This window comes from Adiantum capillus-veneris, chromosome 16, assembly GCF_014529385.1.
Source record: "Adiantum capillus-veneris isolate H3 chromosome 16, ASM1452938v2, whole genome shotgun sequence".
Classification (NCBI taxonomy): domain Eukaryota; kingdom Viridiplantae; phylum Streptophyta; class Polypodiopsida; order Polypodiales; family Pteridaceae; genus Adiantum; species Adiantum capillus-veneris.
In genome coordinates, this window is record NC_140946.1 from 52662832 (window position 1) to 52734920 (window position 72089).

General features: G+C 43.0%; 2 protein-coding genes, 1 long non-coding RNA gene and 2 pseudogenes across 4 annotated transcripts; 3 read left to right on the forward strand and 2 right to left on the reverse strand.

Moving 5' to 3' along the window:
• Window positions 1-13423: 13423 nt before the first annotated feature.
• LOC147439045 (uncharacterized) lies at window positions 13424-15636 on the forward strand. 2 transcript variants are annotated; one of them, XR_015184544.1, is made up of 2 exons: window positions 13424-15107; window positions 15180-15636. It is a non-coding gene; the product is annotated as an uncharacterized LOC147439045 (long non-coding RNA). The 2 variants fall into 2 exon arrangements; XR_015184543.1 differs by having other exon boundaries at window positions 14952-15107; window positions 15226-15636.
• A 2522-nt stretch (window positions 15637-18158) lies between these two features.
• Window positions 18159-18703, reverse strand: LOC147439046 (uncharacterized; annotated as a pseudogene).
• A 1698-nt stretch (window positions 18704-20401) lies between these two features.
• Window positions 20402-21963, forward strand: LOC147439047 (uncharacterized; annotated as a pseudogene).
• Window positions 21964-23618: 1655 nt separating this feature from the next.
• LOC147439048 (uncharacterized) lies at window positions 23619-26957 on the forward strand. Its single transcript, XM_086483960.1, has 2 exons — window positions 23619-24615; window positions 26878-26957. Exons 1-2 carry the CDS (start codon window positions 23619-23621, stop codon window positions 26955-26957), a joined length of 1077 nt encoding a protein of 358 aa, XP_086340086.1.
• Window positions 26958-27115: 158 nt separating this feature from the next.
• On the reverse strand, window positions 27116-50991 carry LOC147439049 (cilia- and flagella-associated protein 73-like). The gene is made up of 6 exons (XM_086484988.1): window positions 50715-50991; window positions 49953-50046; window positions 49796-49864; window positions 49557-49717; window positions 27766-28018; window positions 27116-27482 (listed from the first exon to the last, which is right to left on the reverse strand). Exons 1-6 carry the CDS (start codon window positions 50825-50827, stop codon window positions 27312-27314), a joined length of 861 nt encoding a protein of 286 aa, XP_086341114.1. The 5' UTR covers window positions 50828-50991; the 3' UTR covers window positions 27116-27311.
• Window positions 50992-72089: the final 21098 nt, after the last annotated feature.

The following is a 72089-nucleotide window of genomic DNA, read 5'->3' on the forward strand; positions in this document are numbered from 1 at the left end:
CTCTTGCTCTCTCTCTCATTTATGCTTTAGTGATGGCTAACCATCTAAGCTCAACTTAATGCACTGCAATGTCAATGTTGATGATAGGGTGTTGCAGAGGACGATGGAGTACACTATCGCCTACCTTCCATGTTACAAATGATTGTACGACAAGGACAATGCAACTAAGAATGGCTCTGATGGGTTTGGCAAGCTAATGCAATGTTGCAACATCTATTGCTAAAATTTGGACAATATATGTCAACATAATGAATTTTTCATATACGTTACTAGAGTTTCTAGGTTTCCAAAATACTTGCCATACCAACAACAACATGGAGTCGGGAGCGATCACCATAGTAAACAATGCATAGGAGTTTCCATACCTACAACGTGATGGAGGGAAACTATAGGGAACATGTAGCCCATGGCCTTACCGACTCCCACACTGTTCTATTTCTTACGAGCCCATGTCCACCTCAATGCTCGATTCCCACCCTGTTCTATTTCTAACAAGCCTGTGCCCACCTTATGCTCATTTGCTCTCTCTCTCTCTCTCTCTCTCTCTCTCTCTCTCTCTCTCTCTCTCTCTCATTTATGCTTCAATGGTGCTGATGATAGGATGTTGCACAGCGTGGTGGAGTACATGCTAAAATTTGAACTAAATATCTCAATATAATCAATTTTCCATATATGTTACTAGAGTTTCTAAGTTTACAAAATATTTTTAATCCAAACAAGGGTGATTGTACATTGTGTCTCTCATGATTCTTGCTCCTTTGCCTCCATTAATCCAACTCCCTTCGCTTCATAGCTCTTGCTATCAATCTCTAGCTACTCACAAAATACTCTAAGACCGTTCCTCCCACCTTAAGTGAGGGCCATCCTCCCTCACCTTGACTCATCAATACGATGTGCTATGAAGGTGTGAGGAGGAACCAACAATGAGAAACGAGTGGTTGCTATGAAGTACACCTTCTCTCTCGGTTGTAGGTTGATAAGCATGTTGCAAGGATTGGATTGCCACCTCCAAGGATGTAGCAAGGCAACTGTTGCAACACGATGCACCTGCACCTGCATCAACATCAGCCAAATAGAATCCACTGCAATGCTACTCCCAACCTCAGTAAACGGGTTGAGATTCTTCTATTGGCCCACCTTTGATACTTGCAATGGCAAGGAATTGGCATCAATTCCTGCAACAGCATGGAATCGGAGACCATCGCCATAGTAAACAATGCATAGCAATTGCCATACCTGCAACATGATGGAGGGAAGCTATTAGAGGAAACAAGTAGCCCATGGCTTTGCCGACTCCCACACTGTTCCATCTCTAATGAGTCCTTGCTTGCCTCTATGCTCGACTCCTCTCTCTCTCTCTCTCTCTCTCTCTCTCTCTCTCTCTCTCTCTCTCTCTCTCTCTCTCTCTCTCTCTCTCTCTCTCCCTCTCCCTCTATTGCGACGCTCATTTCAGCCATTTTTGAGAATCGAGAGTCACTTATGAACTCCACTCACACCACGTGACATGTTCATTTGGTCCCATAGGTCATATTTGACCTCCCAGGACGATAATAGAACTATCTATCTCTCTCTCTCTCTCTCTCTCTCTCTCTCTCTCTCTCTCTCTCTCTCTCTCTCTCTCTCTCTCTCTCTCTCTCTCTCTCACAAGCCCGGCAGCGTTTCTGCCCTAGCCTAGCTTCGTTTCTGCGTGTCCACCCGGGCGAGGGCGGCCCTGCGGGGGGCATTAACACACAAGCTATGCCCCCTTGCCCAGCCTGACTCTGCTGCAACCTTCGACCTGCTACTACGACTTTGCTGCGTCTTCACTATGACTCTGTTGTATTTCTACTACGACCTCTTGCTGCATTTTCTATGCGACCTCTTGCTGGCTGGTCGTCAGCACACCAAGGGCTCGGGTTCAAGAGAATCTCTCTCTCTCCCCCCATCTCTCTTGGCTCGTCGACAAGATTCCTTCTCTGTTATCCCGCTTACAAAGAGCTTGGATTAAGGATTCTATGTCAAAAATTAAACCCAAATAAGCCATCAATCTCACACAGTTTCAACAGAAATCCCTTTTTTAGCTCGATGGCGTCCTTTGGTACCCCTAGTGCGTGCAAAAGCTTTCTTGCGGTGGCAGTGGCACCAAGGAAGGACCCCGCCGCCCGCCAGGAAGCACGAATTACAGCCCTTGAGGCTCATATTCAAGAACTCGTCGAGGAGAATGAGAGACTCAAAGAACGTTTACGGAAGCTTGAAAATGCAAAGGAAGTAGAGAGCCAAGCTCTTCTTGAAAAAACACACGCAGTCGAAGCATCACTCACCGAAACTGTCATGGCAGCGCAGAAAGAATCACATGAAGCAACACATAAGAAGATTGACACCAAGATACAGGTAGCCCTACAAGAATGCCGGCTACAAGAATCTCTTGGCCTCAAGGTCAGGATTGGGGGGCTACACTCACCGTGGTGTACCACGGAGGACACCCTTGAGGAGGCAATCACCAAGCTCAATGACATTCTTCAACCTGTCTACATCAAGCCCGAAACTGTTGCTTGGATCAACGATATGTTAGGAAATAAGACGTAGCTAAATAGATAATTGAGTAGATTACTTAATGGAGAGAGACAGATTTATATACACGAGATTATAGAGTAGAGAGAGAGAGAGTACACACGATATACGTGGTTCACCCAATGTGGGCTACGTCCACCGGAAAGCAGCCACTCAATGGCTTTAGTACTTCAAAACAAGAAGTAGTTTACAAAGGGATTATACCCTTAATGGAGCTCCTGCCTTGCTTCACTCTCACCACCTCACACTCACCTTGTTGCATCAACTTCACACTATGAAATGTGTGTAGAAATGGCCTCCTTTTATAGGCCAAAAGGGCTACCCTCTCTTATGAGAGACAGCCATGTGTAGCCGCCCTTGTGCGAATAAGTCCAAATCGGACCCTCCAATCCGCCCATGTGTGGCCGCCTTTGAGAAGACAAGTCCGCTTTTGAATTCGGCCACAGGCCATTGACTTCTGACCACCGGCCATCGGCCATTGACTACCGGCCAACCGACCGGTTGTTTTCCGACCACTTTCCGGCCGCTGGTCGGCCATAATATTCTGGCGAAAAAGAATATTCCGGCGAAAAAAAAAGTCTCGGGGGCCTCCGCCCCCAAGGCCTTTAAAGTTGCCCCTGATTCTTGTCCGTGAAAATTTTGGTTTCCGGTGAGTGATTTTCCTTCACGCACGATGGCTTCTCCTCATAATGGGGGCCTTACAAATGTTCGCTTTTACCACAGAAAATTACAAGGGTAAATCAGGCTCCATACTTAACAATCTCCCACTTGAAGACTGATCTCCAAACCAAACCTATGACTGCTTTCCATTCTGGCTTCTTATCCTTGAATGCCGATTGAAGATGAGCAAAAGCTCAACTTCTCCTTGTTGACCACCTTTGTAAACATGTCTGCAGGATTTTCACTTGTATGCACCTTTCCTAGCTTTAGTTGTCCCTCTTCCAAAAGAGTGCGTATGAAGTGATATCTCACCTCAATGTGCTTTGTCCTTGAATGAAAGGCTGAGTTCTTCGCAAGATGGACAGCGCTTTGGCTATCACTGTACAAGACACAATTGTCTTGTTTGAATCCAAGCTCTTCTAAGAATCTGTGAAGCCACAGAATTTCTTTGCTTGCCTCCGTCATTGCTACATACTCTGCTTCCGTGGTAGAAAGTGAAACCACTTTCTGCAGCTTTGAAGCCCAGCTTACTGCTGTGCCTCCAACCGTGAACACATAGCCAGTAGTGCTCCTTCGAGTATCTTTGTCACCTGCCATATCTGCATCAGCATACCCTTCTAGAAAAATATCAGTTCCTCCAAAATACAAAGCATTTGTTGTTGTCCCTTTTAGATACCTAAGTATCCACTTCACAGCTTGCCAATGCTCTTTACCTGGGTTGTCCATGAACCTACTCACAACTCCCACTGCATGTGCAATGTCTGGCCTTGTCCAGACCATAGCATACATTAGAGAACCTACCGCTGCAGCATATGGAACTTTAGACATATAGGCTATCTCCTCTTGTGTCTTTGGACACATATCCTTCGTTAGTTTAAAATGACCAGCCAAAGGTGTAGAAACTGGTTTTGCATTTTGCATTGCAAACCTTTCTAGTACCTTCTTGATGTAATCTTCTTGAGATAGCTTTATTGTCTTCTTCGTCCTGTCCCTTGATATTTTCATACCAAGTGTCCTCTTTACAGCACCTAAATCTTTCATTGAAAAAGATTTGGACAGCTCCTCTTTTAGGTCTTTGATGTCCTGCATGTTAGCACTTGCAATCAACATGTCATCAACATACAACATTAGGATGATGAATTTCCCATCTCCCAAATTCTTCGTGTAGACGCAGTGATCCGAGTTGCATCTTGTGAATCCATGATCCAACATCCATCGATCAAACTTCAAGTACCATTGTCTTGATGCTTGCTTTAAACCATACAAGCTCTTCTTTAATCTGCAAACCATTTTCTCCTTACCTTTTACTTCATACCCCTTTGGTTGAAGCATGTAGATTTCCTCCTCTAAGTCACCGTGAGGGAATGCCGTATTTACATCCATTTGCTCGAGATTTAGATCATGAGCAGCCACAAGGCTTAAGACAAGCCTAATTGAGCTCATTTTTACAACAGGAGAAAATATTTCATTGAAGTCAATACCTTTCTTTTGAGAAAAACCTTTTACCACAAGCCTAGACTTGTACCTTTTCTTCCCACCTTCTTCTTCCTTTAGCTTGTACACCCATTTGTTTTGAAGTGCCCGCTTACCTTTAGGCAACTCAACCAACTCCCATGTTTGGTTGCGATGTAGTGAGTCCATCTCCACTTGCATGCTCTTCATCCATTCTTCTTTGGATTCATGTTGCATAGATTCTTCATATGATTCCGGCTCTCCAGAATCTGAGATCAAGAGATGGTTGAAGGAAGGAACAAACCTTTCTGGAGGTCTACTTGCTCTTGTAGATCTTCGGGGAATAGGTTGAGGCTCCTCATTTGGTTGACATTGTTGCACATTGTCACCGTTTGCAGTCCTTGAGTCTTCACCATCCTCAAGCTCCATGTACTCATCACCTGTTTCTTTTGTTTGTTTTCTTTCCAAGTAATCTTTGTACATATTTTGTTCGTTAAAAATTACATCCCTACTCCTTAAGATTTTACCATCTTCAGGATTCCATAGGCGATACCCAAAGTCTCCTTCACCATAGCCAATGAAGAAACACTTTTTGGACTTTGCATCTAACTTTGATCTTAGGCTTCTATCTATGTGCATGAAAGCCTCACACCCAAACACTTTGAGAAATGCATAATTCACCGGTTTACCTGTCCATGCCTCTTCTGGAACTCTCCCATCCAATGCCGTTGAGGGTGACCGATTGATTAAGTACACAGACGTACTTACAGCTTCCGCCCAAAGCTCAAGCGGTAGGCCTGCAGGTAGCCGCATGCTTCGTGCTCGTTCCATGATTGTCATGTTCATCCTTTCCAAAATCCCATTTTGTTGAGGTGTCCTTGGGGTTGTCCTTTGCCTCCGAATGCCATTGCTAGCACAAAAGCTTTCAAAAGCTTGGCTGCAATATTCGCCTCCATTGTCGGATCTAAGGCATTTAACCTTAGTACATGTTTCATTCTCCACAAAGGCTTTCCACCTTTGAAATATGGAAAATACATCGGATTTATTCTTCATGACATAAACCCATGTTTTTCTAGTCGCATCGTCTATGAATGTTACATAGTACAATGAGCCACCAAGTGATGGTGTACTTGCAGGACCCCAAACATCAGAATGAACCAACTCAAGTTTTTTATTTTTTCTTTCATTTCCTGATTTTTGAAATTTTACCCTCTTTTGTTTACCATAAACACAATCTTCACAGAACTCTAAGTCCACTTCTTTCAAACCTGGTAGAAGCTTCTTTGTTTGAAGGATTTTCATTCCTTTGGCACTCATATGCCCAAGTCGGTAGTGCCACACCGCACTGTCAACTTCTGTAGTTGCTGCACGAGCTGAAGGTTGCGTGAAGTGTACCGACTTTTTCACCCTTGGCAACCACCAAAGATCCCTTTGAGATCTTCCACCGTTTGTTTCCGAATGCAATGTTGTGACCTTCATCGTCCAATCGTCCTATAGAGATCAAATTTTTGCGAAGAGAAGGAACGTGCCTAACATCTTTAAGCTTCCATTCATTTCCGTTAGCAGTTTTGACAGAAACTGTACCTTTGCCGACAATCTCACAAGCTTCATCATCTCCCAAGTATACATACCCAAAATTACCTTTGGTGTAGTATTGGAAATGTTGCTTGTGTGGTGTCGCATGGAATGAAGCCCCGGAATCTACTATCCAGGAATTAGACACATTGTCTAATGAGAGAATTAGAGCATCTTGCTCTAATTTACCTGCCACATTGGCCTCCGATGTTGGCTTGTTGTCTTGAGACTCTGTCTCCTTCTTCTTCTTGGACCAACAATCCTTCTTGACGTGGCCCTTCTTGCCGCAGTTCCAACATTCAAGAACTGACTTTGTGCGTGACTTGCTCCGTCTTGAGCGATCACGACCCTTTTGGTTTTTGAACCTCTCCTTAAGCCTTCCTCTTGTTTCCACTGATAGTGCAGCACTTGATGATTCTCTTGTGCTTCTCCTTCGCATTTCCTCGCTTAGGAGAACACCCACAACATCATCAAACTTAAGAGTATTTGTGCCAGAGATAGAATTACTTACAGCCATCACAAGGCTGTCCCAACTATCCGGTAGAGATGATAGTCTAAGGAGAGCTCGCACTTCGTCATCGAAATTGATTTTCACTGATCGAAGTTGACTTATGTTTGTGTTAAAGTCATTTAGGTGTTCTGCAACTGAACCATTCTCTGCCATCTTTAGATTGAACAAGCGCTTCATAAGAAATACCTTATTGGATGCCGATGGTTTCTTGTAGAAGTCGTCAAGTGACTTCATCAAGTCCTCCGTGGTCTTCATCTCCGAAACATTGAAGGCCACCGTTGACGCCAAGCTTAACCGGATTGTTCCCAGTGCCTTTCGATCAAGGACAATCCATGCTTCATCTGCCATTGTTGCATGCTTCTTTGCAAGACCACCTAGTGGCAAATAGAGGTCCTTCTGGTAGAGATAGTCTTCAATCTGCATCTTCCAATGTTGGTAGTTTTTTCCGTTGAACTTCTCAATCTTGAGCTTCCCTTCCTCCGCCATAACTCCCACTCAATTCAAGGAATTCTTTCCTTGAGATAATTTAGCTACGAGCAAACCTTGCTCTGATACCAGTTGTTAGGAAATAAGACGTAGCTAAATAGATAATTGAGTAGATTACTTAATGGAGAGAGACAGATTTATATACACGAGATTATAGAGTAGAGAGAGAGAGAGTACACACGATATACGTGGTTCACCCAATGTGGGCTACGTCCACGGGAAAGCAGCCACTCAATGGCTTTAGTACTTCAAAACAAGAAGTAGTTTACAAAGGGATTATACCCTTAATGGAGCTCCCGCCTTGCTTCACTCTCACCACCTCACACTCACCTTGTTGCATCAACTTCACACTATGAAATGTGTGTAGAAATGGCCTCCTTTTATAGGCCAAAAGGGCTGCCCTCTCTTATGAGAGACAACCATGTGTAGCCGCCCTTGTGCAAATAAGTCCAAATCGGACCCTCCAATCCGCCCATGTGTGGCCGCCCTTGAGAAGACAAGTCCGCTTTTGAATTTGGCCACCGGCCATTGACTTCCGACCACCGGCCATCGGCCATTGACTACCGGCCACCGGCCAACCGACCGGTTGTTTTCCGACCACTTTCCGGCCGTTGGCCGGCCATAATATTCTGGCGAAAAAAAAAGTCTCGGGGGTCTCCGCCCCCAAGGCCTTTAAAGTTGCCCATGATTCTTGTCCGTGAAAATTTTGGTTTTCGGTGAGTGATTTTCCTTCACGCACTATGGCTTCTCCTCATAATGGGGACCTTACAAATGTGCGCTTTTACCACAGAAAATTACAAGTTTAAATCAGGCTCCATACTTAACACGATACACGTAGACATGTGCCACCCAAGCATTGCATACTCACTTTCAAGGACAAAGATGAGCGTATGAAGTTGCTATGTCAATCTCGACTTCTCAAGGGAAAAAAGCTTTGGATTGTTGAAGAATTGACCATGAATCAACTCAAGAGTAAAGTGAGCAAGCTCAAGAAGATGCATGAAGCACGTAAGCAAGGCAAATGGGCAGTCTACCGAGGTGGCAAAGTGATCATTCAGGAGTTTCAAAATCCCAAACCGGCTCTCCCCTCAGCCTTCTTAGGTTTTTGTTCTCCCTTTTCCCCTACTCTACCCTCTTGATGGACCCTCAATCCCTAACTGATATGTATCATCCCGACTGGGAAGGAATTGTTGTAATGTTGTGCTTTTTGGTCCCATGGGTCATATATGACCTCCGTGGATGATAATTCAATCTCTCTCTCTCTCTCTCTCTCTCTCTCTCACACACACACACACACACACACACACACACACACACACATTTATGCTTTGGCCAACAATCTGAGCTCACATTAATGCACTACTATACTGATGTTGATGATAGGGTGTTGCACAGGGTAGTGGAGTATACTATTGCCTACCCTCCATATTACAAACGATTGTATGAGACAAAGGCAATGCAACTAAAAATGATGGCTTTGGCAAGGTATTGCAATGTTGCAACATCTATTGCTAAAATTAGGACAATATAATCAATTTTCTATATACATTACTAGAGTTTCTAAGTTTCTAGAATATTTTTTATATTAGCAAGGGTGATTGTGCATTGTGTGCTGTGAGTCACAAAGAAAGTGTAATAGAGCACGACTCAGCCAGTTCTTTGGCAAGTGAAAGATCTTGGAAATTCTTAAACCCTCTCTACTGCAACGCTACTCCCAGCCTCGGTAGATGGTTTGAGATTTTTATGTTGGCCCACCTTTGATACTTGCAATGGCAAGGAGCTAGAAGCCATACCTGCAATAGCATGGACTCGGTGGCCACCGCCATAGTAAACAAAGCCTAGCAATTGCCATACCCTATAACATGATGGAGGGCAACTATTATAGGGAACAACTAGCCCATGGCCTTGCCCACTCCCACCCTATTCCGTTTTTTACGAGCCCGTGCCCGCCTCTATGCTTGACTTCTCTCTCTCTCTCTCTCTCTCTCTCTCTCTCTCTCTCTCTCTCTCTCACACACACACACACACGCACACACACACACACACATTTATGCTTTAGTGATGGCCAAATATCTGAGCTCACTTTAATGCATTGTTATACCGATGTTGATAATAGGATGTTGCATAGGGTAGTGGAGTGCACTATTGTCTACCTTCCATATTACAAACAATCGTACGACAAAGGAAATGCAACTAAGAATGATGGCTTTGGCAAGATATTACATCTATTGCTAAAATTAGGACAATTTTCGATATACACTACTAGGGTTTCTAAGTTTTGAGATTTTTTTTTTTAATATAAGCAAGCTTAAACCCTGTCCCCTCCTCTCATGATTCTTGCTCATTTGCCTCCATTAATCTAGCTCCCTTCGCTTCATAGCTCTTCTGCTCCTACCATCAATCTCTAGCTACTTATAAAATACTATGAGATTGTTCCTCCCACCTTAACTCAGGGTCATCCTCCCTCGCCTTGAGTCATCAATATGATAGTCTATAAAGGCTGATAGGAGGAGCCAACAATGAGAAACGAGTGGCTGCTACCAAGTAATCTCTCCTCTCTCTCTCTCTCTCTCTATTGTGGGCCGATAAGCATGTTTCAAGGATTAGATGGCCCAAGGTTGCAACATGAAACACCTGCACCTACATCAACATCAATCCAATAGCATATTCGGGTGCAATTCCACTCCAGATGTCTATAGATGGGTTGATATTCTCTTGTTGCCTCTCTCTCTCTCTCTCTCTCTCTCTCTCTCTCTCTCCCCCTCTCTCTCTCTCTCTCTCTCTCTCTCTCTCTCTCTCTCTCTCTCTCTCTTTTGTGGGTCGATAAGCATGTTTCAAGGATCAGATGGCCCAAGGTTGCAACATGAAACACCTGCACCTACATCAACATCGATCCAATAGCATATTCGGGTGCAATTCCACTCCAGATGTCTATAGATGGGTCGATATTATCTTGTTGCCCCACTTTTGATACTTGAAAACAACAAGGAGTTGGCAATCATACCTGCAACATCATGGAGTCGGCGATCGTTGCCATCGTAAACAATGCATAGCAACTGCCATACATGCAACATGATGGAGGGCAGCTATAGGGAACATGCAGCCCGTGGCCTTGCCAACTCCCATTTCGTTTTGTTTCTAACGAGCCCGTGCCCACCTCTCTCTCTCTCTCTCTCTCTCTCTCTCTCTCTCTCTCTCTCAATGAGGCCAATTTTGTCATTTATGAGTATAGCCCTCAAAAGAGGTATTTCCATCCAAGAAAGTATTTTCATCTTGGGTAGATCTAGATTTCCCTGCCATTCACCTCAATAATTACTAATGATATTGAAATCCCTAGAAATGGCATCTATAAGATCTTATAATGGCGAAGGATTTCCCTGTAAGCACAAGTTGCACACAAAGGGAGGAGCAAGAGCTTGAAAGGGTCAATAAGCAAGAGTCAGAGCTTTCATTACTTTGATAGCTTTTTTGTCGTCTTTGCTCTATCGGAGGTGGAGGGAGTCCCACTCGTATACTTAACGATAGTGAGCCGTCAAAAAACAACCACCATTCGCCACATGTTCCTCTCTCTCTCTCTCTCTCTCTCTCTCACACACACACACACACACACACACACACACACACACACAATGAGGCCAATTTTGTCGTTTATGAGTGTAGCCCTCAAAAGAGGTATTCCATCCAAGAAAGTATTTTCATCTTGTGCAGATCTAGATTTCCCTGCCATTCACCTCAATAATTACTAACTATATTGAAATCGCTAGAAATGGCATCTATAAGATCTTATAATGGCGAAGGATTTCCCTGTAAGCACAAGTTGCACACAAAGGGAGGAGCAAGAGCTTGAAAGGGTCAATAAGCAAGAGTCAGAGCTTTCATTACTTTGATAGCTTTTTTGTTGTCTTTGATCTATCGGAGGTGGAGGGAGTCTCACTCGTATACTTAACGATAGTGAGCCGTCAAAAAACAACCACCATTCACCACATGTTCCTCTCTCTCTCTCTCTCTCTCTCTCTCTCTCTCTCTCTCTCATATCACTACTTGACACGGGATATTGAATGAAGTGCAAGCGGTGGGATCGACAACGCTGAAGTGAAGCACGTTTCCCGCAAAGCTCGAACGCTGTCCGATTTGTCCTTGTCTACTTTTTTTGTTCGTGTTTATTTTTTCCCTTGTCCGAGTTCACTTTATAAGGGCGTGGCTTGGCTTTGGGAAGAAGCAATCCCATGCGGGCACGTGATTAGAGGGTCAGGCTGCCAAGCGTGAGGTTCCCGGATTCGAGTCTTTGACGGGAGTGGAGGTGAGTCAACGCAACGACTTTTTTTTCAACCATCTGCCCTCCTCCTAGATTCCCACAAAAACTCTGTAACCGTCGATCCCACCACCCCAGGGTCATTAAGATCCCATATTAGGGCGCGTCCACATGATTGGGGTTCGATCCCGGCCGCTCGTAAGCAATTTTGACCCATAGTCTTCAGCGAAAATTTGGAGGTGGGGGTAGAAGACGAGGTTTGCCCACTCTGTCAATTTCGGCAGATTTGGGTCTTGCAAACTTTGTTTGCTAACACTCGCAAGCGGAGGTGGAAAGACGCCTGTGTGTGAAATTGCTCTTACATAGTCTCGATGTCCCCCCCCCCCCCCCCCCCCCCCCGTCCGCGGGAGGTGTTACACACTCCTTGAAAATACAAAAACTCAATGCCAAGAAAATAGTTTTATTTACTTGGTGAGCCAAAGGCTCTCTTTCTCCCCACCTGTCACGCAAAAAAACAACACATAAAAAAAAGGTCGCATTCACGCGTGAAAAGCGTTGTTATACAAAAAGCATTGTGCGCTACTATACAAAAAAAGCATCGTGACCACATATCTTCAATTGGCTATTTTGAAGTTTTTATCAAAAATTGTGAAGAATATAAGCTTGTGGCTTGCACAAAATAGCCTCAACTTTTTTGAAAGTGGATCATGCCAATCATAACAATAACCTGGTTTGAATCATGAATGCCATAGAGTTCATGAGGGGATAGTTACTTGAAGAATACAGCACATCTTAAAAGTGCATCTTATTTAATGCTAGACTGAATTATGTTTAAGAATGTAAGCAGAAGCCTAGTGAAGGCGCTATTACAAGGGTCAGACCTGATGGGCGGAGCGATGTAACAAAGATAGCGTGAATCCAGTGTGTGAGGCTCAGTGCAACATCAATTAAAGAAAGGAAGCAGAGCACGTTTTCATAAGATCGACGAGCAACAAAAGAAAGGAAACAACAAGATAAGGAAAAAGGAGGGGGCCGCTTGGCATAATCTAGGCCATTTCCCTCAATCCAAATTGTACAACCAAGGACCCTCACGCTAGCTTACTCATCAGAAGGCGACTAAGTAGTATTTTACCAATTCTTTTCAAGATCACATAGCGGTGACGATGCATCAGACAATGGCTAAGTAGTGTTTTACCAATGCTTTTCAAGATTGCTTGTCACCACGGTGCACTGCAAACAGAAGTGGTAGCAAAGGTGATGACGAGTTTGCCTTCTGTCAGGTAGCTCTTGCAACAAAAGTGGTAGCAAAGATGATGCGGAGTTTGCCTACTGTGGTTTCTTATGTCAAAAGATAACCCCTGGTAGAGCTATTCATGACAGCTAGTATCGTGATGGTGTATGGCAAGGCAAGGGAGAGAAATCATGTGTGTAGCAACGACCAAATGGAGAGATAGTACCGCTACCTCCTTCTGCTGTCTACAGCTCTTCTCCAACATTCTTGCACAGTCCTTGTTGAACATTGCCACCCTTGCAAGCTTTTGAAGTCACCTGATGGTGTTTGAGATAATTTTTACAGGAGAAACTTGTCATATTGAAGTCAACAAGAGTCATTGCAACATCACCTAGTGCCTTCAGCTGTATTTTTTATAGTACTGAGGGAGATCAACAATCTGTTGTGACTAACATGTCCAACATAACATCAGTGTCAAACAAGGCGAGTGAATTTTCTCGAGAAAGGGATACAATTAGCAACGACATGGGCAATGTCTAAGCACCTCTCAGAGGTTCTATGAGAAATAAAAAAAAATTGACTACACCTGGAATTGGAGTGATAAATACACATACATTTCATTTTTAAAAGTTCGTCAGGCCCTGAAATTGGACCTTGCTATAGACATCTACAAAGGTAATTAGTCATTATATAGACAATCCTTTTTTGAAAATTCATCAATGCGCTTTATACTCTGTTTACTTGAGTCCTGTAAGGGTCTGTAGCAATAATGCCCACCAACCAGGACTAGTTTTAGGGTCATCATTGTGGTTTTCAGGGACTATAGAATTGGTGCCTCTCCTACGCAGTTACCCTCAAGCAGACCCCTCTCTGTCTCTTTCTGACACACACACACACACACACACACACACACAGAGGCGCACACGCTGGCTATGGCGTTCTAGTTGCTCTTTCTAGTGAATCTGCGTAGAAGCGGCGGCCGATTCCAAGGGCCCTCCTTGTTTGGCAGAGAAGTCCTATTTCACCCGGCCCATATAACTTCCGAAGAGCAGAGTGCCAATCGAAACGGAAAAGATGCTGGCTACATCTCTTCTGCACGTGACTCTGCCGCACATGTGCCCTGAACACACTGCTACTTACACACATTTTCCATGTTTACGTAGCAGAATATTGCCTCGCCAAGACCATGACAGGCCTTGTTGATAGCTGTAATGGTCCGTTTAAAAGGCAGAGATGAGACATGGAGGGTTGTACTGAAGGGATGCTGTGCGCTCATCAAAGCCTGCCTCAATCCATACCCTCACATTCTCTTCCATTGAAAGCTCTCGTTTTGTCTCTTGCTGTGGTTTAGAGACAATGAGATTTCATTCTCCGTTTTGAAGTAAATTTTGTGTTGAATGACTCTCTTGTATATGGAAGCCGAATGAATCTGATGCTATTCTATTGTCTCTATGAGCTAGTATGAGATAGTCTGGTCTGTGATTGGTCATAAATGGGATCCTCTTATTTCTAGTACAGGTTGTCCGCCAGAGCAAAAACCCTAAACCAAGCGACGGACATCAGGAAGGAAGGCTGCATGCAAATACATACTTGATAAATTTTGAACCCTCGATGGGGACGCCGTTGGCTCAGGCCTTCATAGCTGTGCTAGTATGACTGGCCTTAGTTGTGAGCCACCTCTTGAATAGGGTAATATCTCAGGCAGTGCGTTCGAAAAATGTTTTATTCAGCCATCCTTGTGTGATAGAGGCCTTGCCGCTTTACCCATGGTTCGGATTGCTCGGAACGATGACGGATTTTGATGATTTGGCCAAAGGTCAATTCGCTGAGAAAGATGCATGCCATTTTCGAGCTCATCAAAGATGTGGGCAGCCCCTTAGCCTTGGAATAGGCTAGGACAAAGTCTATCCACTTCAGGTCTTTTACCTACGAACCTGACGAAGTTCTAGTTGTAATGTGGGGTGAGACGGGCTTTCGTCTTCAAGGAATAGAAGCCTTCTCCTTCTCTGTGCAATCTCTTGATTTGTTATTCATGGATCCGTAGTTTTGCTTTTGATTCACCTGGATGTTGAATGTGAATGAGAGTAAAGTGAGAGGTGGAAATTTCGCATTGGCAATGTTGAAAGGTTGCACAGACTTTTTGGCCTGCAGAAGGGCATAGGGTTTTAGCTGCAAAATTGTTGCAAACTCTAGGCCGTCCGGTGGTTTGTTGGATGGTTGCCACGTGTCACAAGGCTTCTAGGGTTGTTTTATTAAGTTTCATTTGACGTATGTTGAACTCCTTTTCGTGCTGCTCTTGGTGGGTCTCGGTCCTTTTTGCTCTCCTCCTGCCAGAGGATGAGGCGCGCGCCAGCAGGTGCTGTCCTTGCGAGAAGACGGCTGCACAACAGGTATTTGTCCTGCCAGAGCACCTAGCGTTGTTCTATACGCAGCTTCCTTGTTTAATGCCGCGGGTTTTCAAGGTTATGGAAGGTGACTGCATTCAAGGGGGTTGCTCTACATGCTCAGGTGGCGAGGACGTGGCAGCAAGAGCTTTTTCATGCGTTGTTCTGCTCGTTTAATGCCGCAGGCGGGCTTCTCAAGGTCGTTGAAGGCGATCGTGCAGGCTGAGGTTATGAGCACTGATTGTGTTGCTCTTCGTGGTTCAGTACACGTGTTGAATGGAGCACGAGACATGTAATTTCCATGTACTTATTGTAGCCTATATGACAGGCCAGAAAGGGCAGAAAAATGCTTTGTAATAGGTTCTTGTTTCGGGTGGTTATCATTATATTGTGTCATGGCAGCAAGTATGAGGATTTGTTTTGATGTATGAGCTTTTGAGCTACATTATCTAGTGGAAGATTCTTTGTCTGTCCTGCTTTGTACAAGCTTTTGAGCTACATTATCTAGTGGAAGATTCTCTCTCTGTTTTGCCTTTGCACATGTGTCCTCAAGTCTCAATCATTGTTCTCATGTTTGAGCTTTCACCTATCTCTTGCTATTCAATTTGTATGTGCTTATATGTTGTAATTGCAAATTTAAGTCAGTCAAGGAGTTGAAAGTCTGTTGTAGATTGGTTTGAGGGTTTGTTTCTTGCGTCTTAAAGTAGTTGCATCGACATTTCTTTGGAGATCCTCTTTATCATGGCATTTGATGATGTAATTGTCGGTGGCGGTGAAGGGAGTGCAAGCAATGCCTCATCCATCGACGGTGAGAGCATGGACTGCTCTGGAGGCTTGCTTTTCTGTCTCGTGTGTTGGTGTTGTTTTACGTTGTTGGTCTTGGTTTTTTCGTGCTTGCGAGTGATGCAGTTGAAAAAGTTTGTTGTGCTTGTGTTGTTCTCCCGATCTTGCTGCTTGCTTTTTGTTATGCTTGGAAGTGGTGTATTCGTGATGGTGGTCACGTGTTTGGGTCCACAAAAGTGCAACAGCAGGGCTGAGGGTGCATGGGCCCTTGCTCACAATATCAACAGGTCATCCTACAAGGGGTTGGACCCTCATTACCCCAGCGTGGGATTGTCATCAGACCGCGAGTTGCTCTGTGTGGAGTCGCGAGCAACCATCAGGCAGTCACTCACCCAGGAGCTGGGAGCAGCCTGAGCTCTATTCACTTGTGTGTCTCAGCGCCCGCATACGGGTTTTGGCGATCTATTTCAGATGCCTGCAGTGGGCTGTGGTATTGTACCATTGCGCCCAGGTCACGGTTGTTTTGCTCAGTCGCCTAGACTCTGCAAGGTGAGGGTGATTAACTCTCTTTGAGTTTGTGGACATAGACAGCATGCCTTTTTGATTTAGGGGTTGTCTCCTTCTTTTGGCATGTATTCTGGTTGCGGAGCTCTGTCGAGCTAGGCATCTCCTGGACGTGTTCGGCTTACGCTTTGAGACTCGGAGTTGGCTCCGAGGTCCGAGGGATTGTGGATCCCTCTCTCTATTTTGGTACTTGGCTATCATTCAGATGTTGCCGACCATTATAGACCCGGCCATAGTTTTGCTCTCGGGCTCGAGAAGCCCTCGTGTGTTGATCATTGTTGGAGTATTGTGGGTTCCCCGTTGTATCAGACCAGGGGCCCTAACGTGTCTTCACCTTCAGTAGGCCCTGCTCAATCCCATCGAGTACCCCGCTAGGGGGCTCCTTATCAACAAACCTAGGTATTCCTAATTGCCATCCATGACTTCGATGGCTTCGATGGCTGTCGCGTTCAACGTTGCTCCCCGTGAGCATAAGGTCGCAATACAACAACAACACGAGCATCACAACAAATCTCCTCCTTGCATTTTGCCTGGCTCTCCAGCTCAAGCTCCACTTGTCCGTGCCATCTTGACCATCGAGGAGATCGTCCGCTATACTGCAGGACGTCTCAGGTAAAGGGACAGCGAGCCCTTTGGTTGCATCATGTATGGCCAGTCAAGCCAGGCTTGGGGGCTCAATGTCCTAAAAAAAAATTCAGTCCAAACTTTGCTCCATGCTTGCCATTCAATCGACAGTTCTCCCGTGTATCAAGTGAGTACAATGATTACGACTAGGACACCAGTTCCTACTAACCACCGCTCATCTTCCCAAACCATCTCGATACATGCTTGGCCGTCCGTTGATTTGCGGGATGCCTCAGTCGAGGGGAGTTTGAACCCTCCAACTGCACCATATTTGGTCCGTCAAACCAGGTCTGAAAATCCAAGCTCTTAATGGCCAGGATTTGTGAATACTTCACGAACGGGCACCTTGTCCCGAGTGACAAATCCGGAAAGTGGTGGTCATTACATCTTCATCGAAGTACAATTGCACGCTCACCATAATCTGCCCCTGCCTGCCAAGGTGCATGCCCGTTGAGAACAACCCCAAAGGTGTTGCCTCCAGTTTCTTTAACTCTGTATACACCCCACTCGATGACTCTCTGTCTTTGCTAATCATAGCACTAGCATCATGCACACAAAAGGCTGTCTCGTATCCCACAACCCCAATTTTTTATGTTCTGGTTATACCTTTTCTGACCCGTCTCTACTTGTAACAGCTCACAAACCTCAATAAGCCCCGCCTCGGGCATCAGTCCTTCATTAGCTTTTGACTTATGCATGTCTATGCATGCTCGCATTTCCCTATCGCCTGAGGGGAGTGAATCAATAGGCTCCACCCGACGCTCTTTATGATCATCCTCACTTGAGTAACTCCCAATCTTGCCACCTGGCTCGGAGGCCTCCATATGCGTTGCCTCTCAAGCAGAAGCTCATGATGCTATGCATTGTATGAAAAACATTGAGCGACTCCGTTTTCTTGCATGAGAAACTTTCTAAATCTTCTTGTGTATGTAACTTTACGAGTGTGTTGCTTGCATGATGTTTTTTACGTCCTCTTTGCTTTGCTCAACTAGTCAATGTTATGGTTAATTGGATGCTTCCTTTTCTTTTCCTCTTGCAGAGTTGCGTAGGTTCGTTGAGTCTCCTCCATGTCCTGCAGGCAAACGTTCATCGCATTTGGTAGTGTCGAGCTCTGTCGGGTTGTCCCCCAATCTGGGCTTCGAGGAAATCGCAGTTGGGAAGAGGTGTAGGTGTGCCTTGCTTCAAGGAAGCCCTACTATCGATCTCGTTGGCAGTGCAAGTATGGCCAGTGTGCACAATCATTCTTTGTGGAACAGGCTTGACGTGTCTACGATGTTCTTCGCTACAATGCATTCTTGAGTGTTGAGTTGCGTTAAGATGGTGCTTTGCTTTTTTTTTGCAGGCAAAGGATACTCTCCACTAGGGGAGGAGTGCGCATAAGCACCGTCTTCGTCTCAACAACTTCCTTGCCCAACTCACGAATTAGGCAAAGCTGCAGCCTCATTTTCTGAAGTTGGCCAATCTTCAGCTGCTCACAATGTCTTGGACATCGGCAAGCTACCGAACAAAGGGAAAAGCTTGTTAGTCAAGGAAACATTGCCGCTATTCATGATTAGCGATATAGATGAGGATAGTAAACCTTTCTCCATAGAGGGAAAAATCTTGAATTGGTATGGCACATACCGTTCCATCTCCCCTGGGCAAAAGAAAAATGCACGTTATTTCAAGTTTCGACATCGTCGATGTCGATTGCATTGACACGATCACGGTCGTCATTGTGGATCCCTTCATTGAGACCTACACCAAGGAGCTCAAGATCGACTTGTTCGTCAGGATTGATTGTCCTCTTGTGAGGGCTAAAAACCATTATGATGCTGGGTCAGCTTTGTTCTCCTTGCATGTCGGTGCGTCGACAACCATTCGACCTTGTGACCCATTCCCTGTAGCTTTAGCTTTCTATCCTGACACCAAGATAAGCATATTTTTTTGCTGACGTTGCAATTTCCGAGTCTACTAGCCCACGTTCGTTCTTAGCGACACTGGCGTTTGTTGTCTTACAAAGTCGTAATTTCCATAAGAGAATTGGCACTACATTTAGGGATTTGATTGTTGCTGATGGTCCGACCCCAGACGACAAAGCAATTGTACGTATCAGAAGCATTGGCTTCAACGTTTCTTTCTTTCGATATTGACAAACCTTTTATCATATGTAGGTCAGATTTGTCAACTCTCGAAAGCATGACTATGATCGGGTCATAGCCCAGATGGCTAGGGAGGACATTGTTATGTTTGTGGCTAGGAATATTGGCCTCTTTGTTGGCAAGGTGCGGCACATTGTCTGTTCTGGACGTCACAACTTTGGTCCCCGTGCGAGGATAACACTTGAAGGAAGAATTGACCACAGCATTTCATAGACAGTGTGAGATTCTTGGCTACAATAGAGAGGTGACTTTGCATGCTTTGCACTTAACCGGATAAAGACATCTTTAGTGGTCTTTACACGTTTGTTTTTTTTTGTAGGTTGTGGGGACTTTGCGCTTTGTGAACTTCAATAGAGCTCTCTTGCATTCCCAGTGCTCAGTTTGTGACTCACCGAAGGTGAAGAAGGTTGAAGGCCGACTGTGTTGTTCTCTTTGCGATAAAGATCACGTCATCAACACGACTCTCAGGCTGGAGACACAGATCCGAAGCAACATTGACAGACGTGTTGTGGCGGTTCAAGTGTCAGGGTCTATGGTGGATCGTCTTTTGGGCTTGCCAAGGAGCTTCAAGGAGGTGTACATGGAGAGCATTCCAAAGACGAGGGATATTTTATCGACATCTGTTGTCGAGGGTGTGTTCAAATTGGCACAAATGGGTCTATGATATCTCACTCCTCTGTTGGAAACCTAGATGCTTTGAGAGCATGGATTTCCATAGCTTTTGGCCTTTCACCACGAATAATTATGCTTCCTTACCTAGACCCCTCTACAAATCGATGAACTAAATTTTGGCTTGTCTATTGTATATCGAGTTTCATAAGAAAATGGTATCTTGCTTTTGAGCTTTGTTGCCGTGGTGTCTCTCCATAACTCACTCTCTACTCTTCCTTCCTTTTCATCTTTTCAACCTTCCAAAGCACACTCTCTCTCTCTCTCTCTCTCTCTCTCACACACACACACACACACACAAACAAACACACAAGGCGACTTAATATTTACAATCTTTGTGTGTCTTTTCAATGACTCACTTGGCCAAACACGATGTCGATACCGTTTTCGCGGCTCAGTTTCCGAACAATTTAGACATCTTCCTTGCGCTACACCATCTCCAAAACTCAATAGGTGCACCGAATGACTTTAGATCAAATTTGCTCAACGACTTGTTTGAGAGCTTCTTGCTTGAAATACATGTTGTCCCGGCTGCACGCCTCTTCTTCCGTACTGACAGGGTCACTAGCGCAATGACAGCCACAAAATTCTCGTCTTTGTATCCAACATGCGCCAACTCACTTGCTCTTAGCCTCGACGTGTTAACGGCCTTCGCTCGCTTTGCGACTTGTAGGTTAAAAGTGTATTTGAAAAGAAATGGAAGCGTGAGAACAATCATCTTGGGGATGCCATCAAAACCATTTCTTGCAAAGGGCATTCTGCTTTCCGAAACAAGCAATGGCATCACATACCTTCCCACCTTCACAACGTGCTCAAGCCGTGCACGTGTTGGATGGAAAGAAGATGAGGTAGCCACTTTGCATAGGCTATGCTTGTTGCATGAGGGTTTGCCTGATGTTGAGGTGGTCCGCATGTTCCAAGCCAAGCACCCACACACGTTGCACACAACCCAGGTCGTGAAATGCAAGCTTTCATGCCTAAAGAACGAGAAGGACCTGGTCACTAGTGCTCAGATACGACGCACCCATGCCAGGTTGAGCAAGCCGATTAAGAGATACAACAAAAGCATCAAGGACAAGCCCATTACACCTTGTGGAAAATGTGGATGCTTGCTATTCCGACAGCAGCTAACACGTCAGCTTCTGTCTCCTATTGCGGAATCCACTTCAAGGAAGCGAAGATGCTATGGGGATGTGTACGTCTGTAGCCAGTGCAAGAAACACTTGACAAGCGATAGCAATCGTCTGTGGAGCTTGCAAGAGACATGGTTCAATCCAGCACTTCCCTTTGTGTCAGATCTAAACCCCGTAGAGACACGCTTGGTCTCCATTCGTATCCCCTTCGCCAAGATACGTGAAATGACGTACGATGGTCAATATGGGCTTAGAGGTAGCATTGTCAATGTGCTTGCCAACTTGGAGAAGAGCCAGGCTGTGCTGCCTCGCTTCATTGAGGATGAGGCTTCTGTCCTTGTGGGAATCAAACGGAGGCTCGAATACGATAGATGTTGCCTAAGCGATGTTGTGCGACCCTTGCTCACAATGTGTGCAACCACTACGCTATTGTCCACACCACTCTACACGAGAGAAGGTGTCACCATCAACGACAAGTGGCTTGCACACCTTTCTAGTCTAAGTATGCCTCCTACGAATACCCTTGACGCCAATGCGCATGATGTTGAGCTTGAGGATGAACAGACTGATGTCATGCTTCATGGGGTCACAAGTGCGGCAGAGGTTGTCGATTACAATGGCAAGATTCTTCATGTTGCACCTTGCGAGGGCAATTCACCGTTGAGCATCTTCATGGACGAGTATTGCGAAGAGTTGAGCTTCCCAACTCTTTTCTTCGGGTCCCCTAGAAGATATAGAGAAGCCGCAAGCAAAGATTATCAAACGACTGCAAAGTGGGAGCTCCTGAACGTTGATAGAAGATTCGCCCTGGAAATCGAGAGTTTATTTTTCAAGTCTATCAAAATCATGTCACAACAAGTTGCTTCCTCTGTTTGGGTGCGAATGCGCAAGGAAAAGCTAGCATGTACAACTTTGATTGCAAGGCAAGTTGTAGAGACACAAACATAGAGAGGCTTCTCAACTCAAGGTTAGGCTTCAGAGACTTCGAGGCACTCCGCACATCCCCCGACTACAAGGAAAAGATGAAAAAAAATGTCTTTGCAATGATCCAACAACTTGGACCGTCCACATTTTTTGTCACGTTCTCCTTCGCAGAGCGAAGATGGAAAGAGCTTCTGGCTGCACTAGAGAAGTTAGTCCCGCTAAGCCAAGAGCCCGAGGAGAGCCTGAGCTCATACCGTCGCCTCATTCGTGCCGATCCCATTACAACTGCTCGTTTCTACGTCAACAAGTTCAACGCAATGAAACGGTTGTTGCGGACTGATTCCTCCATATGTGGCAAAATACGAGATTTCTTTTTCATCACGGAGTTCCAAAGTCGCAGTAGCCAACATGATCGTGGTTTGTTGTGGCTAGAAAATGCTCCATCACTCACAACGCACTCAGATCAAGATATTGTAATGTTTGTAGATACCCACATTAGCACAGATGGATCCATCTTGCCCAATGACCTTTCTGAAGCTTACAAGCACAAGCACCATAAGACTTGCCAAAAGAAGAGCAAAAGTTTCCGTTTTGGATTTCCACGTTTCCCCATGCCATTCACAACTATTATCCAGCAAGGAATACTTGAGGCGAACATAGCTACACAAGGTAAGCTTTACTTGCAACAAGTTGGAAGACAACTCAACCAAATTGATGTACAAAATGTCCCCACATTTGAAGAATGGCTAGAACAAGTACAACTCTCCATGGAACAGTACTTGCTTGCATTGCAAGCAACTATCTCGGGACCCACTATTTTCCTCAAGCGCAAACCAAGCGATATATTCACGAACAACTTCAACAAGTCAATAGTTTCACTTGGAATGCAAACACAGATATACAATTCGTGCTAAACGCACATGGAGCTGTGAGCTATTGCACCTCATACATGACAAAAATGGACAATACATTAATAGGAGCAATCAAGGCACAGCTTAATCACTGTGTCGCAAACAATGCAACAACGTTGGAGAGACTACGAAAAGTTGGTAGCACAAAAACAACAGATTAGTTCACAACAAGCTGCTTACATATGTCTCTCGCTTCCATTGCATAACATAAATACTAATCCACCTGAAGAGCGTGCTCTCGTTCTCAAAAAAAAGAACACCTTGCAAAAAATGCACCCCGACACGACAGAAATCTTCTCTGCCTCCATCATTGACAAATATACCTCCAGACCACACTCGTTCTTTGCCATGTGCTTGGCCCAGTTCGCTTCCACAACCAAAAATCCCTCCAAGCCTGACACGTTGCTGTGGAGGGCATGCATCATACGATACGTCAGATACAATAAAGCCAAAGACCCTGACAACCACTACAGAGAACAATGCCTTCTCTTCTTGCCGTGGTCAAGCAATGAGAATTAGCACCTGCTTGAAGGTTCGTTTTGGATCGATGTCCACACTTCGAACATTGAGACAGTGAAAAACAATGAATCATAGTTCATTGTCGATACAGCTCCGCTCGACAGGTTCGCAACAGCCATCACAACCTCACGCAACACGAGAAGTGTAAGCTCCTTGAACGATTCCGACAATGCCAACGTGATGATCAACACCCCATCAAAGCAACCGACGAAGAAACTATTTGCTTTGTATTTTTCCAAACATATTGGCATGACCAATGAGGATTTCCATGTATCAATAAAGAAGCTAAACCCACAACAACGACTCATCCTCGATGATGTCATGCTCAAAAAACGCATAGCGCCGTCAGAAAAGATACATCTCTTCCTCATAGGTGGAGCACACACTGGAAAGACATTCACGTTGCTCTTGCTAGTCGAAGCCCTCATTCGTTTCTACACACATAAGTCACGCCACAATCCTGACTTTCCTAAGGCACTCTTAATGGCATATACAGGCAAGGCAACATTCAACATTGGTGGCACAACTATACACTCAGCTTTACATTTGTATTTGATAACTACGACACACACAAGCCTCGGAGTAGAAAAGCTAGATGCATTGTCCTTACTTTATCAAGACTTGGAGCTTGTAGTGTTTGATGAAGTCTCCTTGATAGGATCAAGTGTCTTCTCATTGGCTGACTCATGTCTTCGTGCCATCAAGAGAAAACACGATCAGCCTTTTGGTGGCCTTGACGTCATACTCTGTGGTGACCTCTGCCAAGCTAGCCCAGTCAAAGACTCTTGGATATTCACAAACAAGCAACCTCTTCTAGAGGCGGTTGCACCTTCGTACTGGCATGAATTCCCTAAGTGCTATGAACTAACGATGACAATGAGACAAACCGATGGACCGTTTATAGAGGTGCTCAACCGAATGAGAATTGGCTCGCACACCAGCAGCGACCTTGCATACATTAACAGCTCCTTCCACAGAGAGTTACCTGCTGACATAACCATATCACACCTATTCTACTCTAACAAGGCAAAGGATGAACGCAATGAAAAGGTCTTCGCACAATTGCCTGGTGAGCTACACATATTCAAAGCGATTGACAAGCGTGCCGCTTCTTGCAGCAAAACAATAGCAACTCCATTGGATGCCAGACAAACTGCAGGTCTCCAAGCAACATTGTGTCTGAAGCCAGGCCTAGTGGTCGAGCTATGCGCTGGAAATCTGGACATTCTCGATGGCCTCGTGAACGGTGCACAAGGCGTCTACAAGCTCTGCACTAAATTCTCCGACACGACATGCCTCTGGATTCATTTCACCAACCCTAGCATAGGGCAAAAACAAAGGTATGACCACCGTCATCTTCGCAACCCACTCACATTGCCTGGTTGGACGCCAATTCTCCGCATCGCACGCGAATTCCAAATCGGCAAGAACTACTTCAACACCCTCACACACAAGCAATTCCCAGTTCAGCTTGCCGCGGCCCGCACAATTCACCGATCACAAGGGCTTACACTCAACACATTGGCTTTCAGCCCCAAAGGAATTAGGTCTCACGGCCTCACATACACTGCTCTCACACGAATTCGTGACACTGCAAATCTATATTTGATAGAGAGCTTGCTACCCTGCAACATTCACACCGATGCATCTGTCCTCAAAGAACTCCACAGGTTGAGAACAGAAGCAGCTTATTCCCCCGTCCAGAAGCAGCTCCATCTCCACCAAGATACGCATTACATTGTGCAATCACTAAACGTTGTCTCCCTTGGAAAGCATGCAAACGATATCATCCACGACAAAAACCTGATGGCCTTCGACATCCTCTGCCTACAAGAGACTCGACAACATACGACAACCATTCCAGGCTTCCACAGCATATCCTCAACACAACTACACGGCATCTCCATTCTCCATAAAAACAACCTAATATCTACACAAATATGCATCTGCATAAATCAAACGCTTGAAATGATCCATGCAACTTTCCACTGCACCAACAAGTGCCTGGCGACAGTCATTTCACTCTACAGGGCACCGACATCATCGCTCCCACGGTTCCTGCATAGCATCTCCAATCTTCTTTGACTCAACCCGCACCATGCGGCCACTAATCATAATGGGAGATTTCAACATTGACGCACTTCAGGAAACCAGCACATATAGAACCCTTTCCAACCTCGTTCTCCAGCACGGTCTCCACCAATTGATACACCATCCAACCACAATACACAACTCTATGCTAGACCACGTATGGGTTAGCAATGACCTACCACAAACCACGTCTGGCACTAACTACAACTACTTGTCCGACCACTCCACTACATACCTCCTCATCGCCAAAAACTAACCTTCCCTTGCTTTCTGCAGGCCATTGTGAGTTCTCACCTTGTTTAGTTCTTTAGAGTTGCATGCAAAGGCTTGCTAAAAATCGGGGTGGCTAAAGAAAGATGTCCTTGCAAAATGACCTAAATTGGAAGGGTAAAAAAGAATTTAACTTATAGTTGAAAGACGAGACTCTCTCTCTCTCTCTCTCTCTCTCTCTCTCTCACACACACACACACACACACACACACACACACACATCATGTTTATGAATATTGTGGGAGCATGTCGCACCTTAACATTTTTTTAATGAGCCAAGCTATTTCTTCAATGGCTGGAGATTGGAATAGTTTCATTATTCTTGTTGGATAAGAGGAACCATCAATGGAAGAAGCTTGTATCTACTTCAACAGAGTACCAGATCCCTATATTTATCATTTGTTGCACATAACTCCCAAGAAACTTGGAGCACATAATCTGGACAAGGCCCATGTAGATGCTCTCTTTTTTTCATGAGGTGCATGCTAGATAAGCAACAATTTCTTCCAAACGTTCACTGGTTTTTTGTAATTTTTGTTATGTAGTGGTATGGGTGGATGCATGAATAGGTGGCCTGATTTCTATATGTTGGATAGTCTACTTGGTGGCTTCAAACGTGTTAGGGGGATGTCTACTTTGCCAAGACTCCTACTCACCCTACATTTTTGTCCATGAGACTCCAATCCTTACAATCATCCCTCTTAAGGTTAATCTCTTGGAGCCTAAAGGATCACTACCCCTAACTCAACTGGATATATATTACCCTCCATTTTGGGCTATATGTTGTTGAGTGCCCATGTGTCGATCTCAGAGCCTTAAGGATCACTACCCCTAGCTCAACCGGATATATGTCACCCTCCATTTTGGACTCGGTGTTGTTGAGTGCCCATGTGTTGATCTCAGAGCCCAAAGGATCACTACCCTAGCTCAACTGGGTATATGTCACCCTCCGTTTTGGGCGTGGTGTTGTTGAGTACCAATACGTTGATCTTCTTCCTTAGCTTCTTCTTTATCTTCATCTTCATTAGCTTTGTCCTTGTCCACTTCTGTTTGCTCATTCTCTGTCATGTTCAAAGTTCTTTCCTTCATCGGTGCCTTGTCCTCAATCTTGTTTGTTGTTGTTGTTGTTGTTGTGTGTGTGTTTTAGGCCATCAAAAAGGATTTATGGAGTTTAAGGTTTCCCCTAGCAATGCTACTTATATTACCAGCATTGGGGAAAAGCTGTGAAAACATGCTGCCAGGCTGATGAGGCGCCACAATGGCAGCCACCTAGGAGGGGGTGTCGTACTCGAAAGGCATCCTGCTTGCCACGAGGACAAGCAGGCCAAAATACAACAGATGGCAACATAACATTGTATCCACCAGTTGACTGTCGAAACCAAATATTTGCAAAGAGCTCATTTGCTTGCAGCTTTAATTATAATCGAAATTTTTGAAGACCTCAAGAGTACATAATCTAAATATTTAAAGACCTTGTGCTCATACTAACATGTGCATTGGCAGACACACTCTGCTTTTACACACCTCACAAACCTGCACATATTTGACAGACATGACAATACATGCAATGAGGCAAGTTATTTACAAAATACTCCGGAAGCTAGATCCTTTATATGTTCTAATTATTTGATTGATGTCAGTGATGTAGTCTCCCACTACATCAAGCTGCTTCAAAGGACTTGTATGTTCTGGATGATTAATAGTTGATCGATAGCAGACACGCGAAAATAAGTTCTCTGCAGCCATACAGACCTGCAACATAAAAGGTGGTGTTAAGAGTTCCGATCCAAACCACAATAAAACATTTGGCTAACATCTACACACACACACACATGCATACACACGTAAGTACATTCTGATCAATAAAATTTATACATACATCTGCAAAATGCCATTAACTTAACTACTATATTAGCATCCAACAAAGGCTATCATCTACACACATACATACATTCTAATCGATAAAATTCATACATACATCTGAACCATGCTATTCACATCATTACTATATCAGCATATGACAAAGATACAAGACCTGCCCACGAGCAAGAGTCTTTGAAGCTGCAACTTTCAAAACCGAGTCCATGCGCAACTGAATCTCGGCCGTTTCTCTCTTCTTCTTTTCATGCACTTGTTTTGCAGAGCTAACATCATTTTCCAAGTTGAGAATTTCGTCATGGCTAGTTTTGCGATACATCAGTAAATCCACACGCAGCTTTTCCAAAGCTTCTGAGCATTCCTCAATGTGCTTTGTCAAATCATCACATGTAGATGTAAGGGTAGAGTGCCTAATGTTGGAAAACAATTAAGTTAGTACAAGTCCACAGAAAGAGAAATGCTAAAGGATTGGGTGCTCATAATGGCCCATGCATGTAGCATGTAAATAGCATATAAGTGAATGTACATTTTTCGCCCCTTAGAGCATACATGGTCTGCCCAATACCTCAAAGAGCTGGAAACTAGGCATCCACCTTGCTTTAAAGGGGTACTAAATACCTTGATGCCTCAAAAGACATGGATTGTCCAAATTGGGAAAGACATGTGACAAGATTTGATTACTTGAGTGATATAGATACATGAATCCAAGATATGCCCAGAATCACCTTTCAAGGAAAGTGCAAGGTATAGACTCATGATAGTCATCCACAAGTCGATATAACCATCAGCTCACCATGCATAGAAATACTACAACCTACTCACTAACGTCATCAGTGCCCAATAGTGGGTGTAGAACTAGGTACTAACATGACAATATACTTAGATGAATCCAAGATATGCCCAGATTCACCTATAAGGGGAAAGTGCAAGGAACAGACTCCTGGTAATCACCCACATGTCAATGTAACCATCATGCTTAGTTTGAACCAAGCCCCCCTAGTATTTGTCCGTACCAGTGAGTGCAGAGCTTGCAAGCGTTTGCGTCACATTCTCTTCTAGCCTCTCTCTCTCTCTCTCTCTAGCATTGGAGAATACGATGATGTCATGGAAGGAAGTATATACCGTCATAAGGTCAGAGTAGTTTGAACTTATGAAGTATAGAGGCGGATAAAGCACTCACAAAAATACAAAAGCAAAGGACACAAAAAAAACTAAATCACTTTATTTGCAACTAAATAGACCTTAATAAAACAGAACATTTATTCACTTAAAAATGCTTTTAGAAAAGGCATAAGCAAAATAAGTTAGAGCAGCTTACTTGACTAAAACTTGAAACAAGTACTTAACTTTAAACTAACAAGGATAAAATTCTCAAAGAATTAATTCTAGAAATCACACTCCACACAATAACTTCTTAAGAAACAAATTCTTAAATCCTAAAGTAGGCTAAATACTAGACATGAATACCACTACGAACCTACCTAGAAGATGCTAAATATAACCAAAGTAGTACAAAGTTCAAAACTTGCCAATAATTTGCAACCTTGACTTTGAGCTACTAAGAAGAATAAGATTATCACCTTTATCATGCATGGCCTAGAAAACACCTATGACATCCCTACTCACGTCGTCAATGCCCAAGATTATGTGCAGATCTGTATATAGGTCATTTATGCTTTGAAAGTACTCTATAAAACTAACAAACTGAGTTTCTATCACCCTCCGGAGGTGATGGACATGCTCAATCATGACAAAGGCTAGCATTTGTCAAGTAAGAGCAAAAATATTAAAAGCACTAAAGATCTAAATAGCAAATTAGTGTGTTAGTCAAACAACAATTGGGATTTTGAGCTCCCGACTTCTATTGGATTTACTTATACGTAAAAAGATAAAAATTGGCTGAAAAAAATAGCACAATTGGTGTCCATAGGGATATCAATTGTTTGCTTAAAAAGAGAGTTACCGAGCTTATCCAAAAGAAAATCCAGCCAAGATATGATGTCAATGTCATCTACGATCTTGGTTAGTCTCTTTCTCCCTTTGTCTACAACTACATTTTTACTTTTTAACAATAAAAAGTCTGAGTTCAAGGCCTACTTTTCTACTAGCAAAGCCTTACACCTATCCATCTCAAACTTGTAAGCATAAGAGCCTTGAATCTGAATTTAAGGTCCTACAAATTCAGCTTCGTATATAACCTTGTAAAGTCAAAATTTTGGAGATATAAAAGAGAAGATTTCTCATTAATGCTTCTTGAAGAGTAAAAAAACTTTATAACAGGGAATACATCCCCACTGAATCATTTAAAATCCAACTTGAGTCAGTAGGTACATCTGCTTCCTTTAGAGGAGTTCATTTATTCTAGGCAAAATGGCTTTGAGACAGTAAATAAGCCATTTGGAAACCTCTGTTAGAGAAGTGTTACAAGCAGCAGTGATAAATCTAGGTTTGATAGGAGTTTTGTGGAGCTTCCAAACGATATACAAAAATAGTAATGTAGGAGGGCACTTAAAACCAAAAGACTTACAAAAGTCTTGATGTTTCAACATAACCACTTGCATCAAAAGACCACAACCATGGTAAGTTGGGGAGTTTACTTCACCTAACAAGCATTCTAAATATAACTTTTTGCATGTAACAACAAAGTTGTTAGAGCACTTATCTACGTAAAGATTACAAAATAACCATGAAATTTCCTAAGACCATGACGATCAGAAGAAGATAATCTATTCCTTCCTGAAGAAACGTTCTTAAAGCAAGATGCTAATTTCAAAGAAGCTTTTTTGAGGACTACAAACTCCCAATGCATAAAACACCTTGAGCTCCTGAAGACTTCTTAAACTTTACTACAAACCTAAAAGTTCCTTTCTCTATGGCTTTGAGAAGGCAAGAATCATCAAGGAAGGGAATCTATATTCAGTACCTCTAGAGAAGAGGTCTTTCAACAAATCAGAAGGAAGAATAGAACAATCGACAGTAACTACATGATCCAAAGCTCCAATCACGTAATAAGAAAAGGCAGCTTTACTACAAAGACAATCAATACCAGAGATTGGTAGCCTCTCTTGCTCTTTAAGATTACGTCCGATGTCATTGTAGTAAATAGCTTTTTGTCCTAAAGTTTTCACATATTTGAAAGCTACAATGGGATGGTTCCATACTTTTCTCACACAAGGAGGGAGAGCACCCAAAGCTTCTTGAGATCTCAAAATAGGGCTTAATCCAATCTTGTCCACAAATCAACAAATCTTTCTTCCCAACCAAGGGATTCGTAAGACTAAGACACTTGGACTTCAAAAATTTACCTAACAGTACTCATAGCCGAGTACTATGAGACTTTCGTAATTCCAAATCTTCAAGAGAGTAGTTCTCAAGGGTATACAAGAGCTTCAACAAAATCCTTGTATTAAACCTCTTAAACACTTTATAAGAAAAAGAGCCCAACTCCATGACTCTAGATAGGTAAATCAATTTCTATTTGTAATCCCTATATGCAAAAACTCTATGGTTAGAAGTGTCATCACTCTCAACCATACAATTTAAGGCCTTAGGAAAATTTTATACACCATAAGAAATAGTGTTGTGAAAGACACTTGGATTGATTCGAAGGATTTTCATGAAAGAAAGTGCCCATAAATTGCCTACGCCCTTAAAAGATCCGGTCTATCATCTTATTGAACGTTGCAAGAGTATTTATGAGACCCAATGGCATCCCCATATACAATTTGAAGGATGTCCTCAATGCGATCTTGTATACATCTCCAAGAGCAATCCTAATATGATGATAGCCACTTTTCAGATTGATTATGTTGAAACATGGAGAACCCTATAATCTGTCAAGTATATCATCGATCCTAGGCATTGGAAACCTCTTCTTGATGGTAATTTTGTTAACATCCTTGTAGTCAATTTTCACGTGCACATCTAACCCTATGTGCATGTGGACAAGCTGTAACTCCTATTTCTAGGGTTTAGGACAACCTAGAAAGTGTTCATGCAGCCTTGTGAGCTTGTACGTCCGACGTACATGTCTAGGAACTTTAACGTAGTTGCATACCCTCTGATTGCACATGAGCACAGCCAGTGTCTACTAGGTGCAAGCATTGAGAGTGTCCCCACTTAGTTACGGATTCATCGTCAAGGTTCACAAGGGCACTCAACCTAGGCTCACAAGGTAGTCCTATCATAGGGTCATAGTGAAGGTCTTACCTACGACGTCATTCGTTGTCATCGCCGTGGCAGTGTCTAATCCCTTACATCATCATGATCGTAAATGGCTTCAGGGGTAACTCATCATACATCATGATTTTTTTCATGAATCATCATCGTCATAAAGGACTCTATTTTGAAAAATAAAACCCTTTTGTTTCCCTGAAAATCGTTGCCTAGGCTCATGGGCTGCTCGTTGACACATCTACCCGTTGACGTCAGTGATGACGCCTGTGCCCACTCCTCGCTCAACCCTCCTTTGGCGCTACTCTGCCGTTGGCTGCCGGTGGTGATTGGCCGATGACCTGCCAGGGCAATTGCACGCCTGTTGAGCCTTTGTACTCCCGGCTTCTCAGGGTTGTTGCAACTCGAGACTCCTTTGGCTATGCCGCCCCCTTTTGGGTAGCTCTCAACTACCAACGCTTGGTCGGTTGAGCTCCCGCCTTGGGCTACTCTTCTTGCTGTCGCTCAATCCTTTGTTGCCACACACCAAGCTATTGCCCGTCGGTTGCAGACCTGAGCTCGACAAACTCCTCATCCCTTCACGACCTCTTCTTTGTTGCAATGCTCCGACCCGGAATGTCCTTTGCTCTTATACCACTTCTAAGGTCTTGTGATGCGAAAGTGTACACTCTCGAATGCTCATGGAGTTTTTTCAAAGAGGAAGAGAGAGGAGGATAAGAGGATAAGCGCTCCGTGGATAGCAAAAAAATGAAAGAGAGATTAGTTAGGTTTTCTTCGCCCTTTTATAAGGTTTACAATCATGTTCACATGTAAGTGGCCGCCCAAGTTTGGGCTGACCCCAACAAGTAGAAGGTATATCAAGGAGGTAATTGGGCCAAAAGCTGGATGGCCATGTCCTCTGAATTGATAAGCTTTCCTATATGAAGTATCTCTTGTTGAAGCTGCTGCATCTTGTTAATGTGATCCGGCATCGAAGAGTTCTTCACATCCAAGGTCCTCAACTGCGCCTCAAGGGCTATCCGCTTCATTGGAGAAACTCAATCATATAGTGAAGAAAGCCGATCCCGAATCAACTTCGCGTCTTTTATCAATCCGATGTGACTTATGACTGACAGCGTACTGTTGAGGATAATGAAAGACCGGATTCGAACATTGACACGCAAGCGTGTCAGCCATAGTAGAAGGCACAAGCAGTGGTATGTACGTTGACAGATGCATGGCAAAGGGCTAAAGCAGGTATGGAAGGCCTCGGCAGGCAAGTGGCAGTAGAGGTGTATGCTTTATGTGGTTTTCTAGGCCAAAAGGGCTTCAAAGTGGCTAGAAGAGATGGCAGGCAAGGAGGTCCAAGGGGCTGTTTTTTTGCTTGGGAGTATAGAGCTTGGGAGTGTTGAGGAAGCTGGTCCAGACGACTCATCAAACGGAGTTGTAGAGTGCAAGTTATTGAAGTTTGAAGCTGGAGGTGTTTCCAGATCCTGGACAGTTGCAGATGAAGGACCAAAGATATGCATGGGCCTAAAGTGCTCATCTTGTGGAGCATGTCGTTCTTTTCGGATTGACAATCGGAGTCCCGGATGCCAAGATACAGAGCTTTGAATTTTCACCAGGGGCCAGTTCTGTGCCATTTGGTTGCCTCGGTCAGTGGGCCATCTGAGGTTTTTGGAGCCTCACCAAGGTTTGTATGTGAAGCATGCGGTATGTGAAGACCATAGGAAGTGCGGCTCATTCATGGGGCTTGTGGTTGCTGAGTTATAACCTGTTGAAGTTTGGATCAGTTGCTGAGCAGGAGGGTCTGATGGTTTTTTGTCGATTTGATGCGCGTCGTTTGAGGTCGGCAGACATGAGGATGCAGAGCGGAGCGGTGGAGTTGAAGCCCAACACCTGGGGATTCCATTGGTTTTCACAGCTCGGCAATAGGACCACCGGGCACCATGTGACAGTCTGGGAAGTTTGTGGAAAAGAAAAGGTTTTTCATGTTTTTTTTTATGATCTTGCCCGAGCCCTTGAGGGCACATTGCTTTGGAAGCACCACGTGGCGACGGAATGCTCCCATATGCGAAAACAGGGGCCAAAAGAGTGGGGTACAAATAGTGGGACAAGCCCACACTTGTATGCATCAAAGGGGAAGAGAGCTCCCTTGAGCCGTGGTGAGCTACGGCGGGTCCGTGTGGTGGCCCTGCTAGCGCTGTGCAAATATTTTTGAAGGCATATGGAGGGAGCACCGACGGCACCATCAGTGCCCCACTTAAGAGATTGTGCACATGGTGACTTGGACCTCAAGCAAAGTCGGGAATAGAGCGGCTTCTCATGCAAGAAAAAGCCAAAAATAGCATTGGTTCGACAAGAATAGAGGGGGCCATGGCCACACCCTTAAGAGCCCTGTTTTTTTGCCATTGCGAGAGGTAAATTTTTGGCCAAGGAGGAGGCTCAACGGAGGAGGTCTTGGCAGTTTTTGGGAGAGAGAGAGAGAGAGAGAGAGAGAGCTCATTTTTGAAGGAGTCCAAGGAGGAGTTCTCGAGAGAGCTCAGGGAGGAGCTTTGGGACAGTTTTGGGGCCAGCGAGGGCACCAACAAGAGGAGGTTTTTTGCTCGCACTCTCAACGAGGAGAGCTCCAAGGAGGCGAAGCCGAAGACTGTCGAAGTTTTGTTGCGCTCGTCGAGGTCATGCCAACGGAGCCGCGGTGTAGCAAAGTTTCATGGTTGTTGAAGGTGTTTTTGGTCAAAATTGAAGCAAACAATAGTCAGATTGTGTGTCGTTTCTTCCCCCCTTCTCGTCTTTGCTCTGGTCCAACCGTCTGGTGCCGATGTGTGAGATGTGTGTGCCTCCCCGTTCCTCTGCGTGTGTGAGAGAGAAAGAGAGAGTGATGTGTGTTGTGTGAAGGTTGCAAACGGGCAAAATTGGTGTGGTGTGTTGTCAATTGGTGGTGCGAAGCGTGTGCATATGGTTGTGTGCAAACGGTGGTTTGTCTGTGGATTGTGTCGAGTTTTGAAGGTGAACACTAGTGGATTGGGGTGCAATGTATATCCTGGGCTATAGAGAGACATCGTGTTTGTGCTCCGTGTTTGTTCCCCTTTCCCCCTCTTCGACGCTCCCAAAGCTTCGCTCCCGCATGGTCCTTTGGATTTTGAAAGTTGCTTGAAACAAAGCCTCCAAGCTCATGTTGAAGACCACCAGCATGATTGCTTTCCAAATGGCATAGTTCTCTCCATTCAATTGCTGATATGAGGGAAAGGTAGGGAGGGTAGGCATCTAGATTGGTTGATCACCTACGTCGGAATAGAAATGGGACCAATCTTCCCACTCCTCGTTGATGGGTAGTTCTCCACCACCACCGATCTCATCCCCAACATGTACTTCGTCATCATGGACCGAATTCATTTCAGAATCATCACTCCTCTCCATGGTGTTGGAGAACTTGGGCATGTGATGAGGCTAGGTTAAGGTAGAAGAGAGAAAATCTGCAAATGTACCCATTATGACCGAAATCAGCCCCAAATGAGTGAAAAAATGAAAGAGAACCGCACACCGTCTCTTTTCGTCGCGGAAATTCCGCAGCAAAAACTCGAGCAAATCATCGATCCGATTCAAGAGCAAGCCGTGGCTCTGATACCATGTCAAAGGTGCAGCGGAAAAAGATGAATCACATGATGAACTTGTCTGCAACCGTGAGAAAACCTCCTCTCGGGACCAGGCAGCCAATGGATCTCGGATCTATCGCGATAGATCTCCTCGTACACAAGCTCCTAGTGCGTAACGCCCACCAAACGGGCACGGGCAGCCAAGAACACGTGCAACCACGCATGTAGGGGCTCAACACGGAGGGGAAGGGAAGCACTGGAGAGAGGGGGGAGGAGATCGCAATGCAAAACATTGGAGAGAGAGATCGCAAATGGTGAAAAACGCTAGAGAGAGAGGCCGCACATTGCAAAATGCTAGCAGATGGAAAACGCTAGAGAGAGACTGTGTGCTCAGACGTTGGTACTTGCAATGATCACAACATACCAAAAGTACGAGGGAGGCGGGGGGGGGGGGTGTGTTGCTTATATACGGCAATTGGGAAATTTCCCTACCTGCCTAGCAAAAACCCCACGATCCCAAAACCTGGGAAAATGCTAATAAATCTGTAAACTCACTAAAAGTGACCTGACACACATATTAACATGGTACTCAGGTTTGTTTAAGAAGTATGAGAATCTATGCTTGCAAAATGATCTCCCACCACGTCTCCCTCCCGACCGTCCAAGGACCATCCCATCGACCTCATGGAAGGAGCGCAGCCCATCAGCAAGGCTCCCTACCGCTTGAACAAGTCTCAAGAAGAGGAGTTAGTGTAGCAGCTAATTGAGCTGGTGGTCGGGGAATTCATATGACTTAGGGCAAGTCCATTTGCTGCTCCTATGTTGTTTGTCTCCAAGAAACATGGGTTGCCTCCTTTGTGTGTAGATTAAAGGGCACTCAACAAGATGACAATCAAGAACAAGTTTCCTATGCCTTGCACTGAGTATATTGTCGCTAGGCTCAATGGGGCTAAGGTTTTTAGCAACGTCGATCTCAAGAGTAGATACCATCAGGTAAGGGTATTCAAAGGAGACATCTACAAGACTGCCTCCAAACTAAGCGAGGGCAATGGGACTATGTTATATACCTTTAGAATTCATAGGTGTCGTGGGTACTTTCAATTGTCTCATGGTAGGTCGTTTTGGTGACATAATAGGCATATGTGTGTTTATTTTCTTTGATGACAATCTCATTTTTTCTTCATCATGGGAAGAGCATGAACGGGATGTAGAGAAGGTTTTAGCCCGTTTAGATGAATGCCAGTTGTATATTACAACTAAGAAGAATACAACTAAGAAGTCCGATATTTTTATGACGGAGGTTAGTTTTCCGAGCTATATCATCTCTGCAAATGGTGTCAAGCTGGACCTTGCAAAGGTAGAACAGGTTCATAATTGGGATTCGCCAAAAATAGCCAATAATAAGAGTTCATTTTTATGTATGTTCAGGCATATAGTTCACATATAAAGGACTTTGCACACATTGCCGCACCAATGACTCATGTTTTGAAAGGGGTAAGACTCGTGCCAGCATGTGGTCTTGCCCAAGATAGCCATAGGGGCTTTTGAAGCTCTCAAGGTTGCGGTGACTAAAGCTCCGTGTCCCATCCTTGCCTCTTGAGATGGCCCCTTCGAGGTATGGACAAATGCGAGCAACATCGCCATAGGAGTTGTGCTTCAGCAGCATGGCCGCCCAGTTGCATGTCTTAGTAGGACATTAAACAGTGCAGTGTGACATGAAACGTTTCGGGGTTTCGTGCGTTTTGGGGTTTCGAGGTTTTTGAAACGTTTCGTTTCGGAGCTCAAAGAAGGTTTCGTTTTATATGTATGTTTGTATAATTATACATTGAATATACATACAAATTCATTTGTAAAGACATGAAATACCAAAATCTAGATGTGAGACTTGAGTCACGAATGAACAAGGTAAGTTGGCAGCCAGCTGCAACAACATGGAGGTAAAGACGAGGGGGTCATGCTGACGTGTAAGGTTCACAGAGAGAGAGAGAGAGAGAGAGAGAGAGAGAAAGAGAGACATTATTCTTCGATGTGCGTCAGGGTCAAAAAATCTATCGATTTTTTGAGGCGGCCTTTGTGCATAGCTTAAAAAATCCCCAAACGGGTGGTTCGCGGTTAACTGGTCAAAAGGGGGCAAAAAAGAAAAAATCAACTCATTTCGCACGTTTCGGGGTTTCAGAGGGTTGAAACGGGTTTTTATGTCACTATACAGTACAGACAATAATTACTTAGTGTATGATAAGGAACTTCTCTCTATCATTCTTTCTCTAAAGCATAGGAAGCGTTTTTTGTATGGTAGAGATTTTTTCTTATTGATGCTTCACAAGTTACAATGAGGGTGTCCTCTCTCCAATTTCTCCCAAGCTCATCTACACAAGAGAGGCCCTGGGAGTATATTTAAAATCCTTTGGCCTAACAACATACATAATGAAAAGCTTTGCTCTCCAAAAGCTAGTGCCCATAGGAGTCAGGACTGAATCCTATAAAACACGGAGTGTTTGTACAGTGCCACGTCAACCTAATTTCAACATTTAGAGGTGGGCTGTTTAATAGGCACATCAGCTATTCGTTTGCCTTCTTTTTTAAAAGGGGGTTAGGGCCCCTCGGCCATGATGTAAGGTGCATCGGAAGTGAATGTTGATATTGCTCAAGATGAGTGCTCCGAACTATGCTCAAGCGTTCCTTTTACTAGAGAGCCTTCCGTCCTTTAGAGAGAGAGTGCAATGATCACAAACAAAGTGAATGCTACTGTGAATGAAAGTGCCGAGACTGAGAGAAAGAGAGAGAGAAGAATACGACACCAAGTGGTTCTCAAACCCTCCTCCAAGGCCCTTTCTATGGCGAGAGAGGTTTATGGCATATGCTATAGATTGCAGAAATATGGTACAATAGTCTAGATGCAATGGACTTGCCGACGATGTTGACGACAATGATGACGACGCCGAGGACGGGCTGAAAACTGAAAACACTAGGGCTGAAAGGCTGAAATCTGGAAAACGCTGATTTTCTATTGAATACTGACACTGAGTCGCCGAGGATGGCGGTGACGCGACTCGACGACGATGCACTAAATAAATGCAGATGCTGAAATCTGAAAACAGCGGCTGAAACTATAAACGCTGGCTGACTCGACGGTACGGCGAGGATCTGCTGCGGTTAGATGAGATCTGCGAGGCTAGTGGGTAAATCTGCAATGGCTAAGGACTGAAATCTGAAAACGATACCTGACCTATTGAATCTGGCGATGGAAACTGAAAACGCTGATCTGTCTGCAAGTCTAGAAAATGCTCGGGCTGATCTGATGAGTTTGCAAAAACGCTAGGCTAATCTATTGATTGCAAAAACGCCAGGCTGATCTGCTAATGCAAAAACGCTGGGTCCTGTAGGTTGAAAACGCTGGGGTTCCTGCCGGTCTTGCTGAGAAGATGCACTGCAAGTTGCCTGAGCTCCTTCTTCTGCTTCTACTGAGTGACCACTGGGTTTCTTCTATATTTCCTTAGCAATTTGCCTACTTAATTTTCCACAAAAGTCACTTATTAATAAATAAGTGAAAAATCTGTATTTTGGAAAAAATGCTCATGATGGGTACTGAATGTCATGCTAATGATCGTGTTGTGTGCAGTCAAAGGATATGCAACTAATCTAAGGGCCTAGACATGCATGGCCTGCAGCTGACCTGAACCCTAGCCTGAGATAGCTTGTCCACATGCACATAGAGATATGCACGTGACACATGATGTGAAAGTTGAGAGAAGTTAGGGTTTTAAACGGGTTTATTAAACCCTAACCCCCTATGCCCTCTCAGCCATTATCTGCAAGTTGCCACGTCACAAACTTGTGACAATATGGAAGTCCTCATGTCCTAAATACCTCTAACACTACAACCAAAGTTTGCCAATGATGGGTGTAATGCAGACGTCATGCCCGGGTGCTCCTAGAACTACATCCAGCCATAGTTTTTTCATATGCCAAACATATTGCATACGCATATGGGTATAAAAGTATGAAAAGAGTATGATTCAAACCCATAGAAATACCATACGTCTGATTTCATACACCATAAAGAAAATAGGAAAAAAATAAGACCTTAAAGCTAAGTGATTACAATTTTCTTCAAAATGAGTATTAGAAGGCTTAGAATTTTGGTGTTACACAGTTAACTAACAACTTACACAATACACCATCACAAAACCAAAACCACGACTAGAGGGGAGTCTCAAATTGAGATTCGAGACTAAATAATAGATTCATAATGCAGACGTCATGCCCAGGTGCTCTTAGAACTACATCCAGCCATAGTTTTTTCATACGCCAAACATATTGCATACGCATATGGGTATAAAAGTATGAAAAAAGTTTGATTCAAACCCATAGAAATACCATACGTCTGATTTCATACACCATAAAGAAAATAGGAAAAAAAATAAGACCTTAATGCTAAGTGATTACAATTTACTTCAAAATGAGTATTAGAAGGCTTAGACTTTTGGTGTTACACAATCAACTTACAACTTACACGGTACACCATCAAAAAACCAAAACCACAACTAGAGGGGAGTCTCAAATTGAGATTCAAGACTAAATAATAGATTCATAAATCATAACCTTAGCTTGAAAGCATGGAACTAGCTCGCCAAAATTTTGTGGGCGCCCAAAATTTTAAGGCTGGAGTACAATATCCAATCATAATCCAAACATACCCTAGCCTTTGCAAACGTTTGCATGGCCAAACATACGCGTATGATTCATAAAAGAAACTATGCATCCAACTGTGGTCCCATTTCTTCAGTTGTAATTCCAAGTCAAGCCACCAATTTCGATGAAATAAAGTTGGCCTTGCCTGTTACCATATACATGTGGTAGTGATGTGTGTGAACACACTAGGACCGCCAGGGCATTTTTTCCCTCTTTAAGAGGTTTTTTCCCTCGTGCATTGTATATACGCCCATCACTCTAGGGCTATCCATCTTTCCATTGCACACTAAGTAATACACTCTCTATTGTGTGCCTTGAGCTTCCTTCGTCTTCTCCAAGCTGTGTTTTTCTGCAACCCTAATTTCAACAATTGGTATCAGAGTAGGTTGCGTCCTCCCGAGCTTAGTCACCGGCAGCTCCAGCACACGCCTGCTCACTTTCTCCGATTTCAGTGAGCTTTGGCGAGTGTTCGCAGGTCGATAAAAATTTCGGGAAAGCTCGTAGAGCTTAGTCTGCTCAAATTCTTGATTTGGGCTCATTTTGGCCTTCGTTTCCACTACAGGCAACTAGTACTGCACAAGCTATTTCGTCATTTTGTGCAAAATTTTTGTCAGTGCCGTTTTCTGCATAGCAGGTGCCTTACAGTCTTCTACGGTTTGTGCTATATAGCACGTGTTGTTCCCGCTTCATTTCTCCTCTTTTTGGGCAGTTTTCACATCAGGTGCAGCATTTACCATGGCTGACAACAACATAGATGTGTTCAAGATGTTTGCTGCTGAGGACAGATTGGATTGGGACAATTACCCTATGTGGGCTTACATGATCCATAATGTTCTTCTGTCAAAGGGCGTTTGGAATATTGTGCAGGGCATTGATGTACGCCTTGGTTCTGAGGATGTAGGGGATGTTGAGGATGTTGCAGGTCTTGCTGCACGGATTGCTGCTGTAAGAGTTGTTTTGCCTACGATAGAACAAGCTCGTTGGGATGTAAAGGATGCGCAGGCTCATGCATTGATTGTGTTGTCTGTGAAGCGCACCATTACTCCTCACATTCGTTCAACGAAATCTGCAAAACAAGCTTGGAATATTCTGGCTGGTCTTTATGCAAGTCGCAATGAGGCTAAAATTCAATTGCTGCGTAAAGAGCTGGAGTCAAAAATTATGCATTAGAAAGATGATATGGACACTTTCCTTGCTGCTGCCAAGGATATCAATGAGCAACTTATTTCTGCAGGTGAATTCATTTACGAAAGTTCCTTTGTGTAGATTGTTCTTGATGCCTTACCAGATTCTTACCAGACTTTTGCTAGTACTTGGAGACTTATGACCCAAGGAAATCCTGAAGTTGTCAAGTTTGATGCATTGTGCACATTGCTGTTGCAAGAGTCACTTTCCAGAAAAAAACAGGACTAGACAGCGTGCAGTTAAATAAGCTTTTATTGCTTCTCAAAGAAAGGATGGTAACATCAATGCAGCCACTTCTTATGGTTCTTTTGCGAGTGGAAAATCACATGTTCCTAATGCTTCTACTGGCAGCAATTCGTCTGGAAATTCTGGTGATAAGGGCAAAAAGAAGATACGTTGCCATTATTGTAAAGCTAATGATCACTTGATCAAGCAGTGTCCTAAGTTGAAGGCCAAAGAGGCTAAGAAGAAAGAGGGTGATTCCACAGCAAATGCTGGTTCCACTACAAATGCAGCCATTGTTGAGTCTTCTGTGAAAGGAGACTGTGATGCTGATATTAATGGGCTTTAAGTGCAAAGTGCACTTACAATCCTGTTGTCCATGATGCATGCATGTCATTTGCTGCAGATTCACATGTGTGGTATTTCAACAGCAGTGCTACAAAGCACATTATCTCACATCGTGAATTGTTCACCTCTCTCGAGTCTGTCCCTCACGGGAATTCAGTCACTTGTGCCAGCAATGCCTCTTATCCGGTTAAGGGGGTTCGAAAGATTGTGCTTACCGCTGCAAATGGTAGTTCTTTCACACTTGTTGATGCACTTTATGTACCTGGGATCAAAAAGAATCTTTTGTTTGTATCTACACTTGCTAGACTTGGACTTGTAGTCAAATTTGTGGATGACAGATGTACAGTTCATAATCTTAGTTTTGGTGATGAAATTGTTGCATCTGGCCTTTTGTGCCGTGGGCTGTATAAGCTCACTTTGTATGACACGTGTGGACAAAATTTTGCAGATGCAGTTGCAAATTCAAGGGCTGTTGCAGATGCAAAACTATGGCATGCACGTTTTGGGCATTTGAATTTTGCCAGTTTGCTGCGTTTGCAAAAATTTGATATGGATGCTTCTTTGCCGCCTCTTGAAGCACCTATCAAACATGTTTTTGAAGGCTGTATTTTGGGTAAGATACAGCATTCGAAGTTTCCAAAGGATGGTTCAGTTAGGGCCACATGCAGGTTGCAGCTTGTGCATAGTGATGTTTGTGGGCCCATGCAAACTCCTTCCTTGAGCAATTACCTTTACTTCATGACTTCCATTGATGATTACTCCAGGCATACATGGGTATTTCCGCTTAAAGCGAAGTCCATAGTTTTTATGTGCTTCAAACAATTTTTGGCTATGGCGAAAATGTATCGAAATGTACTATGGGCACCCTCCGTTCCGATCGAGGGGGGGAGTATATGTCTCATGAATTTAATGCATTTCTGGCTAGTTGTGGGATAAAACACCAATGTATAGTGCCTTATACACCTCAGAAAAATGGTGTTGCTGAGAGGAAAAACAGGTCACTTACGAAAATGGCACGATGTATGGTCAAAAGTCAAGCTTTGCCGCATTCTTTTTGGCTTGAGGCCATCATGTGTGCCACTTATGTACTTAACAGGTGTCATACGAAAGCTTTGCAGTCTATTACTCCATATGAAGCATGGCATGATAGAAAGCCTTCTATTGAGCACATGCGTGTTTTTGGTTGTTTGGCATATGCTTTGGTGCCACAAACACAGCGCTGAAAATTGGATGATAAGGCTGTCAAATGTATTTTTGTTGGTTATAGTGCTGAAAGCAAAAGTTACAGGTTGTATCATCTGCAAACAAAGCGTATTTTGGTTTCACGGGATGTAGTGTTTGTGGAAGATTCTGTTCAGCCCTTGCTATCATGTACTAGAGACAGTAGACAGGACACTGCCAACAATATCTACACTAACAGTCAGAGCACATTGGCAGTTGCAAGGAACCCTTCATGCAAAAGGACAACCGGCGACATATTATCCCTTGCTCGCACCCCTTTCTAGGCGACATGTCCCCTTTGCACGCTTTTTCTCAAGCGCTGCCGTTTGTGAATCGCTGCACTCCTTCGCTGAAATTTACTCGCTGGAGTTTATTTACGTAATCAGCCAGCAGCGTATGGGTTTTAACGCCATCAAATACCTTTAATTTTACTGATTTAACTTGGTCAGCCAGCCCCTAAATTATCACGAATGTGAAACACCCTTTTAAGTGCCGCTCTCTTCCCCTTCAGCGCTGGCCCCTGGTCTCTCTCCTGCACCAAGTACAAACCAGAACCATGGCAGACGATCACACCTAGTCTTTTTCGTACTTCTCGTACATAGACGAGGTTCCAGAGGAGATTTTACCGGAGAACCACCTTCCTAGCCACGAGATTCTCCAGCACAGTACTTGCTCCAAAACCACCGGATTACTTGATTTACGTCGCAAAACTCAGTTACATGTGTGGGTGGTGTGGCACATCTTCCTCGCGTGCGAGCCTGATCATCTTCAACATTTCGAGTACATCCTTGGGCGGTACCCTACGTCCGCTCCAGAGGAGACACCTCCCATCGACGAAGTCGAGATCTCCATGTCAACGTCGCAAGAAGATAATGGTCAGCAGGCGCAGATGCTTGCTCTTCTCCAAGCCCAAATGGAAGCTATGCAACAGACTTTCTCAGCAAGTCTTGCTTCCAAAGTCTCAACAAGTCTTGCTTCCATCAACAATTGCTTGGACCAGTTACAAATGCAAACCTTTGAACTGACCAAATCGGAGGTTTCGCAACCAAAATTTTCTCACCCAAAGCATGGTTTCTCAAAGACAACTAGACACAAAGTACCTTCGTGAGAGCAACAAAAGTCTCAGCATGAATATTCTTTGAAATGTTACAGTTCTAAGCAACCTACTTCTTATCGGAATCATCGGCAACAAAAGCAGCAACATGAAGCTTCCAAAGGATCATCAGCGATAACAAGATGGACTTACTTAGTGGCACATATATCCAACCCTAGTCGAGTACTCGGTCGTGAATGCTGCGACGGTAGACAAGTTTCCCCTCACAAGCCATGCCCTACATTTAAGTCTTTCTTATCTGATGGTGGTACAATTGAAGATTTGTTGATCCTTTCCTTGTGCAAGAGGATCCTTCAGAGGTCCAAGAGGCAACAACTTCCTCAACCTCCCCCTTGTCAACTGGAAGCCTCAATACCCGCTGAGAAAGCTGAAGATTTAGAAGATTCCAATTCTTATGTGACAACCAACAAGCACATAACCCCTTCTTTGGCCGTGATCCAAGCAGAAAAATTCACCTCGTCACCGCCCTTGCAGAATACAATCTTTGTCTCTAAACAGATACCAGATGCTATGGTGAATGATAATTCTTCAAACTTGAAGACTCCATTCCTTACCTTAAGCGGTGCAAAGGATAAAGCAGATACAGACTCTTGCAGCACGACTTTAGGCGCTGCAAATGAATCTTTGGACACAACTTGTTCTATTGATAAACCTTTAAACCTTAAGCGGTGCAAAGGATAAAGCAAATACAGACTCTTGCAGCACGACTTTAGGCGCTGCAAATGAATCTTTGGACACAACTTGTTCTATTGATAAACCTTTACAAATGGATATACCTCCAAACACTACTCTGTCTCAGTCTACGACATTCCTTCAGAAGGATTTTACTGTTCCAGACAAACCAATGGAATACCTTATAGATTTCCAACCTGGTCATCACTCAACAGAAAACTCAATTCAGGTTACCAATAATTTCACTCAAAGCAGATACAGATTCAATCTTTTATTGGACAAATCTCGAAGTTACAAATGACTTTGACAAAGACACTTATCAAGTTGCAGATATGATCAGTTTCTAGTTTGGAAAAATAGTTATGGTCAATGACAGTGCCATGACATGGGACTTAACAGAAAGAGCTTTGGATGCAGAAGCACTACAAAAATGTATTTCCTTCTCCCGGAGTTTTCTTCAACTACCCTGGGTTTTATTTAAAGAGGGAGGGAATGTCACGATTGTGACTATGTGGTAGTATTACATACACTCCTAGTTGCAGATACGCGAAGTGCCATGCCAAGGAGGACCCCTACGCTTGGATGGTCACACCCCTTCAACCAAAAGCTGTGTCTCTTCGCCAAAATCCACACTCCTACGACGACTGGTCACACCCCTTCGCTCTACGGGTGCGACTCTTCAGCCAATTGGTTGTAGCTCTTCGCCGAAAGGATGTGTCTTTGCGCCTAAAGTCATGTCTCTTCGCCAGGAGACATATCTTTTCATTTGTCTTTTCGTCTCCTATATAGGGAGCCTATTGTACTCAGTTTCAAGGAGTCATTCAATCAATCAAACACAAAGTCTTCTGAGTCTTGTTTCTGAGTTCAATTTAAGTTTTTAAAGTCTTAATCATGAGTTTAAGTACTTAATTAAGGATTAGTACCTAGAATCCTTACAGGTTCTCTCCGTATCCCTGCTAGGATTTAGTGCTATCATCCTCCCGCAAACCTGTAGTAGGTCGGATGTGTTCCTCTCTATCGGAATTCATTGCTAGAACCCGTGTGTGTTGCTAAAAAATTAGATCGGATCCTCCACTAGGAAAAGAATCATATGTGCTTTGATACCATTGTAAATGGCTTGGACACCCAAGCGAGAAATCCATAGCAACACACGAACAAAAACTGCAACAAATTGTAACCAGATAAAGAGAGAGAGAGAGATTCGAGAAGAGTCCACACGAAGCAACAGAGTTCCACTTCCAGATGCACTAGCCCCAAAGTCTGGTGCCCATTTTGGTACTTCTTTCTTTATTAATGATCACACAGTACAATCACTAGAGAGATGAGCTCAACACTCTACAACCATGCATGATCTGTCAGAGACTCGCCCTCTAGGCCTTTAAATAGGTACAAGGGGTCCCTAAAAACATGGTGCCTCCAAAAGTACTTCCACACCAAAAGCAACAGGCTACCCAAAAACATCAGTAAATGCCATCTTGAAGAGAACCCGTGGAGAAGAGGAACCGAAGAGGCCTTGCTACAGTTTTGATTTCATAGCTACAAGCAGCAAAGAAGGAGGATCTACAGGCAATGGCGTTCTAAAACGCAACACCCTCCCTGGCTCTCTGCAGTGTTTTGAAATGCTGCTGCAGCAAATCGGCGGTCAATGCATCCCCCTAGCGTTTCAAAACGCTAGTGCCCTTTTCACTCAACGGTGCCGTCCTCCCCCTTACTTGCTGCATTTCGAAACACCTTGGCAGCGCCAACACTGCTTGGCAACGACGACACACCCCCTCCCTCTAGGCAATAACGGTGAACCCCCTTCCCACCTAGCATTTTAAAACGCTTATTGCAACAACTTTGACACACTTCCCCCTTTGCGTTTTGAAATGCAACAGTTAGAGGTTGTCTTGGCAAAGCAGTCGACGCTCGTTGCCAACTTTTTTTTTAGAAAGCAGTGGTTGTGGCAAGGGACTAGTCAGCTTGGGATATTTTGCGAAGCTATGGCAGATTTGTAAGGTAAAGAGGTGGGCACCTTAGGTCAGAAGGAAGGGAGAAAGTCGACTTGGATTGCAAGGAGGGATTTTTTTGGTGCCGCTTGGTGGCACCTTGCGGCCATTTTTGGAGTACGAGAAGGAACCAAACTTCCAGATCTCATGCCTGCAATATGGCCCCCCCTTGCTCGAGCGCCAGCGACATCAATGACCAAAATCAATAAATGGCTATGGACAGCAAATCAACCACCATCTAGTTAGCGGCCTATGCTCAACCATAGTTCGGAAACCGCCAGATTGTTTGGCTCGAGATTGTGAAGCCAAAAGCAAATGGATGAGTTCGTTAGAGGACAGAGGCAAAGGCAAGCTTGACAAGGATGGCAGTACCAGTACTCAGTTAGTTGCCTCGATACCCACGACGTCCGACAACACTTGTTATAAATGTGACACGACGCTTTGTTTGGCTCATGAGTTTGAAGCCAAAGAAAAAAGCAGGAACTCACAAAGAAACAAAGGTAAAGGCAAGCTGGACAAAGACGGTAACAAAGATTTGAGAGAGGAGATGGGCATGGCACACATGGGCGACCACAGTGACCATGACACCAGATTTCTAGTCAAGAGGCAGCTGCTGCCACTAGCTTCAGCCAGAGAGAGGCTTGTGAGTGGCAGAGTGGGGCAAACAATGTCCGTATAATTAATTTGGACCCTTGTGTTGAGTTCAAGTTACCGGTGTTTGAACCCGTGGGTCGCAGTTCAAGGCACATGCATCAGGCAGGGAACCAATCAAACGTATCTAAAGCACTATGGATGAGTGCACCAATCCATTGTTGTTGGTCAGATTATGGACAAGATGTGTTTCAAAATTCATTATCTTGGAGTATTTTGGACGTGGTCTATTCACAGATCACGAATGGGGATTCTTGGACATAGTGTGGTCCACCGGTTAATTTTCTAAAAGACAATCGGTGCTCAAGATGGCATTCTTCTAAGGTACGAAGTTGAGGGTAGCAAATCCGAGGTGTATCCAGTGAAGTGTACACCTACTGGGGTGTCCATGGTAGCTTCTTCATCGACTTGGTCTCACTATTTATGTCCACTATGAGAGGGTGTTAAGAGTTTTGGCATCTCAAGTGAACTGCCCAAAGTGATCCCATTATTTATCTTAGCCTTTAGGTATTTATTTTACTTATTTGTCAAAGCCTGGGTAGGGGGCAATTAATTGAGGTGGGTATATATGTGACCCCTTGACCTCATTGTACATCTACGTGATACTTGGGCATAGGACATGTGTTTGAGTCCTAGTATTGTGAGCTGAACTTTGGAGCGGGATGGCTTGACTGGTTCTTGGAGGAGGCGTGATCCATCTCCGACTTTTACTATAACCTATAGCTATCGATGACATGCCCACACGGCGAACCTCCACCTGTACGGCAAATACAAGTTCCACAGACCTAGCGGACACTAAAAACAGTTTCGGGTATCCACTTCTTGCCATTTGTTGTCTATCCTAGGCCCTACGGTATTCCCTAGAGAGATGCTTGATGCAGTGGTGGATTGGACTTGCAAATTCCTTCACTGCCCCAGATTCCTAGCCTTATTGTGTATCCAAGATCTGAGAGGGGGTGAGAATTTTGGAGGTCATCTCTTGCGTTTCCCCATCTAGATCTTGTGAGTGAGGGATTCTTTGTGGCTATGCCCAGCCTTGTGAAGTTTTTCCAAAACTCTAAGGATATGGGTGATGTGCCAAATTTGGTCCGGTATTATTTCCTATTTTATTCTCTAGTTTTAGGGTCGTGTGATTTTATGGGAGTGGGTCGGCACTTTTGGTGTTACCTATAGAGGAAGGAAGGGGCGACCCCATTCTGGCATACTGTAGAATTGCAGAGCTTTGTACTCTCTTGTGATCGTAGAGTTGTGCCCTACAAGGCTTGTCCATACTCTCTCTCTCTCTCTCCTCTCTTTAGTGTTCTTCTCCCTCCTCTTCTCCTTTCCCTCCCCCTCGTCTTCCCTTGTCATCATGCCTTCTGCTGCACTTTGACAGCCTACTCATAGGAAGATTTACAATTCCTTTCATGTAATTCTAGTTAGACCATTCCAGTGAGGTCTACATGCTCAGCCTTTCTGATCAAGTTAAACCAAAGGTCGAAGAGACAGAAGAGATTTTGGTTACAAAACAGATGCGTGCTGATATAAGCTTAGGCTGGCGCCTAACCTTAGGTTCAAATTTAAGGCATGGTCCATGTGTCCTTCAAGGCCTTCACTGCTTCTACTAGCTCTCTCAAAGCAAAATCAAGCTTGTCAAAAGAAACCTGCTGGAATAAACACCTTGGGGCTCCTTGCCATAATCCTAATGTCTAAAGCATGTCCATTCATCTCGTTTCACCACCTTAGTAACATGCTATCGCTCTGCCAGTACATAGAATGGCAGGTTCTTTGGCAACAACTGGCATTCTCAATTGGGTGCAAGAATGCTGGTTCCAACTGTCTCTAGATATCCCTTAAAACTTCTAGTTTTTGCACAATTTCATGCTGTTATCTCCAAATAGTTGTCAGCCACACAGCCCCATTTAAGATCTATCCACAACGGGCCCAATGAGAATGATATGCATCCACCCTTCAAGGTCCCTAAAGCAAGTCCCTCCAGATGGTGTCAGGATATCAAGAAAAGTCTCTTGTCCTAACATGCTACTTTCACTAAGTACCACATTTCAGTCATTTCTGACGGTCTCCACGCTGATGCTTCATACGAAAAATGATTAGATTACTCACATACCTTTGAAGAAGGTCATTGATTTCATGGTACTCTTGTGTAACATCAACTACAACTTCCAAATATTTTTGATAAGCAAGCATCCTTTCTAAAGTCGTCTTAGCCGTTGCTCTTTCCTTCTGCAACTCTTCTAACTTACTCTCAAGCTCTCTAATTTCAACTTCCTGTAGTCCTAATTGCAAAGGAAATGCTGATCAGCTGTAACACAGTAGTATCTTCAGCCCTTAGGCAACCAAGCTGACCTTCTCTTGCCGTATTCGCGCCTCATCCAAAGCCTTCTTTTCGGCACGAACCTTTTTAGCATTGTTTTCCTGAAGCATGTTATTTGTACATCATGCATAAGTACAAAACTAGCCGCACATTGAGATAACAGTTCCCACATTGTAGAGCTCTGGTCACCTGCAAGAATTTGGAAAAGCCAATCAAAGAGTCTTGCAGCTCACGATCTTTCAACCGGAGATTTTCCTCCCTTTTCTTCAGCTCCTCTTCTTTCCTGCAGCCAAACCCCTAGTTAGCCAGCATTGAAATTTACGATGCTATTGACCAAACCTCCAAGGTTTGCCAATGAGTGAAACGTATTACCTAGGGAAACGGAATCAGCAGGAATGGAAATGGCTGCCATTTCAGTGTTTCAGCCATGTGGGAGACAGCAAGAAATCGTGGCTCCATTTAACAAGAAGATAATAATCAAAATAAATACATAAGAGGGATTTTAGTTTGAAAACAATGCAGGAAGGGAGAACCTTGTATGGAAAAAGGGATTGGGATTAGTATCAGAATGAAAAAAACAGATCTGTCATTGCTATGTAATGTGGGTCTGAAGTAAGCACCACTTGCTAGAGACGGCGCCTCTGATAGGACGCATGGATCAAACGTGCTTCATGGTCACAAGAAAGTTCTATAATTCGATAAGGCGAAGTCTATACATCAATAGTACAAAACAAAGAGGCGAAACAAGTGCAACTCATCTGCTATTCCAAAGAATCTGTGTGTGTGTGTGTGTGTGTGTGTGAGAAACGTGTTTCAATATCTCTCTATGTAAATGTACACGAGTGCTACCTTCGTGAATTATGAGTGTTATCTTCAACGACATGACGTCCTTGCATTCATTTGAATTTGAACACACACACACAATCTGCAGAAATAAGAAGTGTAACGTACTTTGCAAACTCGATCTTCTGGTTCTCTAAAGCCTCCTGCACCTGGAACATGAGGCGACATTTTTCTAGCAAGCGAGTGGCGGGCAAAGCCTTTTCCAACATCCCCGACGTCATCTGGCATGAAACTTTACATCAACTCCTTCTCAACAAATCTCGCACCAGTGTTTCCATGTGTGCGAGCGCGTTTTGAGAGAGAGAGAGAGAGAGATGTTTGTTGATGGCGAAGCCGGGATGGCGAGCACACAACTTGAAACGTCAGAAGTTCGATTTCTCATTAATAATTCATTTAAACCTTAACTTCCTAAGGACTGTGATTAACACAATGTAAGGCGTGAATATATTAGACATCTCTTAGCTCAAGGAGTGAGCTATAGATTAATAACAAGTCCAGAACAAACACAAGCGAGCCTATCTTCCTAGGACTAAGACCAAGAAATCTTGGGGGATTCGTGAGATTAGCCTTCGAGGACATCCAGCTCAGTTTTGATTTGCTCTAGTAATTCCCTGGACTGATTCTAGAGGTCTTTCAGCATTTCCACGTCTTCCTTGAGGTCTTCTTCCATCTGCTCCTTGACGAATCGAGTTTCGTCGTCGACCCCAGCTTCTTGAACCATCTTCCCCGCCAGGTCCAACGTCTTTAACTTATTTCTGTAGATTCAACACTGAGACATGTTGAGCTTGGTATCCTGTAAAGAAATTCCATCAGTGAAAGATTTCATATTAGACACCTGGGCTACATCTTCAAAAATGAAAAAATTTCTATGATTCCTTTGATTCCAGATTGCCCATGCAAACTCAGCTCTGATATGATTCCAGATGAGCAAAGGAGGCCCACTCTATCCCCCAATAGCACTTGTTTCCAGGATAATGGTTTCTGAAACACTCTGATTACTGGGTCCCATAAGGGTTTGTTGAGGGGACAATTAAGAAACATATGGGCTAGGTCTTCGGTGCACCCTTACATTTGGCACACCGACCATCCGATAAACCAACATCTTTCAGCTTCTCCCCAGTCCATAGGGCTTTAAGAAGAATAAGCTAGTGTAAAGCAGACTTCTTGGGGCAGGAGGCTTCACGCTCCTCAACTGTAGCCTTGAACTCTCATCCTTGTATAGGATTGTTGCTGGCATTGCCTACTTGCAAGGAGTGATATAGACGTAGTGCCTATGAAATGTTGTATACAACTTTTAGGCTTTTTGAAGCTATTTAAAGATGCTTCTTTTCAGTGTTCCTTTGAAGCTATGTTTCTAGCACTTGCGTAAAAAGAGCTTATTTGCCGCCAGTAGCAGCGCAAAGAGACTCAAGCAAGGAGGACTGCTCTCTCTCTCTCTCTCTCTCTCTCTCTCTCTCTCTCTCTCTCTCTCTCTCTCTCTCTCTCTCTCTCTCTCTCTCTCTCTCTCTCTCAGGCAGTGTCGCCGTTGGTAATTTAGTGACGGCCTTGTTGTGAATGCAACTCACATCCCTTGCAAGCTCTTCACTGTTTCAGACGAATAATGACACAAATAATTTGATTGCAATATGCGCTCAAACAACATCTAGCAGCTCTTTATTGTTTCAAAATATGCAACGTGTGAAAATTCATTCAGCGTTGTGCCACAAATTCAGGATTAAGTATCAAGACAAGGGCTATTGGAGCATCATGTTGTGGTGGGGGGCTCTTGTGGACTTGTATGCCAAATGTAGACCTAGATCGACTATGGAGACGAGGCATACCCACATACTAGTGAATCCAAAGCTCCCGAGGTGTGCACCATCCCCCACATAGTGGGCTCAACAAAACCAATAATAGATCCCAATTCCACTTACCCTATTATAATTAACAACATCAACCATTTATAGGCTACTTAAGGACCTCTCTTCTTAAGCAAGAAAAGAGAAACCAAATGCTCTGATACCAATGTAATGGAATTTGCCTATTCAATTTGAGAGTAGCGGAGTTTAATGAGAGTACTTTCAAGAAATGATTTTGTGAGCATAGCGGGTAGACATAATTGAAGATAGCAACATAATTATAGCAATTAGTTAACTTGGCATAGACAATACTTTTGCAAGAGAGAGAATTTAGAGAACATGACAACAGTTGAGGACCGGATTTATGTGGAGCCGGTCCCCCCTCCAATAGGCATTTGTATTATGATTTCTCCCATAAAGAGAGACTTGTTACAATACATTCTTTGTGCTATACCAAGCCTCAGTCCCAAGACCTCAAACACCTTCGAAGGTGGAGAGAGCTAGCAGGGAATGAGGGTAGGGAAGAGGAAGAAGAAACATTTCGTAGGAGAAAGAATTAGTTCCTCACTTATCATACTCTTGTTGCTAGCATACATAATAGCATAGTAATGAAGAAGAAGGAGATGGCAAGCTCAAGCATTAAATCATGGCTCTTGGTTGGATTTGCACTCCATAGCCAAGAGTGTTGGTGTAGGCTCTCAACCTTCACTTGCTTGGAGAGGGAGCTCTTCCACTTTGCATAGCACACAATGAGAGTGCTTGTGAGTGTGTGTGGGTGAGTATACCCCCTAAGCACCCCCCTAGCTTGCTTGGGTCGACCCCCCCTTGTAGCTCATGCTTGAAGCTTATTGGACCCCTCCAGGCCTAGCCAATCACAAGCAAAAGCCATTACAAGCAACAGGGATAGCCTTGGGACAAGTGTCCCCCTTTACCCTTTGAGAGAGAGGACTTGATAAATGCAAAAACAATTAGATAATTCAAGTAATTTATCATTGGATCCCTTTGAAGCCTAGCCAATAGGCTTCAAGCAACACATGAAGGTAACATGGGTAGGGACCTGACATGTGTCCTTGCTGCCTCTTCAAGCTGGGGCTTCCCTTGTGAGTGTGAGTGTGTGTTCTCTCTCTAATCCCTAGGAAAAGGGCTCGCCCTCCCTCTTGTAGGGATGCTTTTGACTTTAGGAGCTCAAGCACCTTAGTCATCAAGCATGACAAAGCACTTGGACTAGGGGGTATTCCCACAAGCATCTCAGGCAAGCATGTCAAGGCACCTCAAGCACCTTAATCAAGCGGCAAGTCAAGCACCTCAAGCATGGAGTAAGTCAAGCACCTTAATCAAGCACCTCAACCAGGACAAACACCTCAAGCACGACAAGCACCTCAAGCAGGTCAAGCACCTCGAGCTTGGGCCGGGTTCCCACCTCAAGCTCAGCCCTAGCTTACCTAAGGTCAAAGGAATTTTACACACATTATTGGAGGTCTTCAATGAAGCTAACCCTAAGGTCTTATGCTCCATTGGTTAGCCTTGCTCTTGATAGACCATCTCCCATTTGGGCCCCTTTACTATTGGCCCCATGTTGAGATAGATCTATAAGCACATATCTATATCTTAACACTTGTTCCCGTTTATTCTCCCACATTAAGTGATCAATTTAATATGAGAAAATAATTTGGGTTGGTTAGATATTAGATTTTATGACATTACCTCTCTCTTGAAATCATAGTCGTCCTCGACTATGAGGTAGAAGAGATAAAGGTTTAGTCATTAGTCATTCGTACTTAGCGGGTAGAGGATCCCTTTTTTACCCTACGACATCTTTCCAAGATGGATGACTAATCCATTTGGTGCTTGGGAGACATAGCTGCCGCAAGCATGTCTGCTCTTTAGTCCATTTCATTCTCCCAAAGTAGAGTGACAAATTCTACTTGGTGTTTGAGAGACGTCGTCATCACAAACATGATTCTAAGCATGCATACTAGTTAAATTTGTGCACAATTAAAAAGAGGATTAGTCTTATAAGATAAAAACATGAGTCATTTAAAAGAGAGTTGTACATTTGCTTACTCTAATGTAGCATTGTAAGCATTGACAAGGTTCATACTATCCTTAAGTTGTACTCCTTGCATCCATTTAGCATCTTCAAAAGGATAATTTTTGAACTTAATAAGATACCGTCGGATTATCTTACCATGTCGTAGTACCTTGTCTTCATGCCGAAGGACAACTTCGGGTTGTAGCACCTCTTCTTGGTCTTCAACTTCAGGAGGGTCTTCAATAATTGGTTCAATTGGTGGCTCTCCTTTGTAGGGCTTAAGTAGGCTTACATGAAAGGCATTGTGTATAAGCCAATGGTTGGAAAACTTGAGTTGATAAGCCGTCTCATTGATAGGCTTCAAGATTTGGAAAGGACCATAGTATCTTTTTGCTAGTTTAGCATAATACTTTTGATGGCCCGTAGGATTTTTGCCCGTCGTTTGCCTTAATCGAGCCTTAGGAAACTTGAGTAAGACCCAATCATTTTCTTTGAACATTAAGGCTCTTCTGTGCTTATCAACAACAGCTTTTTGCCTTTGTTGAGAGATGGCTATAGCCTCCCTAATCTTTTGAAAAGATTCTTGTAGGTCACGGCTATATTCATCGGCGGCGAAGATCTTCCCATGTACTTTGAGTAGCAAGGGACTTTTAGGTCTTCCCTCTATGATCTTGAAAGGTGCTTTCCCCGTAGAAGTATGTACAGTATTATTGTAGGCATACTCTACTAGAGGTAAATACTTTTCCCATTGTGAGCGTTGATCTACTTCGGTAACATAAGTCTTGAGTAGATCGAGTATCGTAAGATTGGCTATCTCACTTTGGCCATCCGTTTGTGGGTGATAGGCCGAAGAGAAATTCAATCTTGTTCCTAGATTTTCAAAGAGACCTCTCCAGAAATTACTGGTCATTCTCGGATCTCTATCTGACATGATGGATGTGGGTAATCCATGGTGCTTGAAAATCTGAGATATGAAGAGAGTTGCCATTTGATGTGCCTTAATAGTCTTTTTGACAGGAATAAAATTTGCTTGCTTGCTAAACCTGTCGACTATTGTCCATATTCCTGTATTCCCATGGATAGACTTGGGTAATTTAAAGATGAAATCCATGGATATACTCTCCCATGGTGAATTTGGAATAGGCAATGGCTGGAGTAATCCAGGTTGCTTCCCTCTATCATACTTGGTCTTTTGGCATACTACACATTTTGAAACATACTCTTGTATGTCCACTTTCATGGTAGGCCAATAGAATACGTCTCTACTCCTCGGAGAGTAGGTTGAATACCTCTATGCCCTGCATATAGAGGAGCATGGGATTCATACATAACCTTCTCACAAAGGGAATGGGTAACACATAGCCTATTGCCGTGGAGAAGATAACCATCCTGCAAGGTGAATGGTTCCTCTTTCTTCCCCAAAGCAAGGGCTGACATTATGTCTCTAAAGTCAGTGTCAGTAGCATACTCATCTATCATAGAGGATAGATCATTGTGAGTAGCTATAGACACCGCATTAACTTTTGGTCGTCGTGAAAGTGCATCGGCAACTTGATTGTGCTTACCAGCTATGTGTGCAATATGGAAATTAAATTGCGAAAGAAAATTTGCCCACCTCATTTGTTTGTCGGAAAGCTTGGTTTGCGTCATGAAATACTTGAGACTTTGGTGGTCGGTTCGTAGGATAAATGGAGTTCCCAATAGATAGTGCTTCCATGTGTCTAGGGCATGTAGAACAGCTAAAAGCTCTTTCTCATAAATGCCCAAGACTCGTTCATCACTATTGAGCCTTCAGCTCTCATATGCTATGGCATGCCCTTCTTGAAGCAAAACCGCTCCAAGGCAATCACCACACACATCACATTGGACCTCAAATGGCTTTGAGAGATCCGGAAGCACGAGGACTGGTTGGGAAGTAAGCTTCTCTTTGAGTTTTTCAAAAGCATTTTGCTCCTTAGCAGTCCATACAAACTTAACGTTCTTCTTTGTTAAGTCGTGTAGTGGTCCTGCTACTTGAGAGAATTTTGCTATGAAGCGTCTATAGTATGCACACATACCAATAAAGCTTCTTAGCTCATGTAGATTCCTTGGGTTAGGCCATGATTTTATTACCTCTAACTTTGATGGATCCATACGAATACCATCGTGAGAGATAATATGACCTAGATATTGAATCTCTTGAAGGAAGAATTCACTTTTCTTTTGGTTGAGAAAAAGTTTGTTTTCCCTCAAGGCTTGAAAAATCACTTGGAGATGTTGCTTATGTTCCTACAAAGATTTGGAGTAGATAATGATATCATCAAAGAACACTCCAGTGAATTTACGATATGGTCTAAAAATTTTCTCCATGAGACGATTGAAAGTAGCTGGTGCATTAGTCAAACCAAAAGGCATGACTAGATATTCATAAAGACCAAATGTTGTGCGAAACGCGGTCTTTAGGATATCTTCATCCACTATCCTTATTTGATGATAGCCACTCTTAAGGTCAATCCTACTGAAGTAGGTAGAGCCTTGTAGCTTATCAAACAGATCTTCTACCCGAGGCACGGGAAATCTGTTTTTGATAGTGATATGGTTTAGTGCTCGATAGTCCACACACATACGGTATGTACCATCCTTCTTTTGCACTAAAAGGACCGGAGAACAAAAGAGAGAGGAACTAGGCCTCACCATCCCTTTGTCTACCAATTCCTGTACTTGCCTCATAATCTCCTCTTGTTGAGCTTGTGAGACTCGATAAGGAGGTTTGTTAGGCGGTGAGCTTCCTGGAAGGAGCTCAATACGATGGTCATCATCCCCTCGTTTTGGAGGTAGGTCCATAGGGATATCATCGATGAACACATCTTGGAATCCTTTTAGAAAAGTAGACAAGTCTAACTCTTCTTGATTCCTATCATTTTCATTTGATAAAACATTATTAGCTTTTAGAGACTCTTTGACATAAATCATGTACGCAGAAACTGAGCTCTTCATTGATTTATCAAAAGAAAGAGGATTTACAAGTGGAATAGTGTGACCACGCTCACTAGCATCTATATACATGTTCTTTCCCCTGTAGGTGAAGTAAATTCTCCTTTCAGGGAACTTCATGTTGGCATCCATGCGATCAAACCATGGTGCCCCTAGGATAACATCCTGATGTTGGAGAGGAGAGATGAAGAAGTCTTCTTTGTCGACATAGCTTTGGACATGAAGCCTCAACTTCCCAATCAAGGGAGTAACAAAGGCTTGTTGTCCCTTGAAAGCTGCATCGGATGTTACTATATCTCCCATATCAAAAGCTTGAATGCCCAACTTGGTGGCCAACTCTATTGATATGAAGTTGAGAGCAGAGCCTGGGTCAAACAAGATGAAGGCATCATGCTCTCTTACCTTTCCCCACGCATAGGAAAGTGATGATCCTTTGCAATGACCATCCTCTTTTGGAGCTTCGATGGTGGAAGCCCTAGGAGTCTCATTGTGAGTATTCTTCTTGGGGCAAGAACGATAGCCATGTCCTTGCTCTCCACACTTGAAACACTTATGGTCCTTGCAAAAAGCTTCAAGCTCTTCAGGAGAGAGTTTGTTTTTACCTTTGTAAACTCCCTTCTCCTTGGACCGATTGTTGTTGTTGTTGTTGTTGGAAGTGCCTTGGGAATTATTTTGAGCATTGGATTTCCCCTTTGCATCATTTTTATCTTTGTTTTCCATGGGCTTGAAATTACGTCTAGCCCCTTGATGGAAATTGATGCGTGAAGCAACCATGGTGTGGTGGATTACTTTGGTAATAGTACCGGGCCGTTGAGAGTTGATGTATTCGGCCATCTCTTCAGGTAATCCCACACAGAATTGCTGTCTTTGTTTGGCAAAGTCTATCTTTTGAAAGACAGTAGATTTGAGATGTAAATCCCAAAACTTGTCTACATACTTGTTGATAGACTCATGAGAGAGAAGCTTCAAGCCGCGCCATTCGGTAAGAACTTTATCTTTAGTATCACTTGGAAGAAATTGCTTCATGATGGAAACTCGTAGAGTTTTCCATGTCTTTGGGGATTCTCCATTGCCACGAAGGCTAGCCCACCATTGACGAGCTGATTTTTGGAAGTGCATAGCTACATGGCGTAGCTTGGAGGACTCTGTGAAGCCCTCATCCCCAAAGGCCGCATCAAATTGCTGGATGAAGGCCAACACTTTGTCGGTAGCACCAAAGGTGCCATCATAGGTGAGAAAAGAGATACTCTTTCCTCCCTCCTTGAACTTCTTTAGCTTTTGTGACCTTTGCCATGCAGGAAATGATTTGCGATGTCCTCCGCTCTTGTATTCTCTAGGAGAATAGCCATAACTTTCATTGGAAGAGGAGGAAGGTGAAGAAGAAGGAGAAGGGGGTGACCTCTTCCTAGCCCTTTTCTTCCTTTGTTTCCTCTCTTGCCTTTCAGAGTGATGAGGAGAAGAACTATAGGTTGCTCTTTTCCTCTTGGGAGGAGTAGGAGATCGTCTAGACCGCCGTCTTCGTGGAGCCACATCTTTAGAAGAACTTAGACTGTCATTGCTTTCTTTCTCTTTGGATTCCTCCTCTCGAATGGGAGAGAGTCTTCTTTTGGGGGTCTCTTCAAGAGGCCTCCTAAGCTCTCTCTCCTCTGGGAGAGGAAGGGAAATTCCATAAGCACGAAGTTGTTGAGTAACTTCGGCTTGCAAAACAGGGTTGCGCATAGCTTGTTGCAACCTAGTGACGAGATAATTCACAAACATGGGAGCATCATCATTAGCACCTTCATGTGCAAAATCAAAGCTATCAATGTTCATTCTACTCTCTTGATTATTGTCAGCCATGTTAACAAAATTTATGTTTATACTTAGTGTATGCTTTGGCAATACAAAACCTTAGTTGCCACTCCTCTTAGCCTTTGAAAATCGGCTCTTAAGTATCTACACCCACGGCTCAAAGTGGTTAATTATAGAGAGTAGAGGAGTAGGTCTAACATAGCAGAGTTGCCAAGGGTTAGCTCCTTTCGGACTTCTTATGGCTCAATAATGGTAAAGCCGTAGGCAAGTCTAGAAAGACTCCATTATTAAGCCCAAAGCTCCCGAGGTGTGCACCATCCCCCACATAGTGGGCTCAACAAAACCAATAATAGATCCCAATTCCACTTACCCTATTATAATTAACAACATCAACCATTTATAGGCTACTTAAGGACCTCTCTTCTTAAGCAAGAAAAGAGAAACCAAATGCTCTGATACCAATGTAATGGAATTTGCCTATTCAATTTGAGAGTAGCGGAGTTTAATGAGAGTACTTTCAAGAAATGATTTTGTGAGCATAGCGGGTAGACATAATTGAAGATAGCAACATAATTATAGCAATTAGTTAACTTGGCATAGACAATACTTTTGCAAGAGAGAGAATTTAGAGAACATGACAACAGTTGAGGACCGGATTTATGTGGAGCCGGTCCCCCCTCCAATAGGCATTTGTATTATGATTTCTCCCATAAAGAGAGACTTGTTACAATACATTCTTTGTGTTCCTTGTGACCTAGGTGAAGCAATGAAGATGGAAAGCTTCATGCATCACCATCATAGCATAACCTAAACTTGAAGAAAGCTTTAACTATACCAAGCCTCAGTCCCAAGACCTCAAACACCTTCGAAGGTGGAGAGAGCTAGCAGGGAATGAGGGTAGGGAAGAGGAAGAAGAAACATTTCGTAGGAGAAAGAATTAGTTCCTCACTTATCATACTCTTGTTGCTAGCATACATAATAGCATAGTAATGAAGAAGAAGGAGATGGCAAGCTTAAGCATTGAAGCATGGCTCTTGGTTGGATTTGCACTCCATAGCCAAGAGTGTTGGTGTAGGCTCTCAACCTTCACTTGCTTGGAGAGGGAGCTCTTCCACTTTGCATAGCACACAATGAGAGTGCTTGTGAGTGTGTGTGGGTGAGTATACCCCCTAAGCACCCCCCTAGCTTGCTTGGGTCGACCCCCCCTTGTAGCTCATGCTTGAAGCTTATTGGACCCCTCCAGGCCTAGCCAATCACAAGCAAAAGCCATTACAAGCAACAGGGATAGCCTTGGGACAAGTGTCCCCCTTTACCCTTTGAGAGAGAGGACTTGATAAATGCAAAAACAATTAGATAATTCAAGTAATTTATCATTGGATCCCTTTGAAGCCTAGCCAATAGGCTTCAAGCAACACATGAAGGTAACATGGGTAGGGACCTGACATGTGTCCTTGCTGCCTCTTCAAGCTGGGGCTTCCCTTGTGAGTGTGAGTGTGTGTTCTCTCTCTAATCCCTAGGAAAAGGGCTCGCCCTCCCTCTTGTAGGGATGCTTTTGACTTTAGGAGCTCAAGCACCTTAGTCATCAAGCATGACAAAGCACTTGGACTAGGGGGTATTCCCACAAGCATCTCAGGCAAGCATGTCAAGGCACCTCAAGCACCTTAATCAAGCGGCAAGTCAAGCACCTCAAGCATGGAGTAAGTCAAGCACCTTAATCAAGCACCTCAACCAGGACAAACACCTCAAGCACGACAAGCACCTCAAGCAGGTCAAGCACCTCGAGCTTGGGCCGGGTTCCCACCTCAAGCTCAGCCCTAGCTTACCTAAGGTCAAAGGAATTTTACACACATTATTGGAGGTCTTCAATGAAGCTAACCCTAAGGTCTTATGCTCCATTGGTTAGCCTTGCTCTTGATAGACCATCTCCCATTTGGGCCCCTTTACTATTGGCCCCGTGTTGAGATAGATCTATAAGCACATATCTATATCTTAACACTTGTTCCCGTTTATTCTCCCACATTAAGTGATCAATTTAATATGAGAAAATCATTTGGGTTGGTTAGATATTAGATTTTATGACACACCCATTGTTCCAAACAGTCTCAATCTAGAATGGAGCTTGGTACCCAAAGTAATTCTATGACCCATTCACAATGCTTTCAATGTACCCGCTCATGATTTTGATGTACCCACTCATGATTTTGCATTTTGGTGGAAAATGAGCTCACGTCTTAGAATAAATATATATAGATCTTGAGAAGGAGTCATGAGCTAATAGGAGCAACAAGCAAAAGCCTCGTGCAAACGACAGAAACTGCATACCAATACTTGGCTTCTACAATTGGGGGAGTTGCAAACAAGAGGCAAGCAGAAGAAGGTGCCAAAGACAAGCTTCTAAAATTGGGAAGAAGCTCCAAACGTACTGAAGACAAGTTTCTTTGAATACGTCCTCCCAACTCTTGATTTGACCCATCAATAGAGAGCCAAATTGGGATAAAATTGAGGAAAGCTTCCACACGTAGGCAAAACAAACAACTAACAAAGTCTCAAACCTTGCTATTGTGGAACATGAATCATGATCCATGTATCCTAGCTAGCTAACAAAATTGGAACACAAATAACTCCATGAGTGTTTATACATAGGGCATTCACTTGGCAAAGAATCAACCCAAAAGCTTACAAAAGTTGGATCGAGATCCAATATTTTGGTCAGATAGAGATAGGGTTGATACCAATGCTACTCATAAGGAGCCCATAGGAGTTTTAACAATTTAAATTGGATTCATCCACTCTCAAAAATTTAGAGTCAAGAATTGAACATTTGCATATCTAATCAAAATTTGTAAATAACGAGGAACTTAAGAACCCTTGAGTGTTGGATACATTTCACGTTGGGATTCAAGGCTCTCGGATGAACTCTATCCCCATGAAGGAGTAAACCGAACTCTCAACATCTATCAATCTAAAAATGTGATTTAAGGAGATAGTGCTAGCACTGTATCCACCAAGGAGAGTGTAAACCAACGGAAAAATGAGCACTAAAAGACCATCTTAGAAGGAAGTCAATTATCTAGCAAATCCTACCAAATCATGTTAAAAAGATTAGGCCACGTTAGTTTTAAGATTGAAGCCGAGGTCATTGAAACCTCTAGTGCCAAACCTAAGATGAAGCTCATGTAGTTGCAACATCTGTTTGACAATGATCAAGGGGCCAGGACCTACAAGGACTCAATGGAGCATTATTGTCTCGAAGTGGACGGTAGAACTAGCGAGTTCAGGAGGAGTTCAAGGACTTAATGTTGTGGATTGTAACGTGGATAGTTACTTCAATGATGCTCGAATGGGATATAGGGTTGTCTTTGATCCCTACATTGTTGATAAGTGGGGCATGATGGGAACTAGGGCAAGATTGACGTCGATGAGCCAAAGGAGAAACATTCTCTAATCCACAAGCCAAATGCCAAGTTTGTCAAGACCAATGAGGTTGTGAGATTTCAAACCAATTACATCTATATGCGTCTTTATAGGTTTATAAATGGAGATCAAAATAATTTCTACATGGGTTTAAAGCCAAATCATAGGGAGTTGTCAAACTATACGAAGTTGTATGCATTCACATATTCAAACATCTAGGGAGTATAGATCCACTTAGAAGACAAGTGTTGGAAATAGGGTTGCACGAAAACACGCACACAGCTTGGAGAAGATGAAGAAGCTCAAGGCACATAGCAAAGAGTGTATTGCTTAGTGCACAATGGAAAGATAGCTTATCCCTAGAGTGATGGGGGTATTTAAAATGCACGGGGAGAAAACCTTATAGTGAGGGAAAAAATGCCCTACCAGTCCTAAGTGTGTTCACAAACATCACTACCGCATGTATATGGTAACAAATCCCCCTTGGGAGTGATGTGGTGAACAAAAGCTGGCACATATTGTATAGGGAAGTGCCATGCCCTGAGGACATGATCAATCCACAAAGGGGAGTAAGCCCAAAACTTTGCAACAAAAAGCTTTGAACTTCTGACAAGGCAATGCATTTGTGAAAAGATCTGCAAGGTTGTCCTGTGTCGGCACATAAGCCAAGTTGATCTCTCTTGTTGCTGAGAGTCTCTCTTTTGACATAGTAATAATGCACCTCAATGTGCTTTGTGCAAGCATGAAAAACTAGGTTCTTCCAATGCGCTCCAACTGTCATTGTAGATGATGTTGGCAGTGTCTTGTCCAACACCCAAATCATCCATAAGGCGCCTGAGCCATACACACTCAATCGTAGCTCTGAAGACTCCTCTTTACTCAACCTCACAACTGGAAGTGGCCACAGTAGATTTCTTCTTGTTCAACCATGATATGCATGAGCTGCCAAGCATGAAACAAAGGCCACTTGTGGACACTCATGTATAAAAAAACCAGCCCAATTTGGGTCTGAAAAAGCATGTAAATCTAGGAGCAAAGATTCCCCCTTTTGCGATAAAACAAGTCAAGATGTAACGTGCCACTCAAGTAGCGAAAAATCCTCTTGACAACTTGCCAATGCTTAGACCCTCGGCTATGCATAAATCTGCTAGCATGTGAGACTGCAAATTGAATATCTGGCCTCATATTGTATATATAAATAAGGCATCCAACAACAGTTTGATAAAGAGTGACATCGGTAGGATCGCTAGCATCATGAAGACTCAATTTCAAACATTTTTCCATTGGAGTAACAATAGGTTTAAAGTCCTTAAGTCCAAACTTACATAGTAATGTCTCTATGTAGCTTGTTTGATGCAAGGCAATACCACCATCACACTACTTGAATTGTATGTCCAAGTGATGATGCAAAAGCCCCAAGTCTTTCATCTTAAAAGTAGCATTCAAATCAACCTTAAATTCAGCAACATGTGTTTCATTTGGTCCAGTGATCAACAAATCATCAACATAAAGAACGACAATGAGAAATACATCACCCTCACACTTTACATACAAAGTGCTTTCTGTTGGACTCTTATGAAAGCCTCATTTAACCAAATGAGTGTCAGATTTCTCATACCAAGCACAAGGAGACTTCTTCGACCCATACAAAGATTTCTTACATTTTCACACTTTATCTTCTTGTCCTTTCTTGACAAAATCACGAGGTTGCGTTACATAAACTTTCTCAAACACTACAAGAGGTACTTCACATTAGCGACGCTCACAGTGCGACACTCAAAAGTGAAAATCCACGGCGTCGCTATTCTATTTGTTGCATAGTGACGCCCATAGCGACGCCGACAGGGGTAAAAAATAAACTTAGAGCGCCAGAAACTCAGATCTCAGATCTGAGTTTTCCGCGTTCAAGCGAAAGAGGTAACCCGCGCTCTCCTTCTCTCTCTCTCTCTTTCTTCTCCCCCCCCCCCACACACACACACACACACACACACACATGAGGAGAGGAAGGAGAGCCAGGTATGCTCCTTCCTCTCTTCTCTCTTATGTTCCCTTCCCCTCTCTCTCTCTCTCTCTCTCTCTCTCTCTCTCTCTCTTTCTTTCAAAAACACAATGTGTGTGTGTGTGTGTGAGAGAGAGAGAGAGAGAGACTCTCTCTCTCTCTCTCTCTCTCTCTCTCTCTCTCTCTCTTCTTTCTTTCAAAACCACAATGAGTGTGTGTGTGAAAGAAAGAGAGAGAGAGAGAGAGAGAGAGAGATCACATGCATAAACAAAAAAACACGTACACACACACATGCATAAACAAAGAATGTATACACACACACATTGAGAGAGAGAGAGAGAGAGAGAGAGAGAGAGAGAGGAGAAAACAAAAAGAAAGAGAAAGAGGGAGAAAGAGAGAGAATAAAAAATCAAAGAGAGAGAGAGAGGGGGAGAAGACGAAAGAGAGAGGTAAGGGGAGAAAACAAAGAGAGAGAGATTAAGTTAATATTTAAATTAGATTTAAGATTATGTTAGATTACATTTAGATTTATGTTTATGTTGAGTTTAAGATTAGGTTAGATTTAAATTTACATTAAATTAATATTATGTTAGATTTAAAATTAGGACAAGATTTAAAATTAGCTAGCTATGGCTAGCTATGTTAAATTTAAGTTAGATTACATTTAGGTTTATGATTTAAAATTGGATTAGATTTAGGTTTATGTTAAGTTTAATATTAGATTAGATTTAGATTTAAGATTAAGACAAGATTTAAAATTAACAAGATTAAATTTAGATTTAAGTTAGATTACATTTAGGTTTAGGTTAGATTTAAGATTAAATTAGATTTAGGTTTATTTTGAGCTTAAGATTAGATTAGATCTAGATTTGTGTTCGATTTAAGATTAGATTAGATTTATGTTAGATTTTAGTGCATGTCAATGAAGGTTAGATTTTAGTGCATGTCAATGAAGGCGCACTTTGCCCAAAGAGCAAACACAGCAATATGTATATTTCCATCAGAATCTGACACTACACAGCAATATGTATATTTCCATCAGAATCTGACACCTATTAACTCACACATTAACCATATTCAATTAGCGCGAATCACCACATGTTCAATTAGATTAGATTTAAAATTAGATTTTGGATTTAGTTTTTATATTAAAGTCTACCTTCGGGATTACGGTAAAAAAATTAGAGTTAGGCGAACGGTGATCCCTCTCTTCCTCTCTAGGGATGCGACCTTAAGTTGGAAAGCTTTCAACGACATGATACTTAGCTTGGAGTGCTAAGTAATCCCTCGAACAAAGATCTGTTGTGAAGAGATGTTAAAATTGTTAGCAGCAAGCTAACACAGACACCATTTTTCGGAGTTCTCTTTGTAAAACACTTATTATTTTGATAAATCGAGAATATTGTAACTTCTATTTTCTCGGATAAACTCTGTAATTAATGAGCCGGGGCTACAAGCTTCCAGATTGTATCAACCTGTCATTTCCTAGCTTTGGTAGAACTCTAGATTATTAGTTTTGACCACCCAAAAACCTTGGCTAAGGTATAAAAGCCAATTTTTGTAAGTTTTTTATAAGTTTTGGGATAAGAAATACACAGCGTGAGCTAACGGCGCTCACTCCTCTCCTTCTCGCGCTTCCTACTCCCTCCCCGGTTGTCACATTGCAGTCGCGTCTGTTGCATTGCAACTGCAGGTAAGAGCTCTACGCATTGACGTAAGCAGTTCACAGTATTTCGTAGCTTTTGGCATCGCCGACTCGCGGCCTAATTTCATCATAACTAAGAATTTATACTTTTAAATAAAAAACTAAGCATAGACGAGGTATTTGGGCATCATTGCTAAGCATTTAGATGCATTCTGGGTCGAAAACGACTAGGTCAAAAATCCACTGCTGTTAATAATCGCGATTTTGAAACTTGACTTAAAGTGGGGTTTGAGACTATAAGCATGTGTGCTTAGGTCTTATAAACTTGTCCTAGAAGTTTCGTTACGTTTGGATGTCATTTGATGCTGTAACGGAAGTGATTTGTTTGCCGATGAGCGATTGGCTTTTGGTGATTTCAGTCACTTGAGTGTAGCTTGAGTTAGATGCGAGTTGTTAGTTGTTTTCCAAGAGATTGACACCCTCTTGTAGCCTATATGCACTAGTCGAGTCAGCTTCATCCCATGGATTGACAAATTTGTCGTGGTTCTCGCTAATACTGCAATAAGATATGATGGTGAGGTTAGACATGTGTCCCACATTTGGCGCCGCTGCGGGGGATCGAAGAGACCTAAACTACGAAAAAACACGAGCGTCTCGTGAAGTTATCCTTTAACTTCCTTTAGGTTCGCCTAGAGTTCAAAACTTTCTTTTAGAAACCGCATAGATTAAGATTATCGTCTGTTGCTGTGTAGAGGTAGCTTGGAAGTAATCGTACTTGCTGAGTGCCTTTAGGATCGTAGGATTGTGAAAATAGATTATGATTTTGAGAATGATTGATAGACGAGACAAGTCTTAAGATCACTGCTCATAAAAACATAAAGACAAGAAAATGAGTGTTTGTGGACACTTTCCACAACCCCATTGCATGAGAACCTAGGAGTAGGGTAAGTAGGATCTGAGGTGGATTTCAGAACATTGCTCTCTCTGAAAGAATCAAGTGTGAATTGTTATTGGAAGTTGCAGAATTTCAGGTCTACGGCTAGAAATAGCTCGAAAAGACTCAAAACCACTCAATCCGACTGGAGAGTAAGCTTAAGATTTGTCTGAACCAATTGGTAAGCTCAAAGACACTTCGAGGTAAAATTTTCAAGAGTTGGCCAAAACTTAGATTACTTACTTTTTCTTGACATTTTAGGTCAAATTAAGTTTTTACTTGATTCATAGACTTAAAATAGCTCATATAAAGACTGTCTTTGAAAAAATTGCCAAAAAGTGTTCATTTTAAGCCTGAAGTTAATAATCGCAATTATTAACTTTCTATTCCAAATTGACCAAGGTTCATATCATTGACTCATTGCATGTGTACAAACAACTTTTGTAAAGGCCCAAAAGATTTGGATCACTAAACTGGTAAAAACTAAAGTTTGTATTGATCTTGAGTGTAAATTGGAAAAAAATTATCCAAACTTATTGAAAATTGATTCATAGGCTTATATTGATGTGATGAACATGTGTACATGCTCAGTTGACCAAAAATTTGTAAAAAGTTGTCAGTTATAAATAATCATGATTATTTACATCTACCCCATTTTTCAACTTTTTTGACCAAGTCAGCATACCACTAGTTTTAACATGTTGTAATAAGCCCACAAATCAAATTTGGTAAGATTTGGATCACTGGATTGAAAATTATGACTAAAATTGCAAAGTTAGTTTGCGTACAGATAATTGATGACCATTTGACCAAAAATTGTTCAAACTTGATGAAACTTGGCTAGTGACCTTAACTTGAGGTGCTTAACAGATCTGTGTCAAATTTGGGGCAAAAAGTTACAAAAATATAACTGGAGTAAATAATCGCGATTATTTACATCTGCTTCAAAACTTGAGAAATTTGCACATTTGAGTATACCACAAGGTCAAGCACATCAAGTAGACCCCACAATTCAATTTTGGTGAAATTTGGATCACAAAAGTGAGACCTAAGCAAGATTCTCAAAATCAGAGTCTGCGGACACAAAACAGTTGATAAACTTGATCAGATTTTGTCCAAACTTGTTGAAACTTGTCCAGGGACTGTAACAAGTTGTGTACTTGCCAAACCAATCAAAGTATAAAAAACTGACAAAAGTAAATAATCGCGATTATTTACTTATGCTATCCAAAGATATGAATTTTGACTTTTGAACTTATACAGTGTTAGACCAACATAAGATAAAGCCACCGGGCAATTTTGGGTTCAATCGGATCAAAATTGATACATGTTCACTCAGTTTCAAAGTTGCAGATTAAACCTTTGATTTTTTGCTAAAGTCGAATCTGAAAGTCAAATTTTGACTCCCATAGCTCGATTTGAAGTGATACACAGAGACCAATCACGAGAGTTAGCAAAAACTCTATTGTCTTTATAGAAGAATAGCTAACTTGGTCAAATTTGTACAGGAATCAGGTTGCAGACAAGGAATCAGTGGCTTGACAGAAAGTTGCAATCGAATCAAGTGAAAACTGACGATAAGTCAATCCAAAGGTGAGTACTCTATCCAGGGCTTCTTAAGTCTATATGAACCTTAGATCTGGTCGTGTACTAGAAAATCAAGGCATACTTGGAGAAACCTCCAGTAGAGTATCCACCGAAGAAAGCATGAATCAAGGCAATTCCTTGCACACAATTCTTGAAGAAGTCTCAGACACTTTTTCAGACTCAACATCCGAAATGTCTTCTTACTCGACTCACTCCGAAACCGGAACGACAGTGCGCTATAAACATATACTATCTTTTTACAAGACTAACTGTCATGGAGTCCAGGTTTACTTGGACCCTAACGAGGAGTATGCTATTCGCATTGATAACCATGGTATTGAGTTCGAAGAAGAGATTAGGGCAAACAAACAAGGAAAAATGTACATGGACAGAAACGGAACTCAATATGTACAAGTCGAAAACCCTGATGTGGTAGACAAATGGGGGTTAGAAATAAACACCATTATCCCAGATATATCAGCAAAAGAAAGACCACCAACTTTAGAATTTGAGGGATACGGTCAAGTAGATTTGAAGCCTTTGAAATGGCTTAGTACTGATAATCCTAGGATCGGAGTCTATTGTTGGGAAGATAGAAACATAAAAGATCTTTTATGGACTTTGCATGCCAAACCAGGACAACTAACGGCCATGAAGATCATCTATATCTTCAAGATCAAAGATAAGGGATCAGCGGACCTACCGACCTACCTGTTCAGGGATTGTTATAACAACAACTTTGTTATGATGACTCCTGAGGAGGTAGAACAAACCAAATATCAAGGGTATTCCAAACGTGATTGGATATTGGGACAAGGACGAGAAACAATTCCAAGAGATGAACACCGTGAGAAATCATCTGAGAGTAATGTAAAGAAACCAGAAACCACCTCATCACGTAGAAAACCGGGTGACACTAAGGCCAGTCCAAGGCTACATGAGTCACTATTTCCAATAGACTGATTTGAAGGACTCGGAACAGGACCAACTACTAGGAGACCGGGAGTTGAACCAAACAGACCATCTGATTTTCAGAAATGGGTCAAAAAATACAGTGGATCAGGGGACCCATACGACCACTTAGCAAGCTTTAAGCAAGTGCTAAGAGCAGAACGTATATTTGATTTCCATACTCAATTCGAGGGATTTGGAATGACATTAGAAGGAAAAGCATTGACATGGTTCCAAAATATTCCACCAAGGTCAATCATGGACTTGAACACATTAGCTCAAGGGTTTGTAGCTGCTTATTCCAAAACGGAGATCAAACATTATACGGTAGCTCAAATCTACAGCTTTAAATAGAAACATGGTGAGTCTGTTAGGGATTGTGCAACTCGAATGAAACAATACATTGCCAGATGCCCAGAGCTAGAGATACCTGCAGAAGAACGACTAGTGTCATTGTTTTTAGAGGGACTGCTAAACAAAGAACTCCATGTTGTACTCTATAGCAAGAAGCATACAACCCTAGAAGCTTGTGTGTCAGATGCTATTGACTTAGGAGACAATTGCAAAATTTTCAATGAAGAAGATGTCCGTAAGGATAACCAAAGCGAGAAAACAACATTTACTAAACCAGCACAAGTGGGAATGGCTGCTGCAGCACCACTGTTAGCCATAGAAGATATGCTTAAAAGAATGAACGACATGATGAACAACATGCAAAAAACACCTATGAGGGGACCAATACAGGGGATACGTCAAAAGTGACAACCAATCATACCACAAAATGGTATGCAATCGAGGGTAAATGGACCAACCATGAGACCCACGAGTGCTACTTCAGACCAAAGTATGATAGGAATGTTCAGTATGTGCCCATGAGGCCATAGGGACAACCCATGTACAGATATCAGCCTAATATGGCCCAAGCTCAAAGACCACAGTGGGTATGGAAAGACCTCAACCTGTGTTGGGACAACAAACTCCGTATCCAAGACATTATGCAGTGCCTGTAAAGTAAATGCACTCCGAAGGAGTCATAGATGAACAATCATAAGTGCTTGTTACACCCTATGCAGAGCTTAGTCCATCTATTGTAATGGTAGAAGGAGATTGGTATAATTCACATCCACCACCAATGGAAGAAATTGTGACATATGCTCCACCAGAGCTTGCACCAATGTATTATGTAGCTAATCAAGGTGTCAAACCTCCATGGTAAGACCCATGATGAAGCCAAGAACAGGAAACTGTCATAACTGTGGTGAAGATGATCACTGAAAAAATGAATGTCCAGAGCTTGACAAAAACCTCAAACCAGTTGAAGCCTATTGCATACAAAGTTGCAAAAAGGGAGGACACTTTCTTGAAGATTGTCCTAAAATCCTTTGAACAAGGGTAAAACATAGTCCAAGTGATACCTAGTAGCTCATCAGAGAGTGAACCGATTGTTCCAATCAAGGTAATCACTAGAGCCCAGGCCAAGAAAAAGAAACACAACTCCTCTGATGATTCAGAAAATACAAAAGTTTCCTCTCAAAGAATCAAAAGGAGCAGAAGCAAAAGATATGAGATGAAAAAACAAAAACAACAGGTTGAAATCGAGAAGAAATACAAAAGAAATTGAGATGGAATATTGCTCTTATGCATTAATCCTAAAGAAAAAGAACATTACCTAAGTCAAGCACATGTTACCATAGTAGGACTTCACTTTGCGGAAGACCAAACTATGCAACGAATCTTGAGACTTGGAGTATTTTGGCTAACTATGAGGAGAGATTTTTGATCTTTTGTAAAGGATTGTCCTCAATGTCAAAAACAAACACCCATACCTCATGTAACATTGTTTCAAATGTCACATGTTCCTAAGTGGAGTAACTATTTGGTTACTTATTTATCAATCCGAACATATCCTGAGGATATGAGTAAACACTGTCAAAGAGCAATTGAAACTGAAGAAAGAGACTATGCTCTTATTGGGAACCAATTGTATCGGAGAGGTAAAGATCAACATTTGCATCTTTGTGCAAATGAAAACAAGTATATTCCGATTATAGAACAAGCACATGCTGGATTAGCTGGAAGTCACTTTTCTAGTGAGACCACCGCAAGAGCAATCTTAATGGCAGGCATATGGTGGCCAACACTTTTGTAGATGCCAAAGAATATGTTCAAAGGTGTGATGCTTGTCAACGAGAAAAAATGCCAACACGTGTAGATAGCATGCTCTTAAGACCAATGATGGGGGCTAGAGCTTTCGCAAAATGGGGTATAGATTTGTTGGACCAATACAACCACCTGCTTAAAGAACCCAAGCTCAATATA

Bases quoted from the DNA above. Each gene is read 5' to 3' on its own strand.
- LOC147439048 (XM_086483960.1), top strand. From the start codon at position 23,619: ATGACCAATGAGGATTTCCATGTATCAATAAAGAAGCTAAACCCACAA. The intron at 24,616-26,877 runs GTGCACAAGGCG...TGTGTGTTTTAG, and splicing joins TCTCGATGGCCTCGTGAACG to GCCATCAAAAAGGATTTATG.
- LOC147439049 (XM_086484988.1), bottom strand. From the start codon at position 50,827: ATGACGTCGGGGATGTTGGAAAAGGCTTTGCCCGCCACTCGCTTGCTA. The intron at 50,047-50,714 runs GTACGTTACACT...GTTTGGCTGCAG, and splicing joins CAGAAGATCGAGTTTGCAAA to GAAAGAAGAGGAGCTGAAGA. The intron at 49,718-49,795 runs GTCAGCTTGGTT...TTAGGACTACAG, and splicing joins CGCGAATACGGCAAGAGAAG to GAAGTTGAAATTAGAGAGCT.